The 72,089-nt window shown below is 35.2% G+C and overlaps 3 protein-coding genes across 15 annotated transcripts; 2 read left to right on the top strand and 1 right to left on the bottom strand.

Annotated features, from left to right (window-relative positions):
* The first annotated feature begins 903 nt into the window (after positions 1–903).
* On the top strand, positions 904–26,213 carry slc38a5a (solute carrier family 38 member 5a). Of its 13 annotated transcripts, XM_051116558.1 has the most exons (21): positions 7,002–7,176; positions 12,104–12,255; positions 13,691–13,818; positions 14,361–14,483; positions 15,239–15,319; positions 15,824–15,892; positions 16,670–16,750; positions 17,128–17,194; positions 17,445–17,560; positions 20,058–20,131; positions 20,247–20,339; positions 20,442–20,529; positions 20,640–20,722; positions 22,041–22,099; positions 22,214–22,348; positions 22,453–22,532; positions 22,637–22,737; positions 22,870–22,985; positions 23,941–24,085; positions 24,163–24,266; positions 24,347–26,213. In XM_051116558.1, the coding sequence occupies exons 4-21, from the start codon at positions 14,431–14,433 to the stop codon at positions 24,446–24,448; spliced, it is 1,647 nt and encodes a 548-aa protein (XP_050972515.1). In that variant the 5' UTR covers positions 7,002–7,176; positions 12,104–12,255; positions 13,691–13,818; positions 14,361–14,430; the 3' UTR covers positions 24,449–26,213. The 13 variants fall into 13 exon arrangements, with proteins under 13 accessions (XP_050972516.1, XP_050972518.1, XP_050972515.1 ...); XM_051116559.1 differs by lacking the exons at positions 7,002–7,176; positions 13,691–13,818 and adding an exon at positions 904–1,059; XM_051116556.1 differs by lacking the exon at positions 13,691–13,818.
* A 3,493-nt stretch (positions 26,214–29,706) lies between these two features.
* On the top strand, positions 29,707–41,095 carry wasa (WASP actin nucleation promoting factor a). The gene is given in 12 exon segments (XM_051117019.1): positions 29,707–30,088; positions 32,284–32,424; positions 32,626–32,673; positions 32,675–32,713; positions 33,977–34,073; positions 34,187–34,219; positions 34,359–34,394; positions 34,834–35,002; positions 35,096–35,271; positions 35,347–36,281; positions 38,897–39,005; positions 40,032–41,095. Coding segments are annotated over 12 exon segments (1,941 nt in total). The 5' UTR covers positions 29,707–29,983; the 3' UTR covers positions 40,085–41,095.
* Positions 41,096–41,471: 376 nt separating this feature from the next.
* Positions 41,472–71,241, bottom strand: sema3ga (sema domain, immunoglobulin domain (Ig), short basic domain, secreted, (semaphorin) 3Ga). Its single transcript, XM_051117018.1, has 19 exons — positions 71,137–71,241; positions 69,335–69,861; positions 64,582–64,710; positions 54,364–54,524; positions 54,164–54,226; positions 53,915–54,034; positions 53,733–53,826; positions 51,518–51,637; positions 51,236–51,381; positions 51,021–51,135; positions 50,833–50,902; positions 50,554–50,698; positions 50,128–50,350; positions 45,006–45,094; positions 44,604–44,645; positions 44,350–44,507; positions 44,115–44,182; positions 43,504–43,631; positions 41,472–43,321 (listed from the first exon to the last, which is right to left on the bottom strand). Exons 3-19 carry the CDS (start codon positions 64,697–64,699, stop codon positions 42,926–42,928), a joined length of 2,256 nt encoding a protein of 751 aa, XP_050972975.1. The 5' UTR covers positions 64,700–64,710; positions 69,335–69,861; positions 71,137–71,241; the 3' UTR covers positions 41,472–42,925.
* Positions 71,242–72,089: the final 848 nt, after the last annotated feature.

Below are 72,089 nucleotides of genomic sequence, written 5' to 3'. Positions count from 1 at the left end.
CGAACGAATCAGAAAATGATGCATTAAAAAAATGAAACGAGTTAAAACTTCCAGCATATAAAACCATCAAAAGGCATTTGAGATTTTACTTGGACAATGACAAAAAATAAGACTTGAGACTAGATTAAGCCTAAATATGAAAATATAACCAAGGACAATATTAATAATAACAAAAATCAGCAAGATGCCTTCCAGTATGGAGCAGGTGCATACTGCATACAGGTAACCTTAAAAAAGCCCTGATCTTAATCAAATGATCCCACAAAGACAATGATAGAAGTGATGACTGAAAAGATACAGAGACCCCTTTTTAACATTGTACTCTTGAGCAAGTCACTTCATGGGGACTGTTTCTTCTACAACCCTTTTGTTTGTCTGCTAAATGCTAAGTAAATGAGCTTCCTTTAAAGTCCATGCCAGAAGCATAACATCCCTGCCTTACAAAGCCAAAACACACTAAAATGCAAAAGAGGTGCATCCTAATTCACATACTTATGCACTATTAGAATGTTCACACATAAAATTAAGAAAAAAAAACCACTTTAAATTTCTGGATGATGCTCTTAATTAAACAGAGAACATGACATTAATGTTTTTTTTTTAACTGAATGTTATTATCATTTTTCATATTTGTTTTCTGTCTATAAAACTAACCCAAATTTTACTCCTTTTACCCCTTTTCATGATGAGGTTTTATCAGATTTAGCTCACTTCTTGGAACAATGCCATCCTCAAACTATAGCTATCGCAGGTATGTACACACAAAGGAAAAAACAGAGATGTGAGATGCAGAATATAGTTATCTGACTTGACAACAAGGCAGGACAACATCTTATTTATTTATTTTTTTTAGAGTTGGAGGTGTGGCTTAAAACTTTCCGTTATAAAATGCTACTACATTTCTGTCTTTCAAACTCTCTCTCTCCTTTCATTCCATCTGTCTGTGTTAGATAAAATACTGAAGAACCATGTAGGCTTATAAAACCATTTTCTCTTTCTGCATCTGTTGGAAGATCTATTTGTGCCTACACTGAAGATTTTTAATTCAAGTGTCAAAAGGTAAGAAAACTACATTACCTCTCAGATATTCTCTCAACAATATGTCAGTACAAACAACACAGTTGACAGTCTAATGGTTTCTTCATATAGAGTTACTAGTTAATAATTAATTTGTCTCTCGATAAACTGTTAGTGCCATTCATAAGAACTTCTCTGAGAAGGAAGTAGAAAGAACATGTGGCGCATGGTATACATATAGAGCAGCAATAATTAATGACAGCTCAGAGAACAATCACACAGTTGTCTGTAGGTTCACATGGATCTCAAATGGTTTCCTTATATAGAGTCACTAGTTAATAATTCATTTGTTTCTTTACACTGTTTCTGCATTTAATCAAAGTAGAATTATTTTATATTATGCATTTCTTATATAATTGCTGCTGTTGCATGTGTGTATCTAGATTCTTTCATGTGACTAAGCATAAACTTACATTTAAATATTCCTTGGTACAATGGCACTCATACAGTAGTTGATATGAATTATGAATTAGGATATTCATCACTGAGCATTTTGTCCATCTTATGCTTATATACTCACACAAACTAGAGGATTCATATGCAAAGTAGACAGGATGTGGGGTTATTATGGTTGAAGTGATGAAATAAGAATTTATCTGGTTCAAAATGCAACACACCTGTTTGATTTTAGATCCACTTTGTCAAGAAGGTGTTTAACATCAGCAATTCGTAATGGTACTTTGTGATCGGTTATACCATTTCAGTGAATGTTGACGGAGGCATTTCTTGAAGAGTCTGTTCTTGTGAGATATCATAGCATATGACACGGTTCATGATTTTCATCAGTCAGTCAAATATTTTGCCCAAGATTTTTATAGCAGAAAAAGATTAATAAAGATTTTTTAAGAACCTTTTTTAGCAAATGGTGCGGTGTTTATAGAAAAATTAAATCCATCCATCCATCCATCCAACCATACATACATAAACAGTTAGGGGCAAATATAGGAAAAGACAATGCTTGTGTGGATGTCTCTGACCTTAAGTAGGCATTTTGGATATTGCCATTTTTGTGGGGACATTTCCCTAACTATAATAATCAATGTGCGTAGAGAGGTTCGTTCTGTTTCAATATAGATAAAGTCTTGCATCAGACAGGAGTCACGTGACCAAGACTTGCCACAAGACTTCCCTTGGTTTACAGTTTCTGTATTCTGTTTAATTCACATCATGTTTTATTCAAGAGTAACTTTTGCATCAACCTCTTTTCCATAGACATATTTTTCATTATAACCAAACTGCAACAGTCGTTTGGTGATGGAACACTGTTTAAAAGTAGTTTAAAGTTAAGTTCATAGGTGATGACTTAAAGAAATGATGACTGAAAAGTTACCACTGTGCCGTTGAGCAAGTAGGGACTTTCTCTTGTTCTCATTTTCTTTTGTGGAACATTCAAAAGATATTTTTTAAAATGTCTCCTTTTTTCTTGTACAGTCAAAGTCAGTGGGGTCCACTGTTGTTCTGTACCCCTTTGACTTTCATTGGATGGGGAAAAACATTATTCAAAATACATTCTTTTAACCTTCACTGAACACAGAGAGACATGCTGGTTTGGAACAACATAAGGCGGATTAAATTATAAGATGAAATTTTTTGGGGCGATCTGTCTTCGCAGTCCACATGGCAAGTTTCTTTTGCTCTTGTTTTTTTTTTTTTTTTTTTTTGTAGTTTCTTTATGTGCACACTGTTTGCAGATTACTGTTGATATGCATCACTGTTCTCTCTCATCTCTATATTAGGGCTGCACAATTAATCAAATTTCTAATCGTGATTACAATTACAGATGCCACAATTATGTAATCATTGAGCGCAATTGCATCCACTTACAATCCACTTACAATATTATGCTTTCTTAAGATGTTTGGGTGGGTATGTGTATGTGTGTGTGTGAAGGAGAGAGTATTTTTCCTACAGGTTATCTTAAGGGTTTTTTTCTCATTGTTTTAATTTTTAAATTAGTACTTTCTTATATTTAAAGAATAAAGTATATTATTTAAGAAGTATAAAGCTATTCAAAACATCATTCAATGTAAATTGTAATAAATCGTAATTAATAATTACAGTTACAATTTAAAGGGAATAATCAACAATTATTCGACTTTTATATTAAAAATGCATCTTGATTTTTTTCCCCTTAATTTTCCATTATGGTTATTTGTGTGTGTTTAGGGATCCATGCATATATGAGCACTGAATACAGATGCACTACAACACTCAATGGCAACACTACAACAGAAAAGTCTAGTTACCTGTTCACTGTGAAGAAAGAGTTACAGGGTCTTTTGGAACTGCCAGATAACTTAACGTGAGTACCACAACATAGTACTGATGCTGATGTGCAGATTTGCACCAGATTATGTACTATTTCAAGATCACTAATCAAATAAGTAAATTTGTGGCACTGAGCATATGAAATCCTTTGTATCAAAGATCAATTCCATTGAATTCTTCCATCGAAGCACAGTGTGGATCCTTCTTGAACCTCACTGCATTTCATTTTCATTTGATTCAGCTCTCTTTGAATGTGGCTAAAACAAACTCTGAAGTGTCTTTTCATAATCATATCACTCCTTCTTGACATGATATGTTGTATGAAACATTAACATGTATACTCTTTTTCAGGTTCTGGCTTGTTGATGGGCGGAATCTCATAATTATTGTTCGTGTCATGGTCATTAATCTCTTGGCATTGATGAAACGACTTGGTAGGTTCCTGCCATCTTTCCTCTCATTCTTTCATTTTGTTTTCTCCCTCTGTCATTGCATGATATTTCAAAATAATAATAATCACAATCAAACATTGACACATCTGCACTAAAGATTTATGTTGAGCGTCTTAAACAAGGCTTTTAAATTAATTTACCATTTGCCGTTACATTTTGAGTGAGGCTCTGTGCTAAAATTCATTTTGTGATTTTGTTTTCTTTCTCGATTTGTTTGCAATAATCTGTAATTAATTGAAAAAAAAAGTACAGTTGTAAAAATGAACAGTTGTAGCCAGGTTTGGGATTCTGTGAAAAGTGTGTACATTGTACTCATGATATTTTGTACCCAAATAATATGTTTGGTTGCTAACAGATGAATGAAATCAGTTTGACAGTTCTCTATCCACTGGTCATATTTCATGCAGTGAAATGAGATTTTTTTGCTGTGAACAGATTGTCGGAGTGGGACAGCAGGGCCATGTCAAATGGTAGAATCTTCATCAGCATTACCAAAACTAACCAAGACCAGGAGAAGTAGTTTGGAAGTGCTTCCACCATGTCAGTAAATAAAAGATGAAGCAAAAAATAACAATGTGAAAAATTTAACATCATAAAATGACATCAAATTACAGTGTCATTCTAAATAATGTTCTAATAATAATGTTCTAAATAGCGCTTCGTTATCTTTCATTTCAGCTGTTTCATCTGGAGCTGTTTTGACGAGACAGTTAGATGCATGTTTGCCTTGCAGTATGCAGGACCACAAACATCACAGCAATATTTCCTGTAGAGGAGGAGGATTACGGAATTTCAAATTTGGAAGCACAAAATGTATTTGTAAGAGCATTTCCAAAGTCTTACGAGTTAAAGGTTCTTCATGGAACCATTTAGTCAGAAAAGGTTCTTCTGTGGCGTCGTGAAGCCCCTTTATTTTCAAGAGTGTACTTCAAACAGAAAATTATTATGGACACTTTAGTTACATTTTACAAAAAAATACCTCTGCCTTTTCTTCATGAAGAGAGGCCCTTGAATTGTTGAAAATCTTGTAAAAGTGCTTTGGCTTTAAACATGAATTACAAACAAATTAAACAGCAGAGCATTGTGAGGCTTCTGTTCATCAGCAGTCTGTTTAACTTCAAAATACATTTGCACATTAAGTTACATCACATTTCAATTTTAAACTTAAATCAAACAGACTTATTGAATAAAATTATGAAGTAGCGAACATTTGGTATAAAAATAATATTTATGCCACAGCATTTATAAGTTATGACCCTGGCATAAGGGTATGAGTACAGTGCTTGTGACACACAATGAATTAACATTAGCTAATCAACAATGAACAACTCCTGTATGCAGCATTAACTTTTGTTAATCTTAACCTGAAAATATGTTGTAATGGCTGAATTTTTTAACATTAGTTTGTGTGTGTTCTTGCTACATTGTGGGGACCAAATGTCCCCACAAGGATAATTAAAACCTGACATTTTTGACATTGTAGGGACTGACCTGTGGTCCCCGTGAGGAGGAAAAAAACGTATTAAAAATTCTAAATAATGTTTATCTTAAAGTGTAACAATGCAAACGTGTTTTCTATAAGGGGTAGTCCACAGAATTCACAGAAATAGTGTGTGTGTGAAAAAAGAGAGATGTGTGTTGTAAGTTTGTGGTGTGTTTATAACGTCGAGAAATGAAGGTAAACATAGCTTATCCTTACCTTTTTACTCTTCTGGCCACTTTTTTCAACTTGAGATGAGGTTGTTTGGAAACGGCGAATACAGTTTTAATTGACATAGCACTTGTGTGTACTTTATAAACATTACATAACAGTAATAAAGAACGATTATACCTTTTAGCCAACCTTGTTGTAAAGGGAGAACTAAAAACAACAACTGATGTGTTACCAGTTGTCTTTAATAAAGAATGTATTATGCACTTTTGTAAATCTATTGTGAAATGTAACCTTTTTCAACTGATGTAATATAAATGCCAAAATGTATGCAAGTGTGGCTTTATTGAGTTAATTTGTGTGTCTAACAGCTATTAGAATACAGAATTCACTAAAATCTTCTAGTTTAAAAGGCATTTATATTACGAACTAAATGTGTGAAACCCGTGCTGTGGTAAAAACTCTGCTGTTTTACCCAATACATTACCACTTGAGGGAGCTGTTGTACAAAGAAGTCTGTGCAGGACGCTGCTACAGATACAAACCAATACAAACATTCTAACTATATTCAAAGCTATATGTAAAAACAAAAAATGTATATATGCTATATGTTGAAAACAAAATTCAAGCTATATGTAACGTTGGGTGAACTCAGAGATGGATAATTCATTTGTAAATAAATAAATAAATAAAAATAATTAATCCTGATTGTCTTTTTTACCTTTTCCCTTTATTTATTAATTTCTATATTTATTTTTTACATTTATTTGTATTATTTTAAACATTTAGTTTTTTAACTTTCATTTATTTTTTAAATATTTAATATTTATTTATTCCCACATGTAGGCCAATTTTTTTTCTATATTTATTTAATCAACAAGCGAGGCTGCTAGGCAATGTAGTTGCCACGAGGGGGTGTTAATCTCAAAGTCTACTTAAAAAGTGTCTACTACGGTTTTGGATGATCTAGGGTGAGTTTAATTACATACGTTAGTAAAACTAAAATGAATCAATTGCGTTTGTACTGATCCAGGGGTCCGTTTTTCGTACGCGATTACTGAGTTATCTGAATTTTACTCTTGACGGTTTTACTGTTGTTAGGTTCGTTGAAGCTCATCTTGGAGTTTCTGTCACAGCAACATCAGCAAACTCAAACCTGCTTGTAAGCAGGCATATTTCACAGCATTCGATTGCATCTTTTTGTGAAATGATGTAAATATTTGGGAATCATGTAACAGTACATATTTTAGTGATCTATTATAACTTTTATGTCATTGTAGTCACACGGCTGTTTACTTAATAAGGTCTTTTTTTTCTCTCCAAATCAAGAATCAGATGTGTCTATTATGAGTTTCTGTCAGATTTAGCTCACTTCTTGGGACAATGCTGTCCTCAAACTATAGCCTCTGTAGGTGTGTACACACAAAGGGAAAGAAAAGAAAGTAAAATTCAGAACTGTAGTTATCTGATGTGAGAAAAAAGGCGGGACAACTGGAAGTCCCGCTTTTTTTTTTTTAGAGTTGAAGGAGTGGCTTAAAACTTCCCTTACCAAATGTTACCACGTTTCTGACTTTCAAGCTCTTTCTCTCCTTTCACTCCATCTGTCTGTATTAGATAACATACTCAAGAACCATCTAGGAGTATTAAACCATCATTTTTCTCTTTCTGCATCTGTTGGAAGATCTATTTGTTGCCTACATTGAAGATTTTTAATTCAAGTGTCAAAAGGTAAAAAAACTACATTATCTCTTAAATATTCTCTTTACAGTATTTCAGTACAAACAACACAGTTGACACAACTAACGGTTTCTTTATATAGAGTTACTAGTTAATAATTAACTTGTCTCTTGATAAACTGTTAACGCCATTCATAAGAACTTCTCTGAGAAGGAAGTAGAAAGAACATGTGGCGCATGGTATACATATAGAGCAGCAATAATTAATGACAGCTCAGAGAACAATCACACAGCTGTCTGTAGGTTCACATGGATCTTTACACTGTTTCCCCATGTAATCATAGAAGAATTATTGTATATTGCACATTTCTCATGTGATTGTAATGGCTATGTGTATATCTAGATTCTTTCATTTGACTAAGAACTTAAATTTGAATACTCTTGTTTACAATGGCACTCATGGTTGATACGGATAATGAATTGTGATATTCATCACTGAGGATTTTCTCACTCTTATACTCAAATATTCACAAACAAACTAGCGATTCAAGGATTCACATGTAGACAGGATGTGAGGTAAACTGCGGTTGAAGTGATGGAATAAGTATTAGACAATTCAGCAAGTTTCCACTATGCTGTGAATTTCTGTTTCATTTTTTACATACATTCAGAGCTTCAAAAGCCACTTTACTGATTTGAAATGTGCCATGCCTTAGTTCCACTTTGCCATAAAGGTGTGTAACATCACAAAGTACCATGACGTTTTGCTGACTGGTTTTACCGCTTCAGTAAATGTTGAGAGAGACATTTCTTGGAGAGTCTGTTCTTGTGAGGTATCGCAGAGTGTACCTTGGATTACTGATACTGTTCAACCAAATTTCTCACAGTTATGTTTCTCAAAACATGTATAAGTATAGATCATTAGACTCTATAACGTGTAGTGTTCTGACTCCTGTGTTAAGCTTTTTTTTCCCCACGTGGCAATATCTTGCGGTGAGAGAGGTCCACGTGTGTATGACTAATTATAGTAATTTAAACTGTCAAGACTCTAGTCTTTGTGTGAGAACGTCCTGTTTGATGACGATAATTACACAACATTTTTAATATCAATCTTTTATTATAGCTCAAAGTAAACACTTGTGACCAAATGGCCACGTCTGCAAACACTGGCGTAATCCTTTGAGTGTGTGTGTGTGTGTGTGTGTGAGAGAGAAATACTGTCTCTCATACTTAGACTTTGTTTTCTTTAATATTCCTTTAAAACATATACTTTTGTGGTCCTTAAATAGATTTATCAGGATTATGTTTTGTGCTATGTGGTGTATAGTCTCTTTGAATTCCTGCCGTTTATTCCAGTATCTATATTTGGTAGTTCTGCGTCATGCGTTTCTTTGAAACCACAATATATGTGACAACGTGACGTCGAGTGACGCATTACTGATCGCTAAATACATGTGCTGTTTTCATGATTGACATGACAATCACTGATTATAAATACTTTCACAAATACATTCTTTTGTGCAATTACATTTAAAATGAAAATTAAAACTAAATATTGTGCTTGCTTAGGAACAGTAAATAAAGAATAAAGTCAACAATACTTCGATAAGTCCTTTCAATTCCTGACAAACCTATGCTTACATTTGGCCAGTCAAATATTTATCATCTGACATGGTCCATGATTTTCTTTAGTCAAATATTTTGCTCATGATTTTATAGCAAATAGTCTATTATACAGTGCATCCGGAAGGTATTCACAGCACTTCACATTTTCCACATGTGGTAAGGTTACAGCCTTATACCAAAATGGAGTAAATTCATTATTTTCCTCAAAATTCTACAAACAATAACTCATAATGACAAATCACATGTACATAAGTATTCACAGCCTTTGCCATGACACTCAACACTGAGCTCAGGTGGACCCTGTTTCCACTAATCATCCGTAAGATGTTTTTACAACATGTTTTGAGTCCACTGGTGGTACATTCAGCTGATTGGACATGATTTGGAAAGGCACACACCTGTTTATATAAGGTCCCACAGTTAACAATGCATGTCAGAGCACAAACCAGGCCATGAAGTCCAAGGAACTGTCTGTAGACCTCTGAGACAGGATGGTATCAAGGCACAGATATGGGGGGGCAGGGGGTATGGAAAATTTTCTGCAGCATTGAAGGTCCCAATGAGCACAGTAGCCTCCATCATTTTGGAACCATCAGGACTCTTCCTGGAGCGGGCCGGCTGGCCAAACTGAGCGATCAGGGGAGAAGGGTTTTAGTCAGGGAGGTGACCGAGAACATGATGGTCACTTTAAAAGAGCTCCAACATTTCTCTGTGGAGAGAGGAGATCCTTCCAGAAGAACAGAACCAATCAGGCCTGTATAGTAGAGTGGCCTGGCTAGAGTTTGCCAAAAGGCACCTGAAGGACTCTCAGACCATGAGAAACAAAGTTTGAACTCTTTGGCCTGAATGCCAAGCGTCACGTCTGGAGGAAACCAGTCACCACTCATCACCTGGTCAATACCATCTCTACAGTGAAGCATGGTCGTGGCAGCATCATGCTGTGGGGATGTGTTTCAGTGGCAGGAACTGGGAGACTAGTCACGATTGAGGGAAAGATAAATGCATCAATGTACAGAGACATCCTTGATGAAAACCTTCTCCAGAGTGCTCTGGACCTCAAACTGGGACGATGGTTCATCTTTCAACAGGACAACGACCCTAAGCACAGACAAAATAACAAAGTAGTGGACACGGGACAACTCTGTGAATGTCCTTGAGTGGCCCAGCCAGAGCCCAGACTTGAACCCAATTGAACAGTTCGGAGAGATCTGAAAATGTCCTGCAAAGAAGAATGGGAGAAACTGTCCAAAAATAGGTGTGCCAAGCTTGTAGCATCATACTCAATAGTGATGGGTCGTTCTTGAACAATTCGTTCATTTTGAACGAATCTTTAATGTGAGTCGGGACGAACGAGTCGTCTCGGGGAGTGATTCGTTCGGTTGAGCATCCGCAATATTCTATTAGGTTCTGTACTGGAATTAGTTCACCTGTTTCGAGTCTTCAGGTTTTTGGGGTCATTTGTTCATCTTATGGGGCTGTCAGGTGATGAACGAACGACTCTAACCCAAAGTCTCGAGAGATGAACTAATCAATTCTCTTTCTGGCTTAGACTGCATAAGTTAAGCTTATTGGGCTGTCACATGATGAACGAACAACTCAAACCCGAAAACTTGTCAGATAAGAGGCGAGGTGAGCTAATCATAGACTAAAGATCCTGGTAAACAATGAATGAATCTTTTCTATTTCTTATAGCATTATGGTTTTGTCTTGTTTGTAGTGTGATCAACGTTTGTGTAAGCAGTAGATGTGTTATAGAGGTAACACGTAACATTTAAATTATATTTTGCTAAAATGAACGAAATGACTCGAAAAAAAGATTAGTTCAATTTGCTGAACGAGATTTAAAGGTCCGAGTTGGTAAAATGAACTGAACTTCACATCACTAATACTCAAAAAGACTTGAGGCTGTAATTGGTGCCAAAGGTGCTTCAACAAAGTATTGAGCTGTGAATACTCATGTACACTGTAAAAAACAATTTGTTGAGTCAACTTAAAATAACTTGTAACCTGGCTGCCTTAAAATTTTAAGTTCAGTCAACTCAAAAAAAGTTTATTCAACTTGAAATGTTAAATTATACTAAGTGACAACTTGGATATTTGAGTTGAATCAACTTAAAATTTTAAGGCAGCTGGGTTACTTAGCCATCTGTTAAGTTTAGCAAACACAAATATCCTTAGTACAACTTAACATTTCAAGTTGATTAAACTTATTTTGCTTGACTGAACTTAAAATTTTAAGGCAGCAGGGTAACAGGGTAATTATTTTAAGCTGACTCAACAAATTGTGTTTTTTATTTTTTACAGTGTACATGTTTTTTTTTCTTCTTTTTTTAAAAAATACATTTGCTAAGATTTCAAACAAACTTTCACGTTGTCATTATGGGTTACTGTTTGTAGAATTTTGGGGAAAATAATTTAATCTATTTTGGAATAAGGCTGTACATAACAAAAAAAAGTGAAGTGCTGTGAATACTTTCCGGATGCACTGTATAATAAATTAAACAAATAGTTAGGGGTTATCTAATATAGACCAAGACAATGTTTATGTAGATGTCCCTTTCCTATTGAATGGGCATTTACAGAAAGAAAAATTAGCTAAATATTTTTTGTTTTCATTTCAGATAAATTGTCTCTTGATAGCCAACATAGAAGATAACAAATAGCTTAAAAGTTCTGTTAAGGATTAAAATAATTTTTGACTCAAGAAAAAAAAATTATGCACACTTCCATTAGATTACCATGACTTAATGAATCAGGAAATTATATATTAATCATTAAATTAATTGTTTTGTAAACCTGCAGCAGCAAACCTATCAAATAGGATTTGAGATTTTACTTGGACTCATAAAAAAAGAATTAGACTAGATTGGGCCTTGAAAGACTTGAAGTTGTGACAAAATATTGCCTAATTATAATAATAAACCAGCAACTGTTTAATATAGTGTACAATCTCTAAGGTTGTTTTACCAGGTCTTGCATGCTTTAAAAAAGCCTTGATCTTCTAATCTCATTACTTACCTCAACACACACACACTTACCCACAATCCCCTGCCTTCTCCCACAGATTTTCTAAGCCCTTACCCAACTTTATACCACATCCGTATTAAACGGTCCTCCCAAATTATTAAACGTTTCCACTCAAGTCACTGTTCAGTGCTCTAATGCCTGAATGCCCTTTTCTACTATACAAGTCTATATTTGTGTATAAACATACATAAAAAACCCTGCAGATTCACTATTTTTAACATATATGAGAGAGTTAAAATGGTGGACTCGTGCCAGGGCGTACCTAAACATAGGCACATGTCCTCCACACAGGAGTTAATCTCCTCCCATCCCCCGTCTTACCACAGGTGAGCTGTGAATGTGTTCTCACACAAGCCGGGCAGCTTCACTAAGGCAACAACGAAACAAACGAATGAATGAAGACTGTCTGACCTTGGGATACTACCTAACTACATTTAGAGACTTTTGACTTTTGCTGGTTTCTCTTTATCCCACAGTGGTGAGTACGTCCTCAACATTCACTTAAGGGTGTAGGTTCAGTCTGTTTCAATACTGATAAGTCTTGCATCAGACAGGAGTCATGTGGTCAAGACTTGCCTCAGCCTCAACTTCCCTTGTTGTACAGTTTCTGTAACGTGTTTTACTTACTTCATGCTTTATTTCACACCAATTGGTCATTTTGGTTGTGAGTTGATGGTTTGTCAAGAGTAACTTTAACATTAACATGTTTTCCATAGACATATTTTACATTATATCCAAACAGCTACAGATGAAATACACTTAACTTGAACTGTATTTCTCTCATCTTGCTTTTACTTTAAACAAGCACGTAATAAATTGTACGGAGTATGATGGTGGTCTTAGTGTTTTTAGTGAGCCATTAATTCATTTGTGGCTATAATGTTAAAAAAAGTTATGATATTTTATATTCACTGACTCTTTTTTCTAGCAGCTGGAGCACTAAACACTGACGCTCCGTGCTCGCCAAGCTCTTGGCAAGACTTAAAGTATTCAGGGAATTCTGCGTCAAACCCCAAATAAAGCGCTGAATGAATACAGACATTTTCCCTATAAGGCTACTGCCAGTATCCTGAATGACAGATTACGCCTTAAGTATTTCCTGACCTACGAGAACTGGCGCATTTTTCGCAATGTTTCCTTGTCATGCTGAGAGTGCAAGCTTAAGGAAAGTTGCATCAGCCAGTCCATTTGTACACATACACATACAGTTCTTGGTATTTATTTATAATCATAACACACAGCTCACTGCCCTCTCTATGGTGTGTCTATCATCACTAGTTTCACACTTGTGAACAAGAGTAAGCACTTGAATTGTATTCTGTCTGCACTTTAGATTAGGTTAAAAATTATATATAAAAAACTATACTTGCACTGTTTCCTATGTACACTTATGTATGTAAAAACATACTTAATATTGTTAATTTAAGTTAATATATTATAAAAGTACTACACTGAAACTTAAAATACTTTCCCTGTTAATATGAGAGACAATCATAATATGATAAGTTTAATATGCTTATATTGCTTTGAAAGCAATTCATACACTGTAACAAATAAAAAACACAATTTGTTGAGTCAGCTTAAAATAATTAGTTACCCTGCTGCCTTAAAATTTTAAGTTCACTCAACTAAAATAAGTTTAGTCAACTAGAAATGTTAAGTTGTACTAAGTAACAACTTAAATATTTGTGTAACAGATGGGTAAGTAACCCAGCTGCCTTAGTTGTCACTTAGTATAATTTAACATTTCAAGTTGAATAAACTTTTTTTGAGTTGACTGAACTTAATTTTAAGGCAGCCAGGTTACAAATTATTTTAAGTTGACTCAACAAATTGTTTTTTACAGTGTAGGTTGATTTTCATAGCTGTGTAACACTATGAAACCCTGTTCTATTTTTTTTCTATCTAAAAAGGCTTGTAATACTTGGAGAAAGTGGTTAGCATGGGTGGCTTAATGGCTTAAACCAAAGCAAGCCATTAACGAGTTTGGACGCGGAGTTATCCATTTACCTGACCAATGGCAATCAGGGGGAGTGTACAGGTTTGAAAACAGTCAGCTGCCATATTGTTATATTTGTACACATTTGACCTTTAATAAAACACTTTGGAAAGATCTGAATATATTTTTAGTTGTCAGGTTACTGCTCTGTTAACCTGCATGTAATTGCACCTCCTACATATTAAAATTATAGGGTATTTTTACAGTTAAATTTTAAAAAACAGAGCTGTAAAATGCTGCCCACTACTAACTTAACTGGATGATGAAGGGGGAAAATACGCACACATACACTCACAGCTGTTTTATATCAAGTTTGAATTTTCCATTAGGTGTGTTTTTTAGCATGCAGTAATGATCTGAGGAATGTTTCTACCATTGCTTTTCCCCTGTCTTCTCCCTTCGACTTTGATATTTACATGAAGGTTATGCTCCTGTTGCACATTATTAAGAGAACTGTCACTGATCTTATTGCTCAAGCACATCTGAGCATGTACAGTATTTGCTATTTATTGTTTTACAGTAATGTCAGTTGTCAGTGGAATGATCATTTATCCCGAAACCCTTTTTCTCTTTTTCTTTTTCAGATTGTGTTTACAGAGCTTGACCTTACAGACAGTGTTCTTTGGAGGATTGTTAAGTGTTCTATAATCTAAAATGGAGCTACAGAAAATGTCCGACGGCCAACATGACAAAATCGCAGAGAATGGGTATGTTACAATATCAACACAAGAGGAAATATCTCAGAAAAAAAGTTCATGCTTTAAAAATTCACAAATTTTTCATGGCATCATATCTTTTAGTTTGTAACATTTGCTACTTAAAGCAAAGCTTTGTTTGATAGTATGCAGCACTGAAGTGAAGGGATCTTAAACTCAAATGTTCATTAAATCATTTTCACATGGATGTTGGTTTGGCCAATAATGTCATCACATATTTTTGTTACATTTATAAATTATATATAATGTATTAAACCAAATCTGTGCTTTTTAGTATTATTTATGTAATATTATTATTTTTATTCATATTTTAAATTAGCTTTCATTTTTATATTTTTACTTATATATATATATATATATATTAGTTTTATATCAGTAATTTTAGTACTTAAACTTATTATGCTATATGTTTTCATCTAATATTTTATTTTATTTCAGATTTATTTCACAATTTTTTTAATGCCTTGGTAGAAAACCACACAGTGGCTGCTAGGTAATTTGAGTTTAAGACACTTTAAAAAAGCAATTAATGGAGCATTTACAAATCTGCAGCATTAATGCAGTTACACACTTTTTTAACAAATAAATATTGTCTTATGGGACCTCATCTGCTAAAATGTCATTTCTTGCATTTTCTCAAAACATTTCCTATACAAGACAGATGAAACAGAACTCAAAACAAAGCAATTTAAATGTATTATTGTTGCTCTATAACAAGCAATATTCCTTTTGCTTATATTACATAGATTTGATGCCCTTGAATTGGAACAACACAAAATGTCAAACGGTCACTATGATCTCAGCCTTGACAGAATCCCAGAGAATGGGTATGTTTCCATATAAACACATTCAAGAGTAAATATCTCAGAAAAAAATACTTTAAAATGCTTAAAAAAATTCACAAATCTGGTTGAAAAACACAGTGGCTGCTAGGTATTTTGAGTTTAAGACACTTGTTTAAAAGTACTTAAACTTATTATGCTATATGTTTTCATCTAATATTTTATTTTATTTCAGCTTTATTTCACAATTTTTTTAATGCCTTGGTAGAAAACCACACAGTGGCTGTTAGGTATTTTGAGTTTAAGACACTTGTTTAAAAGCCATTTTTTTAATGAAGCATTCATAAATCTGCAGCATTAATGCAATTACACACTTTTTTAACAAATAAATCTTGTCTTATGGGACCTCATCTGCTAAAATGTCATTTCTTGCATTTTCTCAAAACATTTCCTATACAAGACAGATGAAACAGAACTCAAAACAGAGCAATTCAAATGTATTATTGTTACTCTATAACAAACAATATTCCTTTTGCATATATTACACAGATTTGATGCCCTTGAAATGGAACAACAGAAAATGTTAAATGGTCACTATGATCTCAGCCTTGATAATGGGTACATTTCCACATCAACACATTTAAGAAGAAATATCTCAGAAAAAAAAAAAAAAAAAAAAAATCACAAATTTTACATCACATCTTTTAGTTGGAACATTTGCTGCTTAAAGCAAAGCTTTGTTTAAAAGTATGCAGCATTTAAGTAAAGGGATCTTAAATGCAAATGTTCATTAAATCAGACCTCAGATCATTTTAATTTGCCTGTTGGTTTGGCCTATAATGTTATCACATATTATTGTTACATATAAATTATATAATTATTTAAACTAGCTTTCACTTTTAGATTTTTACTTTAGAAACATAATTGAAAAAAAAAAGCAATTCAAATGTATTATTGTTACTCTGCATAAAAAAAAACAATATTCCTTTGCTTATATTACATAGATTTGATGCCCTTGAAATGGAACAACACAAAATATCAAACGGTCACTATGATCTGATTTGTTCATATTTTATTATTTTTAAATGCCTTTGTAGAAAAATTTGCCTTGGTTGAAAACCACACAGTGGCTGCTAGGTATTTTGAGTTTAAGACACTTGTTTAAAAGCCATTTATTAATGGAGCATTCATAAATCTGCAGCATTCATGCAATTGCACACTTTTTTAACAAATAAATCTTGTCTTATGGGACCTCATCTGCTAAAAGGTCATTTCTTGCATTTTCTCAAAACATTTCCTATACAAGACAGATGAAACAGAACTCAAAACAGAGCAATTCAAATGTATTATTGTTACTCTATAACAAACAATATTCCTTTTGCTTATTTTACATAGATTTGATGCCGTTGAATTGGAACAACACAAAATGTCAAATGGTCACTATGATTTGAACACTGACAGAATCCCAGAGAATGGGTATGTTTACATCAACACATTCAAGAGTAAATACAATATATAACAAACAATTATATTACACAGATTTGATGGCCTTGAAATGGAAGTACAGAAAATGTTAAATGGTCACCATAACCTCAGCATTGATATTGGGTACATTTCCACATCAACACATTTAAGAGGAAATATCTCAGAAAAACAAAAAACAAGCTTTAAAAACAAAAGAAATGCTTTCAAAAAAATCTAAAATTTTACATCACATCTTTTAGTTTGTAACATTTGCTGCTTAAAGCAAAGCTTTGTTTGAAAGTATGCACCACCGAAGTGAGGGGGTCTTAAACTCATTGTATCATTGTTTCTCTATAACAAACAATATTCCTTTTGTTTTTATTATACAGATTTGATCACCTTGAAAAAATAACAGAGGGTGATACCTTCCTCTCCAGTAAGACTCAGTTTACAGATGTGAGTATCCAGATTTCAGAACTGACTTCACAGAAACTTACTGTATAAGGCTGGATGAAACTGATTAGAACGATGTCACAAAATAGACGCTTCATACTACATTTAAGTAATATGTAGTAGGAATAACTTCTAAGTATCTGTCCTAATAATTGTTTGTGGAATACACAGAAAAAGTGAAACTACCATTTAAGCTATTCAGATAAATAGATTTACAATTCATGACTAATATGCCATTCATCTTTTATTTCAGTCTGAGGGAAAGACTTCTTTCGGAATGTCTGTTTTCAACCTCAGTAACGCGATTATGGGCAGTGGGATTCTGGGACTGGCTTATGCCATGGCCAATACCGGAATCATCCTTTTTGTGTAAGTCAAACTTATGCATTCACATTTGGGTAAAAACAACAGCTACTGAAGGTGTGAGAGTAAAAATGAGTTCTAGTGTTTCTTTTATAGCATAAACAAAAAAAAGTTGTGTGTGTAAATACTGTTTGAGTTAAAGAGCCCTCCGGTCTTTCTGGTTTGTGTCTATAGTTACAAATGTAAACAGAACATTTAAGATCCAGAGAGGTGGAGTAATATCTCTCTTTGGTATTTGGCTGTGTTTTGTTCATTAACTTCAGCTAGTATGCATGGAATCCGTGTACTCCTTATGCGTGTCTGGTTTTGGCCCGACCGAGCATCAAAGCTTCTTTGTGTCCAACTATGTTTAACTGTAGACATATCCAGCCATACTCCAGTGTGCCTCAGTCACGTACATGTGCCAGTCACAACCAGCCTCACAAAAGTCAACACAAACTCAAATATTTGCATGTTTTTTCTTGGCTGAGGTATCATGTAACTTAAGAGGCCATTTTGAGGACGCATCAGGCAAACCCAGTGCTAAAAATTCATTCTTTCACTTTCACTGCCTCCATACCGCGTGCCACATTTCTTACTAATTAAGTGCTAGAATGAATTATCAAGTTCTTAAAGCAGACACATTATAAAACAACATAAACAACAACAAAACAGAATTATTCTAATTGATAGAATGCATGTGATTTCTAATCCTTGTGAATGATAGGGTTTATTTGTGTAGGGATCTTAAATGTATGTGTTTATGATGTGACGCGCACATGCACACCTCACAGATCAGACCTGAGAGGGTTATAAATAGCCTGCTGTAATCTGTAATCTATTCAAAGCCTGTCTGTCTGTCTGTATCTTTGTCTGTTTGCCCAACTCAGCCAGGCTTTTAAAGCAGCTGGCTGTACAGAGAGAGAGACAGAGAGAGAAGAAAAACGTTTGCCAGTATAGTTTCAATCTCAACAGCTAAAACAAAAACTTCCTGCCAATCCAAACATTTAGTAATATGCAAATAGATACTACACTGTAAAAAATAAAAAACAAATTGTTGAATCAGCTTAAAATAATTTGTTACCCTGCTGCCTTAAAATTTTAAGTTCAATCAACTAAAATAAGTTTAGTCAACTTGAAATGTTAAGTTGTACTAAGTAACCCAGCTGCCTTAAAATGTTAAGTTGATTCAACTCAAACATCCAAGTTGTTACTTAGTATAATTTAACAATTCAAGTTGAATCAACTTTTTTTGAGTTGACTGAACTTAAAATTTTAAGGCAGCCAGGTTACAAATTATTTTAAGTTTACTCAACAAATTGTTTTTTACAGTGTAGGGGGAGGTGCTAACTCATAGAACATGTTACTGACTGGTTATTTTGCATACCTTTACAGCATAGACATTTTTTCTGTGTGACGGTGTTGTTGTTAGCTGTACTAACACTCACTCACAGCTTGTCTAATGCGTCATTAATGAGATTTGTGTCTCCTCTGTCATCACCTTGTTGACTGGTGACAATATCCCTGATTAAACCGCATTTTGTGCCGCCGAATTGTTTAAATTAGCACCTCTGAAAGTCAAATAACCAGCTGATGAGTAAAAAAAAAAAAAAAGAGCAAGATTAAAACAATATTTTGGAGATACAATTTCACTGAATAACTATCTATGCAGGTTATTAAATGAAATGTTGTGCAAAATTAAAATTCGATCATGTTGTTTCAAACCTGACTTTCTTCTGTGGAACCGAATATATTTTTAAAATGTCTCAATGAAAATCAGTGGGATCTAATGTTGTTTTGTAGCAAGGTTATTATAGTTCTGGATTTTTAAATTCGTTTAATATCGTTTTCAAATTTGCAATAAAATTTAGTTTTGTTTTTATTAGTTTCATTAATAATTTTGTTGGTTTCGTTTTTATTTTGTGAACACATTTCTATTTAGTTTTTATATAGTTTAGTTTCAGTTTTAGTAATCACTTCTAGCACAGGCCAAAGAAAGAGTCTTGCTCGCTTTCTGTAACCTAGGTATATATTTTATAAGTTTCGTTTTTGATGCTTCTATAAAGGACCAACGGCCATGTATACGCTGTTCAAGAAGAGACAATGGCATTTAACAGTAAATGGCATGTTTTAATATGTTCTTTTCGTTTATGAAGAATTATAAGCATGTATTTTATGCATTTGTTCAGCCGTGGAGAACTGTGCTTTCCGTCTCTTTGTCAGATAACCTCACGTGCACGATGCGCCATTTACAGGTATTTCCCTAAACCGGCCATTTAGTTTTAGTTTTCGCTTACAAAAATAACCTTGTTTTGTACCTCTTTGACTTTCATTGGATGGGTAAAGACATTCAAAACATATTCTTTTCTCCACCAATGAAGACATACAGGTTTGGAACAACATTATGCTGATTAAATTAAGATTAAAGCATTCTTGGGTGAAGTGTTCTTGCAGTCCACGTGGCAAGTTTCATTTTCGCTGTTGTTGTTCATCTAGTTTCTTTATTTGTCGTACCTGTTTGCAGATTCCTATTGATATTCATCGCTATTCTCTCCGCCTACTCCATACATCTGCTTCTGAAAAGTGCAGGAGTGGTTGGTGAGAAACATTTTTTCTTTTATCTCCGAAGACAATCCTGATAACATCACACTCTATGTTAAAATGCATCTTGACTCTTTTCTGAACTTTCCATTATGTTTGTTTGTGCGTTTAGGCATCCGTGCATATGAGCAGCTCGGGTACCGTGCATTTGGTCGACCTGGGAAAATCTTAGCAGCATGCATTATAACACTGCACAACGTTGGAGGTAAAATTAAATGTATTACTGTTTACATTTCAGAAGTCAAAAAGACATCACAGCTGATATCAAGGATTACAACACTCAGTGTTTCTTCCTTTGATCCAACAGCAATGTCCAGTTACCTGTTTATTGTGAAGATAGAGTTACCTCACATTATTCAGGGACTTGTGGAACTGCCAGATAAATTAGATAACATGTAAGTACCACTGTATTGTCAAAATTGTTTTAAGATTGAGAACTATTTTACACTATAGATTATGTACATTTATTGCATAAATATGCATTTCCATTTATTCTATTTGTCAGGCCCTGGTATGTTGATGGGAGGTATCTCATCGTTATCGTTAGTGTCTTGGTCATTTTTCCCCTGGCAATGATGAAACGACTTGGTAGGTTCCTGCCTCCTTTCCTCTCATTCTTTCATTTTGTTTTCTCCCTCTGTCATTTCATTATATTTCTTAAAGAAGAAGTCCACTTCCAAAACAAAGATTCACATATAATGTACTCACCCACTTGTCTTCCAAGATGTTCATGTCTTCATGTATGTTCTTTGAGGAAAACATTTCTGCATGAAATGGTGCCCCGATTTTGAACTTCAAAAAGTTTAAATGCGGCTTCAAACTACCCAAATACAGTTGTAAATGATCCTAGCTAAGGAACAAGGGTCTTATCTAGCGAAACGGTCTATTATTTTCATTAAAATAATACAATTTAAATACTTTTTAATCTCAAATGCACGTCTTGCCTTTCCCTGAACTCTGTGTATTCTGGCTCAAGACAGTTAGGGTATGTCAAAAAACTCCAATCGTATTTTCTCCCTCAACTTCAAAAATCATTTCAAAATCATCCTACATCGCTGCAGAAGTACCGACCCAGTCTTTGCAAAGTGAACATGCAAAGAAGATCAAACACCCTTAACAAAAAAGGTAAAACAGTGATATAGGACGATTTCGAAGTTGAGGGAGAACATGAGATGGGAGTTTTTCAACATACCCTAACTGTCATGAACCGGAACAAAAACAGTCCAGGCAGAGTAAGACAAGACGAGCGTTTGACATTAAAAAGTATATAAAATGTATTATTTTTATTAAAAGCCGCATTTAAACTGCATTTTAGAAGTTCAAAATCAGGGCACCATATCAGTCCATTATATGGAGAAAAATGCTGAAATGTTTTCCTCAAAAAACATAATTTCTTTACGACTGAAGAAAGAAAGACATGAACATCGTGGATGACAAGGGGGTGAGTACATTATTTGTAAATTGTTGTTCTGGAAGTGGACTTCTCCTTTTAGCCGTTTAGCCAACCACAAACGCCCTTTGTTGCTCAGACAGTTTTTTGCACTCTTCTCCTTGATTTGTTATAACTTTTGTCAGTCTGTAGTTCTCCAAACGTTTTTCCCGGTCCAAATGATTAATAAAGCCCAAAACATGACAAAACTGACCATTTTCAGCAGCAATAATCAGCAAAATATGCGAGTTTCATTCAGCTCAGTGGTATTGTTTACATTCAGTGCCACCAATATGGCCAATTGATGATGCGTCGTAAAAAATACTCTATAGCGACTAATGAACTGTAAGTCTCATCTATAGGCTTACGTCTGTGTTGAAGAATAAGGTGGTTTGCTAATATGACCACACCAGTATTGAAATCAGTATGGCATGAATATGTACATGCATTTATCCTGTATTTATGCATTTATTTTAGGCTATCTTGGCTACACCAGTGGTTTCTCTCTCAGCTGCATGGTCTTCTTCCTCATATCTGTAAGTCCACTCTCAATCCAACTACATACAGTATAAGAACACCAGTCTACAGTACATTAATAATGACAGTTATGTAGTTGTGACAAAGCATCTTGCTTCATTGTTTCTTAATAGGTCATCTACAAGAAGTTTTCCACACCTTGTCCTTTAGAAGAAAAACACAGCTTTAACGAAACAGTACACAATCAAAGCATACACAACTCTACCGATGACATGTGTGAAGCCAAACTTCTAACCATCAACCCAGCGGTTAGATATATTAATTGCAAACCAGACAATTATTATCATGTGTCCCTTTTGTTTCACTTTAAATGCAGTGAATTAATCAGTCATGTTTTTTTTATTCAACACAGACTGCTTTTACCATTCCCATTATGGCATTTGCTTTTGTGTGTCACCCTGAAGTGTTGCCAATTTACACAGAACTCAAAAAGTAAGACTGGGATTGTACTTTTGCTTATTCACATTTGCTTTAAAAATAGTTTTTTATTTATTTATTAATAAATGTTTGCATTTTTTATTTCATTGTTATTTCAGTCCAAGCAAGAAACGCATGCAAAACGTTGCTAATATCTCAATTATGGCCATGTTTGTCATGTACCTGCTGACTGCCATCTTTGGCTACCTCACCTTCTATGGTAAGAGGAACTTCACAAACAAGCCAACAAACCAAAAAGAACACTAACCAAATACCATGGTGAATAAGGATTCAAGGTTTGTCTAATTTTTTAAAAAATGTTTTAACAATTGCTCTGTCTACGTATGTGTAGGAAATGTGCAGTCAGAGCTTCTGAAGATGTACAGTAAAAAAGACACCTTGATGCTGTGCGTTCGTCTGGCTGTGCTGATAGCAGTGACGCTGACCGTTCCCGTGGTCCTCTTCCCGGTACTTTAATTTTCTCCTGGCTTATTAGTCATTGCTTAAATATACAGTTGAGGTCAAAAGTTTACATACACCTTGCAGAATCTCCAAAATGTTAATTATTTTACCAAAAGAGGAGGAATCATACAAAATGCATATTGTTTATTTAGTACTGACCTGAATAAGATATTTCACATAAAAGATGTTTAAATATGTATTCACACTGAGGACAACTGAGGGACTCGTATGCAGCTATTACAGAAGGTTCAAATGCTCATTGATGCTTCAGAAGGAAAATCATTATGAGCCAGGGGGTGAAAACTTTTTAAATTTGAAGATCAGGGTAAATTTAACTTATTTTGCCTTCTGGGAAACATGTGAAAAAAAGAAAAAAAAAGATATTCAGGCTTTTCTTCATTCTGTTCAAAAGTTTTCACCCCCAGTTCTTAATGCATTGTTTTTTCCTTTTGGAGCATCAGTGGATGTTTGAACCTTCTTTAATAGTTGCATATGAGTCCCTCAGTTGTCCTCAGTGTGAAAAGAGGGATCTCAAGATCATACAGTCATTGTTGGAAAGGGTTCAAATATACAAAAACACTGAAAAACCAAAGAATTTGTGGGACCTGAAGGACTTTTCTGAAGAACAATGGGCAGTTTAACTGGTCAAGACAAACAAGGGACCCATGAACAACTATCACTAAACAAATAAACACAGCTGTAGATCATTCAGGTTACAACACAGTATTAAGTTAAACTATTATTTTATCTTGTGGACTATATATAAATGTCTTTTATGTGAAATGCCTTATTCAGGTCAGTACTAAATAAAAACATGCGTTTTGTATGATCACCTCTTATTTTGGTAAAATAATTAACATTTTGCAGATTCTGCAAGGTGAATGTAAACTTTTGACTTCGACTATAATTCCTCATAATCGTTCTGGTTGAGTGTTGACAGTGCTTCATTGTTTTTCTCTAGATTCGTCGTGCCATCTTGCAGCTTTTTTTCTCTGATAAGCCTTTCAGTTGGGTGCTTCACATCTTCATCGCTGTGTCCCTACTCATCTTTGTCAACCTGCTCGTCATCTTGGTGCCCAGCATTCGTGACATCTTCGGCTTCATCGGTAAGTCAGATCAGGATTTTAATGGTCACATTAATATCAGTCAAATGCAGAATTCAGCTGAATAATTTTTGTTTTAGGTGCCACATCTGCTCCCAGCCTCATTTTCATTCTGCCAGGAATATTCTACATTCGCATTGTTCCTGAAGAAGAGGTGCCGTTGAAATCTCGGCCAAAGATCCAGGTGAGAATCGGACAGAATGTAAGTTCACTCTCACAGATCTATGGCTTCTTTTTTTTCTCACTTTCTGTTATTTTTTCCAGGCATTTGCATTTGTGGTACTGGGTTTCATCTTCATGATTATGAGCATAACGTTCATCACAGTTGAGTGGATGACCAGAGGGACGGCATCGGGTGGCCACTGAAAGAGCACAACTGGATTCCAACACTTAAAGACCAAATCTAATACAGATCACAAACTCCTAAACCTGCAACCTCTGAACCAGGTTTAATATCATTCAAATAAGAAAACTCACTCATTTCAGTATGTCCAAAATGAAAAAGGGCTCGTTACCTAAATTCAAGAAGAATGCAAAGAAGAGCGGTAAGGTTAGAGCTATGATGCTCTACTGACAGTTTGAAAATATTTTATAAATGCATTTTTAATGAAAGACAATTTTATATGCAAAGGTATTGCTGTTATAACTGGCAGATGGATCTTCCTAACTACACAAAACTGGTGCAAAAACTGTGAAACTGAGATGAGAATTTACTCATCTGTATTGCCAAAGTTGTCAACATGCAGTTTGAAATCTACCTCCTACTACAGAGAGAAATTTTACAGTGACAGAGTTCTGTTTTTATAGCTCACAGTGCATATTTTGGGGTGTTTCATAAGTAAAAAAAACATTAGAAAAAGTGAAACGTTAGAATCTGATGATCCTTAACAAATTCATTTTATCATTATTATATTTTTTATCCTTAAGCTAATTCTTACACATTCTATTTCCAGAGTTAAATTAGTTTTTGAATCCCAGCAATTCAATTTGTTCTCAAACCTTTTGACCCCACTGTATGTGAATTTGAGTTAATGTCATTTTTGATGAATGATAAGCGGTCCTATCATTCAGCAGTTCTGCAAATAGTTTCTAACATTGTTTAAATAGGACCAATGTACAGTTTCGTGATGAATTTTAGCATTATGTTTAAGCACAATGCTTCAATGTCAGAGGAAGAAACTGAAGTAAATGTATTGGTACTTTTTTGTCTTGTTACATCATCGAAGAGATGAAATCTGCATTACGAGTTGTCTTACAACACACCAATAGTGTTTAGTAAAGTTCTCAGCACCGTTATACAACAACATTTCTTTACTCCGTTTTAGAGAGGACAAGGAATATAGATGTCTGAATACTAATTATCTAGTAGTATTCAAGTAACACACAACACCGTTGGTCATTTTTCATGTTGTATGTCATTTTTGTTTGTTGGAAATACTTCTTGAACATCTGCGCATACTTGTAACAAACTTGAAAAATGTTGTTGGAATAATTTATTTCTGGTTTACATGGTGACCTGTTGTCTTTCAGTAACAAAAAAATCCACTCCAGAAATGGGTCGGACAATGAATGATGTTGATCATTTCATGCGAAATGTCACTACAGCATAACACAGCTTTGATGGGAAAGCAGAATTCATCAACAATACACGCGTTGAGATGTTTCTGTGGTCATACTATGCATACTAATATCAGTATCTATGAGTTTATTTGGATCAGGACTAAAATTGTTTCTTGCTGGACTTTACAATTACTTTATCAATAATGTCAACATGTATGTTTGTTTTGTATAGTCTTTTAAGTACATTTTGTGTGTGTGTGAAATGGAAGAAACGTTCCATTAATTGTACATCTGTGTACATATTCTGTACATATTATGCAGACTTTTTATGTTCACATTGGACCCGAATGGTGAGCGAAAAATGAAACATGTAATGCTTAACAGATCAATTACTGGGAAGTTTTTTTAATAGAATTACATTTAAATTAATTCCTATTTCCCCATGATTGTTTTTATAAAGTGCCTGACATAAAATCAGTGAAAACAACTGTAGCACTCCACAGTGGTTACTGTTCAGAAATACTTGTATTTATTGTTGAACAAATTGGTCCTGAATAAAAAGTTTATGAAAGATTGTTTAAAGACGACTTTTTTTATTTGTTTGATTTTATTTGTTGTTTATTGTTTTTATTTTATAAAACTATTTACACTATAAACACATACCAACAAAAAAAAAGAAAAAAAGAAAAGAAATCCAACCTGCATGTGTTTTGTATTTGCAAAAACACTAATGCTATTTTATTCCCGAAACAGTATGAATCTTTTGACTGAATGATTCTGATTCATTAAATGATTCACTGACTCACTCAGAGACCAGTGGGTCATTCTTCAACTGGGGTGGCAAATGAGCGGCAGATTTTATTTTATTTTTCATTTTTATTCATGTATCGCTGTGCATTTAAAATTAGTTTAATACTCTATATTGATTAAATAGAAGCTTAATTTTGATTTTTAAATAATTTTAATCAAACACTGGTGACACAACCACTTATGTCTACGGTGTTTTACCAGAAAAGACAGACAAATTAGCCCAAATCCAGACGTGTCTAAAATGGAGGTTGCCATCATGACGATTTTAAGATCAGGGAACATTTTGAAAATGTTAATTAGTATGTATTTATCAAAATTTTGATTAAAATATGTCAGATCTGCAAGTTATCTACATAACACCACATACACTAATAAAATGCGACACATGAAATTGTTAATAATTTAGCTAACTTCAAGAAAATCAATAAGAAAGAATGCACTCACCATGCACCCCTCAGATCAACCAGCACCTGCAATCACCTTTACACACAGCAAACAGACGTCCCCATTTTCGACGATAAATCGTTTGACTGAACGATTCTAATTCATTAAAAGAGTCATTGACTCTCTCATAGACGGTTACTTGTCGCCACCTATTGGCGTATCGATATAAATATTTACTGAAAACTCATCACCACTCATTCACAGCGACAGTCTGTCTAGTTCCCACAAATACGGATTATTAGGGGTCTATCAAAGACACGTGGAAGTTGTAGTTATCACTGAATTGTCTAGGGGTGGATTAGTGAAATGTGGGACAGTGACTGTGCGTTTTTCTCCCTGATTAAAAAAATAGCTTAAACCAGCCTAGCTGGAAGTAGCTGGTTTTATCTGGTCTTCCAGCCTGGCCAGCCAAGTAAGTGGCCAAAACCCCTCAAAAACCTAGGACCAGCCAATCAGCTTAGGCTGGTTTTAGCTGTTTTTTTCAGCATGGTGGTGAATTCATACAGGGGTGTCAAGTTATTGAAATCAAATGTCATTTCACAGGAAGTACCTCTTGTGAAGTTCACTCAAAGGTCAGTGACATAGGATTTACACTGTTGGGTTATTAAAATGTTATTAATAAAACAATGTTCCAGATCGTTATCAAATTATATATCTGATGTATTGCATGTTGGAATATTGTTAAAATAATTTAGATTTGAAGCAATCGTTTTCATACCACTTTAGATCAAGTAGGACAGTATGTTTTGAACAATGTGGGAGAGTCAAATATACCATGTTATTTAACTGATAAAATGTGCATTAAGAAAGGTAAATGGCATAGATATGAAGAGTTCAGATGCAAAACCAGGTAAAAGCCATCTCGGTCAAAAATGAGATACTGATACTGAGTGAATGCTCTCGACACATATTATACGTCCATCAAATACTTCTACTTCAAACTCGCTAAATTCCAGCCTCAGCCCAATCAGAAGTACCAGTACTTACATAGAAACCTATACAAAGTAGCCAGAAAGAAATGCTCATTTTAAAGAAATACGTCAGATGGATTTAGCTGGTTTTGCATCTGAACTCTTCATATATTTTAGTTACATTTTTAGTTTACATTTTAACGTTAGAGACCCCGACCTCTTGAAGCTGGAAGAAGAGCGCCGCCTGCAAGGTAGCTAAGTAGACAGAAGGGGGCGCCTTAGATCCTCCACTCCCTACAAACCCAGCAATTGGGTTGTTTTGACTCTGCGGTTGTTTTAAATGGTTACCCAACCTTCTGGGTAGCTTTATTTAACTCGACTATTGCTTAGTTACTATATTTGTTGCTTAAAATATGTTGGAGATTAACATTTATTAATATGTTCAGTAAATTTCCATTTATTACTAAGTTACATACATAATAACTAATTAAATAGCTTATTAATAAATATTCACCTTTTGTCTGATTTGTAATTTGCAACCTATTTTGGGTTCATTACAAGCCAGTCATATAGTAGTTTTTAAACAATACACTTTACATTTTAATCTATATGTCGCAAACAACAAAGTACCAAAAAGCAGCCTGTCACCATGATGTTTTGGCTATAAAATATCAAGGTACATGAATTCCTGCATCAGCTGCCATAGATGATTTTAAAGCTGTATTTTTTTAGTAGATTTTTTTTTTAGGTTTCTTTGATAAATAGGAAGTTCAGTAGAACAGTATTTATCTGAAATAGAAATCTTTTGTGACATTATAAATGTCTTTATCATCCCTTTTAATCAATTTAAAGCGTCCTTGCTAAATAAAAGTATTCATTTCTATAATTTCTTTCTAAAAAAAAAAAAAATTACACTGACTTCAAGCTTTTGAATAGTATGGCATATAATGTTACAAAGAGTTTTTATTTTAGATAAATGCTGATCTTTGGATCTTTTTATATTCATCAAAGAATACTGAAAAAATGTACTTAATATTTTAAATACTGATAATAATAATAATAATCGTAATAATAATAATAAAATGTTTCTTGAACAGCAAATCAGCATATTAGAATGATTTCTGAAGAATCATGTGACACTGCAGACTGAAGTAATGATTCTGAAAAAAAAAGTAGCTTTGATCACAGGAATAAATTACATTTTAAAATATATTCAAATAGAAAGCAGTTATTTTAAATTTCTCAAAATTTGACTGTTTTTGCTGTACTTTGGATCCAATAAATTCAGGCTTGGTGAGCAGAAGAGATTTTTTAAAAGAACAGAAATCTTACTGTTCAAAAACTTTTGACTGGTAGTGTATATTTTTACGTATATTAGCAGTAGTAGAAGTATTTTGTGCTTATTAAAGGGTTTCTATTTGAAAAAAAAATCTTCACAAGAGATGTTAAATGTCCTGTGACAAGATTTAGAATGACATTTAGCAGAACCAAAAAATATTTAGCTTTACAGAACCAAAAAAATCTCTGTGCATTGTGTGGCCTTGATTTTTTTCCCTCAACTTTCTATTTGTTTTAACAGTGAAAAACTAAAAGCTAAACAGTTTGGTTGTGTGAAGCACATTTTGGAGAAAAGTTGCGAAAAACCAAAACTCACATTGCCATGATACGTTTCGTTTTCCTTTCACCAACACCACTTTTTTTTTTTTAACACTTTTAGTCCTCAGTCACATTTGTTTTGCTTGTTTTCTGCCCTTCATCATATGTGACATACAGACAGATACTAAAGTCACCAGACAGGAACCCACCAACAGAAGGTTATCTTGGCATAGTTGCACATTGCAGGCAGTAATAGCTGTTCTGATGATCCAACTGCAGCGACAGGGGCGGCTCTAAGGGGACTTCCGCTCTGAAAGCAACATGAACATACAGCAGTGTGTCACACTGACAACAAGGCGAGAGAATGAAAATAGAAAAGAGAAAAAAAGTGTGGTTGTCCATTTCCTGTGAAAACCTTTTGTCTGCTGATGCTGAGAGTAAGAACTAGGAAGAGAAACTCAATGCTCGCTGTTCAGTCTAGTCACCGGTAGTACAGAGGAGATCTTTTGCTCTCTTCCAGGGTCTCTTTCTTCTCTCGAGTTTCATTTTTTAACGGTTTGTTCCATGAGCATATGAGGCCATGAAGCGAGCATCGAAGGCGAAAGGTCAGGAGAGTGTGGGGAGCTCTCTGCTCTCTCCACAGGAGAATGAGAGGCTGGAGGATCTGCTGGGCAGGAGGTGTGTGGTAAGTAAGTCCAGGGGCCTTCAGTGCAGGCCTGAGGGAAATTTACACTCCAGACGGAAGATGGGGAAAAGTACAAGTGTTATTTTGTGCAAACCGTGGGACAATTTTGACGGCGTGATTTAAAAGCATTTGAAAACATAGACTGCTTATTTGTCATTATCACTGTTGTAGTTTTGTATGACTTGTTAGAAGGAATTAAAAGTTTCACGAAAGAAAATCATACAATTTAAATTGCCATTCAAAGATATCAAAATGTTATGTGTCAACATACGAGGACAAGAACTATTGACCATGATGTTTTACTTCTCTTTTTAAGAAGCTGTCGTTTATTGAACTCATTTTGTTAAATAAACGACAGTGTTTCCCCCCTCATATATTTGTGACACAGGACTACAAAACCAGTCATAAGGTCAATTTTTTAAATAGAGATTTATACCTCTGAAAGCTGAATAAAAAACCTTTCCACTGATGGTATATATGTTAGGATATACAATACAATATTTGAGAATGTCAGAGATACAACTATTTGAAAATCTGGAATCGGATGGTGCAAAAAAATCAAAATATTGAGAAAATCATCTTTAAATTTGTCCAAATGAAGTTCTTAACAATGCATATTACTAATCAAAAATTAAGTTTTGATATATTTACGGTAGGAAATTTACAAAATATCTACATGGAATATGATATTTACTTACCCTAATGAATTTTGGCGTAGAAGAACAGAAAAAAATCAATAATTTTGACCCATACAATGTATATTAGTTTTATAATGGCTATTCCGACAAATATACCCGTGCTACTTAAGACTGGTATTGTGGTCCAGGGTCACGTTTAATGTAAGAAGTGAAACTTTTTCACTTTTACCATATTTTGGAAACAAAATACCAAATTTTGTAACTTAAACGTGTTGTAACTTAATAGTGTGACTTTTAAATTGTAAAAATATTCACAATTTTAATTGGAAAATGAATGCATAAATGCTACACAAAACTGACCTATACCGTGAACATTTTTTGATTTAACAGCAGTAATATATTCATATTAAACAGCATATTAAATGTAAACCAATGTAACATTAAAATCTGCATTATTTAGTAAATAATTAGCATAATGTTAAAGTTGTGTTTTTGAAAGTGTGAAATATCAGTACAGTGCTATTTTTAGAAGTCATCTGCGTGACGCAATACAAATTAAATTTTCTTCATTTCAAATACAAATGGTATTTGTTTTTAAATATTCTGTACTTATAAAATTTAAATATTTCTGTATTTCTGTATTTATTCATTTATTTACAGGTGTTTTACCTATATTTTGAATTTTGCAATTCATTGCATTGTGTTTTAGGGTTAACGGAAATGCCTGTAAAATTAATAGACAATGCCCTGGTACAAATGTGTTTATTTATTTATTATTATCTATCTATCCATCTATCTATCTATTGCATCTATTACATATTCTGTCTATTACATATCTCATATTGCACATCAAAGAAAGCCTCTGGTAAGCCAGTAATCCAAAATGTTTCTCACTTCTGTACTGTGCGTTGTTTATTTCTGCTTCCTCCGATCATTCCACTATGACACATTCAGGACCAGATCCTTTATATCAACATTCGCATTTATTCAGCAGAAGCGTTTAACTAAAGTGACCATTGAGATTGTACACCACATACATATAAATATACACTGATTATGAAATAGCACTGCTTAATTTGCATACACCACCAAAAAAAGAAGTTGTACATATTCATTAAAAATCATTTTTACCAAAATAACACTGATTTGTTTTTGGGTAGCCTTCCTCTAACAGATCAAGACCCCCGTTGTAGACCTGACAGTGTAGTAACTGCCATTTTGTGGGTATTTTTTGGTGCTGCTTGAATGCACAGTGAAAGCTTTTGTGATTAAAGGAAGAGAAGGTGTGAAATTAGCCCTCACTGCAGCTTGAACTGTGATCACTGAGGGGGGGTTTAACAGGGGAAGTTGCTTAAAGACATTTCCTGCCACAGAATAAGAGGCTTGTAAACAGCTACTGTATAATCTGTCACCCTAGGTTTGTGTTTTGGACACTGCGTGTGATTTCCACGCTGTGTTCATTAATGAGCATAATTTGCATGCAATAATGCATGTGAGAAAACAGACCTTTGTGAAAGTATGACACTAATGATGGCTGTTTTTCTGCTTTGTGTACAGTCTCTGTCCTCAGCGGTTGTGCAATTGCTTATGGCTTTACCGAGCGAGTCGAACCGCTGGACACCACAGCAGTCCGGAGTAGTTTGTTTCGTCAAAGACAGTCCTCAGCGCTCCTTTTTCATTCGTCTCTATGACATCAAGGTTCTTAACACTATTTCTCTCATTGCAAAACATGGTGAAAACAACAGGCCCTGAATACAATATTACAGTCACATTTTTTCATGTGCATGAATTAACATATCGCCAAAGTATCTAAACTACCCATGGGTACTTCTGCAAAATTTTTGACATGTTTGATTAGGAGAAATCTGAGATAATCTCAAACCTGTTTCTTCCCTTCAGGCAGGGAAGCTGGTGTGGGAACAGGAAATCTACAACCAACTGATGTACAAAAGGACCAGGCCTTTTTTTTCACACTTTCCCTGGAGATGTACGTATTTATTGATAGTATTTACAGAGGTTTATAGCAACCTTGTGAGTCATATGATCACTGTCTTTCTTACAATTCATTTGAACATTTTTATACAGTATGACATGGCAATAATACGTTTTTTTTGTGTTGGGGAAGTTTTATTTCTCCTTCCTGTAAGGTTAATTTAGCGCATCACTAGTACTTCCTCATATTACTGTCTGCAACAATACTGTCTGGTGTTGCACTGAAGCAGGCAAAAGAAGCTAAAGTTACCCGCTGTATTTGCATGCATGATGAACACGTCCAGTTGTTGTTGATGAAAACTATAACTGGCCATGTAACTACTGTATGACACTCAACGTATTGTCATCCCACTGTCAGATATACTGTAAAATAGTTCCACTTTGTCAGACAAACTCTATGTTATTGAACTATCTAATGTAGAAAACAAAAAATACAATCACATTTTAGGTCAATTCGTATGAGCAACATAAAGTTTAAATAGTAAGAACTTACTGTTGTTTGTTGGTGAAAGTAGAACTGATCCACTGTTGAACATGCTCAGTTTGATCTCTGATGTCCTCCTGTTGAAGATGTTTGGATAGGATCAGTTTTTTATCTTCATACATAGCGTGGCTAGTGAAAAAGCTGGGAGGAATATCCATAATTCACTTGAACACTTGGTCAAAGCATGAAATGGTCAAACTAACAATGAAATGAATTGTTATACCTATTGGATTTTTTTAGTGTTTTTTTAACGTCGACACCTACCAACCCTAAACTTAGCCCTTACTGTAATTCAAAAACAGTTTACTGTTGTACAGTGTGACAAAATAAATGTTAGATTGATGTGCACATGCCCAGTAGCAAGAGCTGTATTCCATCTAGCCTTAACCGCATGGTGGCTACGATTTTTTTCGTATTAATATATTTTTAAACTGTTTTTGATTATGTTTTATTTGACCGGTGAATGGATTCTAACTTAAACGCTTCTGATTGGCTGTTGAGTTCAAGAAATCAACAGATATGTCTGTGATTGGCTACAACGCTCAACGCTGCAAAAACACGTTAAAATAGAAACCAATCTCCAAAGGGCAAATCATAATGCTTTGCATAGATTGCCAGGGTGCTGTTGATTTCGATTAATTTCATAGCACCCCCGTAGGTTAAAGTTTTAATTTAACCCAATATTATGTAGTTGATTATGCTTTCTTAAGTTAGCTTAATTTAATCAGGTGTCTTTATAATAAAAAAATTAATAAATTTTGCATCTTTCCTCAGGACTGTCAAGTGGGGTTGAACTTTGCAGATGTAGCAGAGGCTGAAAGTTTCTTTGCTGTAGTGGAGGAGAAAATCAGCCAGAGAAATAATCGTTTTGGTATTTAATAATTGCGTATTATTTTGTTTTAACCATTTCTGTCAATTCAATAAATCTGACTCTCACTTAATCTCACTTAAAATGTTTTTATGTTTTCCTGTAATAATATAAAGAGAAACAGCAGAAAAAAGGACAAGAAGTTAGAGGTAACAATGTTTTTTCTTAAAATCACTTTATATATATATATATATATATATATATATATATGTGTGTGTATAAACAAGTGTAGGTTGTCTGAATATTTGAAGGTGCAATTCAAATATATTTTACTTTTTTTATTCTTAGATCTTGGAGCTTTACCACCACTTCCTCGACCAAATGGTAAGTTAATTTCTTACACTAATAATGTGCTTGTCTAGTGGAAAACTAAAAGTACTTTGCTGTATTTTAAATGTTATATTTTTAATAGACATTTCAAAAAGTTTTTTTTTTTTACTAACATTTACTTTGTATTAGAAAACAAGGCAGTCCAATATATTTCTGCTGCTTCTGCTGTTGGTTTCATTTCTTTTTTTTTTAATTGTCTTATTGTTTTTATGGTTATTGTAATAAAGTAAAAAAGAAAAAAGAAAGGGTATTTAACTCGGATCATGTGGCCCAATATTAAAACTAATATTCCATCAAATATGCCTATACTTTCTCTGCCTCTCATGTAAATTACAAGCATTGAAGTTTTTAAAGCTATACAAATTTAACTTTACATGTTTAGTAATGTAAAACTGCATGAAAAATAAATATTATTGTTGATCTTCAATCACAGGCTCTGGTACTCTTATGTCTTCACCCATGCCTCCACTGGTACCAAGTAATAGCATGACCCAAATAACCACTTCCAAATCAAAAAAAGACAAGAAGGAAAAAGATAAGAAAAATAAGAAAAAAGGCTCTAAACTGTTGAAGGGGGATATTGGAGCGCCCAGTGGATTCACGTAAGTGAATAAGCTAACTCACTTCAACCAAGATAAATGAGGTCTGCTGTAGAGGTTTTAGTTAGATTTTGTTTCTTTGTGTCATGACTTTAGGCATGTCAGTCACCTTGGCATGGGTTCCAACAATGTGGACCCAGAGCTGATGAAAATTCTGTCCTGCGCTGGGATCAGTGAAGCAGATATGAATGATTCGGAAACCTCTCAGCTCATCTACGATGTGATTGAGCGTTCAGGTGGAATCGAGGCTGTTAAAAAGGCTGTGAACCAAGGTAAGCCATGGTGATATGAAAAGTTAAAATGTTAGATTTGTGTCATGTTAAGTGTATTGTTTATTTTTCGTTTAGAGTCTGCTCACCCTCCTGTTCCCAGTGGACATCGGGGTTCTCTTCCCCAAGTGCCATCTGGGTTCTCCTCAGCACCGCCGCCACTACCTCAAGGTCGAATGGGGCCTCTACCGCCAGTCCCCGGTCAATCCTCTGGTCCACTTTCTCATCGAGGTTCCCTTCCACCTACACCTCCTAGAGGAGCATTTCCATCACCACAAACAACAGAGGGCCGCGGTGGTCTGCCAGCCCGATCTACATCATTAGGACCCCTGCCACCAGTTCCTGCCGGAGGGCGTACTGGGCCCTTGCCTCAACCTCCAGGACCCCGCAGCGGATCCTTACCACCCCCACCTGGAGGTCGAAGTGGAGGTTTGCCTCCACCTCCACTTCCAGGAGAACGCAGGGAGTCTTTAACCCCCGTTCCAGGAAAGAGACCTGGACCACAAGTGAATGAAAGACGAGGTAGCTTTCTGCCGCCCCAACCTGCTGAGGCAGCTCCACCACCACTACCACCGGGTGCGAGGAGTGCACCCTTACCCCCACCTCAGAGAAACAATAGTGAATATCTGCCACCTCCACCAGAATCTGATATGCCATTACCTCCTCCCCCATCTGATTTCTTTCCTCCTCCACCTTGTGAATCATTTCCCCTTCCTCCACCTGATGACTTTGATTCTCTGCCTCCACCTCATCACTTTCAATCCAATGTTCCTCCCCGAAGCAGTTCCTCAGGCTTTGCCCCTCCAACCCCTCCAGTCTCAGCCAAACCCAGTGCAGGCGCTCCGCCTCCGCCACCTCCTCCTCCACCTCCCGCTGCTCCTGCTCCTCCTCCAGTAAACTTTGGAAGCAACCCCTCACCTCCAAGTGGTCCATCACCTGCAGCATCCAGTGGTGGAGAAGGGGGAAGAGGAGCATTACTTGCCCAGATACAAACAGGGATGAAACTCAAAAAGGTGAGTATCTACTCTACCATTTCATAGATGATAAGTAATAGGGATGTGCCCGAATCTGAAAGGAAACCCTAAAGCGAATAAAAATAAGATGAGAGGAAAAAATATTTCAATGCTTTCTGACAATTCTATCATTGGGTAATTATACTGTATATAAACTTTGAATGTGCGCTCGCTTTTTACTTTCACTTTCGAGATTTGCGATCACACATACTCTGTGTATACTACAAAGCAGCATTTTGACGGACAGAGTTGTAAAAATTCCGTCATAATCTATTATTACCTATCATTTTAATGTTCATATCATCAGGTGTAATCTGTCAAAGTGATGGACTGCCTTCAGATTTTTTCCTCACTGATAAAAAATTCTGTCAGTGACGGACAATTTTCGGTTAACGCGACCTCTTGTGTACAGTAATGAGTACGTAAATCCGATTGGCTGGGAACATTGAAGTGAATGAACCACTTGACCCTTCGTAAACAGGTTTATGCAACAGACGATTTGACCAATCATAATGCCAGATCTGCCACTTTGTCTGACAAACAAATCAGCCAGGAGAGTAGATTAACTTCGGTGGACTTAACTTGAAAAACTGTGTGTATTGACATCTGTCTGCAGTTTAAATAAAATGTGTTCTGATGTTCATTTATTTTTTTTTTTTTTTTGCTTTAAGTAAATAAGAAAAGACGATCGGTTCAATTGTCGATTCATCTAATAAGACAATACAGTGATCTGTCAGAACACATTAAAGAGCTACAAAATGGTATTTAAGTTGGTTTGAGAAATTAGCAATTGTTAACAACTTGCTAATAATTTGCTAATCATGCTAGCAGAATCATGTTAGAAACAGACTAACAACATGCTAGTAACATGCTAATCATGTTAACAACATGCTAGTAGCTTGCTAATCATGCTAGCAGCATGCTAACATCGTTAGAAACATGCTAGCAACATGCTAGTAACATGCTAATCATGTTAGCAACATGCTAGTAAACTGCTTATCATGTTAGCAACATGCTAGTAACATACTAATCACGCTACCAACTTGCCCATCATGTTAACAACATGCTAGTAATATGATAATCATGCTAGAAACATGTTAGCAACAAGCTAGTAACATGTTAGTCATGTTAGAAACATGTTAGTAGCATGCGAATCATGCGAGAAACATGCTATTAACATGCTAATCAGGCTAGAAACATGCTAGTAACTTGCTAATCATGCTAACAACATTCTAGTAACTTGGAAATTATGCTAACAACATGCTAGTAACATGCTAACAACATGCTAATCATGCTAACAACATTGTAATCAGCCTAAAAAAATACAAACAACAAGCTAATCATGTTAAAACATGTTAACAACATGTTAAATCATGTAAACAATGTGTTAAAGGAGAAATCTACTTCCAGAACAACAATTTACAAATAATGTACTCACCCCCTTGTCATCCAGGATGTTCATGTCTTTCTTGCTTCAGTCGTAAAGAAATTATGTTTTTTTGAGGAAAACATTTCAGGATTTTTCTCCATATAATGGACTGATATGGTGCCCCGAGTTTGAACTTCCAAAATGCAGTTTAAATGCAGCTTCAAACGATCGTAAAACATTGTAAATGATCCTGGCCGAGGAAGAAGGGTCTTATCTAGCGAAACAATCAGTTGTTTTTATTTAAAAAAGTACAATTTATATACTTTTTAATGTCAAACGCTCATCTTGTCTTACTCTGCCTGGACTGTTTTTGTTCCTGTTCATGACAGTTAGGGTATGTCAAAAACTCCCATCTCATGTTCTCCCTCAACTTCGAAACAGTCCTATATCGCTGTTTTACTTTTTTTGTTAAGGGTGTTTGATCTTCTTTGCATGTTCACTTTGCAAAGACTGGGTCGGTACTTCTGCAGTGATGTAGGATGATTTTGAAATGATTTTTGAATATGAGGGAGAAAATACGGTATGAGTTTTTCGACATACACTAACTGTCTTGAGTCAGAATACACAGAGTTCAGGGAGAGCAAAACAAGACGAGTGTTTGAGATTAAGAAGTATTCAAATTGTATTTTCTTAATGAAAATGGCCGATCGTTTCTGTAAATTGTTGTTCTGGAAGTGGACCTCTCCTTTAATCATGCTAGCTGCTTTCATACTTTTACAACTGCTTCAAACTTTCAGGCTAGACTTTCTCAAGCCAACCTAAAGTTTGTTCTTTCCTCATCTAACTTAGTTATTGTTTGAATTTCTTACAAAAACAATTTAAAGCTGAGACCTTGTTTCATACCAGAAGTAACCTGCTCTGTCTCTCTGTCAGCGTGTTGTTAGCTTCCTGTTTGCTCCGCGATGTATTTTTCACTGTGTGAGAATATGATGTGTAGTGTGAGAACGGCATTGTTTATCGGACATAGCAACAGTAGCTAAGGAGAGCAGGTTTTCGTGTCAATTACAACGCGAGTAGAGTTTCATGGCTGAACTATTAATTAACTATTAAAAGGTCTTTTAAGTGTTCAAAGCAGGTCACCCCCTTACAAGACCCAAGTACGAATGTTCCCATAATGTTAGTTTCTCATTATTGATAAAAGCATAACACTCTATACAAGCTATACAAAGTAATGTCTCTTGCCCAGGTGGCCGCCAACCCAGATCCACCTTCGCCGGCCCTGGATACAGGAGAGGGAATAGTTGGAGCTCTCATGATGGTGATGCAGAAGAGGAGTAAAGTCATCCATTCATCCGGTAACCACTCAATCACTCAAATCATTTGTCATTTAATATAGTAATTAAGAAAAGATATTAGTACCTTTATATTAATATTTACACAAAATATATTACTAATTAAAGGAGAAGTCCACTTCCAAAACAAAGATTCACATATAATGTACTCACCCCCTTGTCATCCAAGATGTTCATGTCTTTCTTTCTTCAGTTGTAAAGAAATTATGTTTTTTGAGGAAAACATTTCTGCATTTTTCTCCATGTAATGGACTGATATGGTGCCTTGATTTTGAACTTCCAGAATGCAGTTTAAATGCGGCTTCAAACGATCCCAAATGCGGTTGTAAATCGATCCCAGCCGAGAAAGAAGGATCTTATCTAGTGTAACGATTGGTTATTTTCATAAAAATTATACAATTTATATACTTTTTAATGTCAAACGCTCGTCTTGTCTTACTCTGGACTGTTTTTTTCTGGTTCATGACAGTTAGGGTATGTCGAAAAACTCCCATCTCATGTTCTCCCTCAACTTCAAAATCATCCTATATAGGATGATTTTGAAATGATTTTTGAAGTTGAGGGAGAAAATATGAGTTTTTCGACATACCCTAACTGTCTTGAGGCAGAATACACAGAGTTCAGGGAGTGCAAGACAGGACGAGCGTTTGAGATTAAAAAGTATTTAAATTGTATTTTTGTAATGAAAATAACTGATCTTTCGCTAGATAAGACCCTTCTTTCTCTGGGATCGTTTACAACCGCATTTGGGATCGTTTGAAGCCGCATTTAAACTGCATTTTGGAAGTTCAAAATCGGGGCACCATATCAGACTATTACATGGAGAAAAATGCTGAAATGTTTTCCTCAAAAAACATAATTTCTTTACGACTGAAGAAAGAAAGACATAAACATCTTGGATGACAAGGGGGTGAGTACATTATATGTGAATCTTTGTTTTGGAAGTAGACTTCACCTTTAACGCTCAGGCAGTAAATTGATTTGCTGGACTGTACCTATTAACCTTTTACCTTACACCATATCTTGTAGAAGATGACGATGAATTTGATGATGACGAGGACGACGATGAAGAGTGGGATTAATCCTGGTGTAATTGAAAACTTTCGATACATGTACCTGGGCATGTTTTGGAAGTTAACAACACTGATCCAATGTGTTTTCTCTAGGGATGCACTGATAGTCTGGCCATTTGAGGAAATGATGAATGCTGATGAATGGCTGATATTAAAATTTCATGCTATTATTCCCAGACAAAATACATCAACAACACTGAAATCATTTGTTTGAAATGCTTCAGGTGATTTTAGGTGCCACAACATTTTATTATACAGTATGAAAAATAGATATTCAAATGATAGTATTTTACATTTACCATAAGGGAGCACTGGATGACGGCAAAGGTAAATTAAAAAAAAAAAGTGATATTTAACCAATATATGTGACCCTGGACCACAAAACCAGTCACAAGGGTCATATGAACATGAACATCTGAAAGCTGAATAAATAAGCTCTCCGTCCAAATGAAGTTGTTAGCAATGCACATTACTAATCAAAAATTAAGTTTTGATATATTTATGGTAGGAAATTTACCAAATATCTTCATGGAAGATGATCTTTACATAATATCCTAATGATTTTTGTCATAAAAGAAAAATCTGTAATTTTGCTACAAATATACCCGTGCTACTTAAGACTGGTTTTGTGGTCCAGGGTCACATATACTGTGCATGTGTTCTCTTTCTAATCTCAAGGGTTCTCAGTCTCTGAGTGTTTATTAGTTGATGCAGATTTTTATAACAGCATATAATGTGAATCAGCACTGAATATGTAAATATACTCAAATGTGAATTGAAAAGTGACTCCATGGCTCACAAATTATTGCTCGTTTATTTTTTTCATACAAGACAACATCTAAGAGCAAGACAGAACTTTGTAAATTACAACCAGACTATTCTACCATTCTACAAAAAAGGACACAAACATTGTGAAATATTTCCAGTGTTAGATATTATCTGAGTGAACTCTCTATGACGTTTGCGTTTGCTTGAACGGTGATTGCTCAACCAGACACAAAGCATGAAACGAAATGCACAGCGTAAAAGTGCTATTTCCTAACAGTGTCAGTCATTTTGAATGCATTTCAATAAATATTACAACATATCCAATTTCTCAATCATGCAAAAATGCCCTCCACCCTTATTCAGTATCCCTCTAACAACAAAGATCATCCCATAAAAAAATATACAACTTCAAATAAATATATATTACAAATGGTGAGAAACAGCCACAGTCGCAGACATATAGGCAAGTGAGTTCTTGCAAAAGTTTGGTGCCATTATTAACCCAATTATGAGAATCCATACATATATTACTATTAAACACACATACATAAATTACTTTTACAATTTCATAATCCAGGTGGAACGTCAGAAATTGCACTGGCCCAATGACTGGTGATTTAACAAAGGGTTTTTCTGACGACAGGATAGTGGAACGTTTTCAAAGCTTGTGAGGTAATATCCTCTTTAAAGGTGCTTCATGGTTCATTGGTTGATGTATTTAAGTATAATTAATGCCAGTATGTAATAACTGAATCCTGACGGTCATTTACAGCTTCATTTGTGAGGTTCGTAAAAGTTTACACCGGTTTATAATACTGAAATGCAGGAAAATTACTGTGGCGAGTGGAAACGGTAAGTCCTAAATCAACACCGACTACAATCCCAGTACAGCAGACGAATGGTCACGTACATAAATTTTGGATCAGTGAACAAATGAACAATGAATGTATGATTACATACAATAACCCCAAAAAGGACTTGGACATTTTATTTTTGGTGTGAATGTTCTTGAATTTAATAATGGAATGGAATTTAATGGAAGCCCGTTTCTGCCACTGAATAAAGAATAAAAAAGGTAATTGCCACTTTTTATCTCACAATTCTGACTTTTTTCTCTCAGAATTGAGCAGTTGCAATTTATGAAGTCAGAATTGCAAGACAAAAACTTGCATGTTTTTCAATGACTTTTTCTTAGAATTGCATGATATCAACTCATAAATGTGATAAAATTGCAATTTTTTTCAGAACTGCGAGTTTGTATATTACAATGCTGACTTTTTTCAATGAATTCTGACTTTTTTAAAAAAAATATAAAATCACAATTGTGAGTTACAAAGTCCAATTCTGAAGGTAAAAACGATTCTGATCAGTAAAAACTAATATGTTCTCAGAATTGCAAGTTTATATTTCACAGTTCTGACTTAATAATTTGCAATTGTGTGTTATAAAGTCAGAATTGTGAGTTTATATCACAAAGTCACAACTGTGAGATATAAACTTGCATTTCTGAGAAAAAAAAGTCACAATTGTGAATTGTGAGTTTGTATCAGGCAATTGTAAGAAAAAAATTAAGAATTGTGAGATAAAAAGTCGCAGTTACCTTCTTTTTATTTTTTATTCAGTGGTAGAAATGCGCTTCCATACAAAACATATTTTGGGGACAATGTTTAAGAAACGTTTTTAAAAATTATTTTGAATGAAAATGTATTCATAAATAATTCATAAGTAATTTCTCTAAAAACTATTTGGAGCCACTGTTCATAAATATATTAATTTAATTAATTAGGTTCATTTTGAAAACTGTAATGTATTTTTAAGCATCCAAAATACTATTGGTTTGGAATAGTGTCTAAATACTTTTTGGGGCCACTGTTTAATAATTATCCTATGCAGGTACAGTTAAATGAATACATTTTCATTTTGGCTGTCATTTTGAACACTGTCCAAAAATGGTCCAAAATTGTCCAAATGGTCCAAAATTGTCCAAATACTTTTTGGTGTCACTTCGCATGAACTAACCTATGCAAGTCCACGAACCGCTCGGAACAAGATGACAGACAGGTAACTCTTTTCCTGTCCTCCTCACTCCCCACTAGCCTTCAGTGCTTCTGTGTGTCTACGATATGCACGTTTGGGGAGGTCAGCCTGTGAGTTTCCCCCGGCCGTCAGCTGCTCCCAGTAGGACTGGCAGTACTGCTGAATCAGACGCATTTCAGGCTCCAGCAGGAGTGCTGGGGTAGGAGGTACAGGGTGCTGTTGATGGTTTTTGTGATGCCTCCTCGATGCCTCTTCCTCCTCATCAGGGGTGGTGAGGGCTACGGCGATGTCCCGGTCCAAGATACGCAAGGAAACACGAGCCAGCGTGTGCTTGAAGTTATTTTCTGTGGCCAGGCAATGGTAGAGGCCTGCATCTGCTTTGGTGAGCGTTTTCAGAAGGACCCCCTGAGGAGTCTTAAGAACCTCCCCCTCTCGATTCAGCTGTCAACAAAGAGATTTGTTAATGTTTTTGAAAAAGCACTCATGCTATGTTGCATAATCGTACTCACTCCAAAATATCTGAACAGTAGTGTGCATTAACCAACAAAATAAAATCTTATGTAATAAATAATTGGTTGATTGGTCAGTTGGTTGTTGGGTTTAGTTAAAGAATGCAATCATACCACTTTTCGTCTTCCCTCCTTCTGGTAGAGCCATTTGATAGTGGCCTGAGGAGAGCGTGGCACACACTCCAGAAATGTGCTGCTACCCTCCACGCCGAACTGAACTTTCTCCTGCAGTCTCCTCTCCACTAGTAAACACAGAAAGATATTACAGTCATAAGCTGTGTCCTATTATACAAACACATCAAACTGACCTCGTTACAGACCTGCAGAATATTTGTGACCCTGGACCACAAAACCAGTCTTAAGTAGCACGGGTATTTTTGTAGCATTAGCCAAAAATTCACTGTATGGATCAAAATGATCAATTTATCTTTTATGCCAAAAAATCATTGGGATATTAAGTAAAGATCATGTTCCATGAAGATATTTTCATATAAATATGGTTAGAAATAGGCATTGAACTTCATTTGGACAACTTTAAAGGCGATTTTCTCAATATTTCGATTTTTTTTGCACCCTCAGATTCCAGATTTTTCAAATATTGACCTACTAATCACCCTTATTCAGCTTTCAGATGATGTATAAACCTCAGTTTCAAAAAAACTGACCTTTATGACTGGTTTTGTGGTCCAGGGTGACATTTGTTGATGACTGTTTGTTTTTATTACCTTTGGCATTGTAGCCCCGGCACTGACGCAAAGGGTCACCATGTTTAACATCCTGCCTTCTGCTCCTCCTAAAAGATATACAAGATACAATCAAACTTCACGTAATTGTACTGTCCTATGAATTGGGACTCACATAAGCCCCGTTTTAAAACAGTTTTAGCACCTTCTCATCTTGATTTAGCTGTGAAGAGACAAGGTAAGTAAGTGTAATTTTAAAGATTCCAAGTTCTTTGACCTTTTGGTGGCTTGTGTAAACGCAGAGCAGTTTTCTCCATCCCAGGCGCAGTAGGGGTCTCTGGCCAGACAGCAGTCTGAACAGGCCTTTCCATACACTCCACAACGGTGCAAGGACATCTGGGTAAGACCTGCCTCTGAAGATGCGTACAGTTGTTGCTGCAAAAAAAGAAATAAGATTGTAATGTCATATTGCTGGATGCAATCATAGTTCTATGATTTTTGTAATACATTTCTAAAAGATATGATTCTTACCCTTTTGGCTGATATGTACATTGTTTTGACAGGAGCAGGTGTCTATAAATAAGAAAAGCATATTATATTTTCATATCTTATCACACACATAAACACACACTGGTATTCCTATCATTATAGGGACATTCTATAGACATAATGGTTTTTATACTGTACAAACTGTATTTTCTATCTCATTACACTAACCCTACACATAAATCTATCTTTCACAGGAAATGTTCTGCATTTTCAGATGTTCAATTCTATATGAATTATAAGCTTGTTGGACCTTAAAATGTCCCCACAAGGTCAAAATTTACTGGTATTACTATACTACAATATTACTTACACGCACACACACATATTTATTAAACATATATTAAAAATGCTGAAGTCTGAAAAATGTTTTAAAAATGTATTTACCCTGAAAACTTCCACTTCCTCTAAAGTGAGCTCTTCCATTGTGGTGGGATCTTTGGGCAGGACTATAACTTTTTGGACCGTACCACGATCTGTGGGGTGACAAAAATGTGATACACTGTCAACACACACACAAAAAAAATCTGTGACCAACATTACAGACTATCAATTTTTGTTCCGGATTTTTGATAAAATCTGAGCTTTCTTTTTTTTTTTAACTTTATTTATTAGATTTTTTCCTTATATTCAAACCTTACAACACATACACAAACACATATTCACTCACATACCATTGTCCAACATACAATGACATCACTGTTAACAATAACATACACACAAAAAACTAAAAAAAAAAACATTTTACCTTCAATTAGTTTCACTGTCTTTCCTCAAAAACTTGCAACTGGTTGAAAACCTAAATGTTTATTTGTTTTAAGGGATCAATTTAACTATTTCCAGTAGCATTTATATCATTAAAATAATCTATAAACGGTTGCCAAATTTTATAGAATTTTTCTTCTTTCTTTTTTAGGGTCGATCTGATTTTCTCGAGCTCCAAATGTTTCATTACATCGCTCATTAGATTTATATATGAAGGGGCAGCTTTTTGTTTCTAGTTTAATAGCACTAACCTTTGTGCTAGTAGGCATACAGTATAAATGAAACCATGTTTTGTTTTTAGCTATCTCAGATTCGGCAATACCTAGAACCGCCATCAGTGGATCTAGTTCAGTAGGTCTTTGAAATATTCTCGAAAATGTCAGAAAAATACATTTCCAGTAGGTTGATAATTTTGGTCAGCTCCAAAACATATGAGTCAATGATGCTGGTACAAGCCCACAACGATCACATGAAGGATCTATCTCCAGAAATATCTTATTGAGTTTTTGCTCAGACCAGTGTAAACGATGTATTACTTTAAATTGTATGAGGCCATGCCTTGCACATACCGATGACCTGTGAATCTGTTTGAGGGCTGTTTCCCATTGCTCCTCTGTAATTTCCACACCCAAATCTTCCTCCCAGGAAGACTTTAAGTGTTCTAGAGTTGATGTGCTTGTCAACTGAAAGAGTGTTTCATATGTGACCCTGGACCACAAAACCAGCCATAAGTGTCAATTTTTTACAAGAAACTATACAGAAACTATCACAGGAACAGACTTAGATGGGTTGGATATATAATAATAAATCATCCGCATATAATGATACTTTATGTTCCCCTCCGCCTCGAACAACCCCACTATAGCCAGTCAAGTTTCGCAGAGAGATTGCCAAAGGTTCAATTGCTAATGCAAAAAGCATGGCGAGATAACAGGCAACCTTGTCTAGTAGAACGAGTCAACCTAAAGTAATCAGACCTGAGTTTATTGGTCTGTACTGATGACATTGTGGATGCATAAAGGAGCCTAATCCATGAAATAAATATAGTACCGAAACCAAACCTCGACAGGGCCGAGAAGAGATAATCCCACTCGACCCTGTCGAAGGCCTTCTCAGCATCTAATATTTTAGAAATAACTATTTCAGAATGAAATCTTACTTGAGAGGAATATATTATATCTAATAATCTTCGGATGTTGTGAGCCATTTGTCTGTTTTTAAAGAAACCCGTCTGGATCCCCATTAATTATTGCTGGAAGCACTTTTTCTATCCTAATGGCCATAATTTTAGCTAATATTTTGCTGTCTACGTTTACTAGACTCACTGGCCTATATGGTGCTGGATCAAGTGGGTCTTTTCCTTTCTTATGTATTAAAGAAATTGATGCCCGGTAGAATGTGGCTGGAAGAAGACCCCTCTCTAACGATTCATTAAAAACCTCTAGAAGAAGACGGGCAACATCTGTGAGGAAAGTCTTGTAAAACTTTGTAGACTACGTATTGCAAAATTAACCTCTTCTAGAGTAATAGATTCTTCTAATAGCGTTTTATCACTTTCATTAATGGAAGGGATATCAAATTACCAAAAAAGTTGTTGAAGAGTCTGGTTTCATTTGTTGATTCAGTTGAATATAGTTTCATATAAAATTGCTCAAATTCTTTATTAATTTCTAATTGATCTGTTGTTATACAACCAGAGCTAGTGCGAATTTCCGATATTAATTTAGATATCTCTGATACTCTGATGTGCCAGATATTTTCATATTTTATCCCCATACTCATAGTATTTATATCTAGAGAAATGTATTAATTTAACAGTCTTAGCTAATGATAAAAGATTAAATTCCATTTGCAATGTTATCCTTTTCGTTAGAAGTTCATTTGTAGGAGATACTGCGTATTGGTGATCTATTCCTGAAATTTGTTCTGTTAATTTTTGTCTTTCCTCTTTCTGAGTCTTAGCCTGATGTGCATGAAGAGAGATAATTTGGCCACGTAAAAAAAAGGCTTTCACAGCTTCCCATAATATGCCTTTAGAGACTTCTGGAGTTTTGTTAATTTGCATATAAAAATCTATTTGGGATTTTATACTTTTAACATGTGTTTCATTAGTTAGTAAACTAGGTTCTGGAAGCATATCTATTAGGGAAGATCAGTTGTAATTTTAATGGGGCATGATCCGATAAAACAATGGCTTCATAATCAATGTGTTTTATTGCTGAAAATAGTCCAAGAAAAAATAATCAATCCTAGAATAAGAATTATGTGGTTGCAAAAAGAAAGAACATTTTATTCTGAGGTGGGTTTAAATATCTCCAAATATCTATTATATTTTCTGATTTTAAAAAATTCTGGATCAGTTTGGCAGACTTTGATACAGGCTGCTGTTTGCATGATGATCTGGGTCCATCACCAAATTAAAATCCCCTGCTAAAATTAGGTTGTGGCTGTGTAGGTTTGGTAAGATTGCTAATACTGAATATACAAATTTCTCATCGTCATAGTTGGGAGCACAGATGTTTGCCAATGTTACAGCGGTATTGCAAAGTTTCCCTGTTGCAATAATATATCTACCATTTGGGTCAGAAATTATATCAGATGTAGTAAAAGGAATACCTTTTTTTATTTTGATAGCCGTTCCACGTGGTTTGCAATTAAATTTTGAATGAAACACATGGCCAACCCAATTTTTTATATAGTTGTTTGTGTGCTTGATTCTTAAGATGTGTCTCTTGTAGAAAGGCCACATCTGCACCCAACTTCCTAAGATGAGCCAGTATATTACCTCTTTTCCCAGCCCCGTTCAGACCTTTACAATTCCAGGTGACAAACTGCACATTAACCTCCTCAAGAGTCTTAAAAGACCTTGTCATACTTCTGATAATAGTCTATTTTGATAGAGGACAGAGTAAATGAGTGGGCATCTCCGCTTCCACATGACAGAGGAAGAGAAAAACAGAAAGGAAAAGTAAAAGAAAAAGAAAAAAAAACCCATATACATATACCAACACTCAACTCTATAGGAACTCCAAACTCTTCAACATTGACATTTACCCATCCCACCCCCTGCCACTTCCCAAACAAGCAGTAGGGGAATAACACATTTACTAAAAAAACCACTGCTGTTTTCTACAGCTTGAGGAGAGAAAGCAGAACCAAAGCTAAACAAAATTCTCTCTGCTCCTCCTTTGACACTTATCAATTTAAGACATCTGACCCTCAGTGAATTGAGTATTAACCTAAACCTACAGCAAGTAACTACAAAATAAATATAATAACAAAAAATATATACATATATATGTATGTATATGTTACTATTGATTTAACATAAATCCAAGACTCCTGCTTTATGAAAGTGTGCACTTAAGACCGTTCATTTAAAAATCTGAGCGCTTTCTGACCCTGCATAGACAGCAATCCTTCCACATTCAAGGTCCAGAAATGTTGTAAGGACATTGTTAAAATAGTCCATGTGACATCAGTTGTTCAACCATCATTTTATGAAGCTACGAGAATACTTTTTGTGTGCAAAGAAAACAAAAATAACAACTTTATTCAATAATTTCACATGCGTCGTGCCATTTTTATGAGCAGAACAAAGCACGTGCATGCGTTGAGGTACTCCCCATAATGGCGGAGGACTGTCCCGGGAGAAAAGAAATCGTATAAACTTTATTCAACAATTTCTTCTCTTCCGTGTCAGTCTCCTCCACGCGTTTACGAGAGCATCACGATGCATGGTTTTATCAACGTCCTTACTACATTTCTTGACCTTGAACGTGTCAGTTGTGTTGCTGTCTATGCAAGTTCAGAAAGCTCTTAGATTTCATCAAAAATACCTTAATTTGTGTTCTGAAGATGAACGAAGGACTGACAGGTTTGGAACGACATGATGGTATTTTTGGGTGAACTATCTCTTTAAAGGGATCATCGGATGCCCATTTTCCACAAGTTGATATGATTCTTTAGGGTCTTAATGAAAAGTCTCTAATATACTTTGGTTAAAAATTCTCAATGTTAGTGTAGTGTGGAGTGACGAGCCTGTTTACTTTAGCCACGTTTAGCCGCTAAACTTCCTAACTAGCATGTTATTAGGAAAGGGCGATCGCTAAGATTCGTAAAAAAAACCCTTATACTCACTTCTGCTGTAAGTGAACCTGGACCATGAATGATTTGTGTGAACATAGACGGATATATGTAGATTGAGAGGCGCATTCCCTTCACAAACAAACGTAATCTACTGCAACTTTAACGGCTCAGATGTCGAGAGTAAATGACGACCACTATGTTCATTATTACATCCAGCAACACAACACCTCAGGTGCTCAATCGGAGATATTCTTGTCTAACTTACATCCCTGCTCTGGCATCAAAAAAATGGAGGTCAGACTGTTACAGCTGATTTGAGGTAAGACGCTCATGTCAATCAACTATCGTGGGAGCGGCCTCTGTTGGTGTGACGCCACAACGACAGGCATCTGAGAATGGCTCGATTTGAAAAAGGGGATTTTATTTTTACAGATTAATAAAAAACCACTGCATGGATTTTTATCATGATAGTGTAGATTTGTACATACACTGCCAACACACATTAATGTTCAAACAACGTGTAAAAGTGAACTTTGCATCCAATGACCCCTTTAATTCACATGTTGACTTTTTCAGTTAGGCTACACCACCCCAAGTTTAACAGATTCACTAAGAAATTTAACTAATGCCAACATTCAAAACATGCCAGTCTCACCTGTTCCCAAGAAGAGAACCTCATATCGGCCATCCACAGCATCCACCTGATCCACTGAGATAGTAGTAAAGCGATAGTCTACACCTGAGCGCACCACCAGGGGGCGCTTGTGAATGGGATACACGGGGTGGTACATGAGAGGATGGGCACGAATGAAGTTAACCGCTTCGTCTGAGAACTCTTTTGTGGACTTAAGCCCAGGTGTGAATGTGCCTCCTGGACACTGATGTGGGAAACACAAGGAAAGTCAGTGAGAAAAATGTGGGTGTGCTTGTCTTTTAAAGAAAACACCCTTTATAGCAATAAAATATATCATAGAGACTGAAAGATCATAAGAAACACACAAGCTTATGCAATAACAAATACTGTGGGTGAAATTTCAAAAATGTCATAAAGCTTATAAGAGAGAAATTGACTGAAACTCACTGTTCCCGGACGAGGATAGGGAATCTTCCCTGTGTACGTAGTCCATTGGTAGTTGTGTCCGTGTTTATGGGCGAAAGGGCCGTTAAAGACATTTCGGATGTCAGCCATTGAGTAGACACACACGGCTGAGCCTTTAAACACAGAGCTAAGAGACAAAAAATAAGACAGATGAGTATCCAGAAACAATCAATCATTTTTAAAGTGAAATTAAAAGAAGAAAAGAAGAAACTGAAAATATTAGAGTTTGATTTTATGTGTAGATCTGAAGAAAATACGTACCCAGAGGTTGAAAAGACGCCATACACCACAGGGTTTTTTTCATCCTGGGTGGGTTGGATAAACACGTCTCCTGGAGCGGACGAGAAAAGAATTTTAAAATATGTCAATAGTGAGATACTAAGTATGCATCACTGCAAACACAGCAGTATTTGCTATATCTGAAATACTATGAAATTAACAACACTCACTCAGTTCATCAAAGAAGGTTTCCACCCCATCATCTCCCATCACAGAGCACACCAGCCTGGCCTTCAGAAAAGTCGTCCATTTGTTCACAAGTGACTTCTGTCCGCCCTCATCATTCTGTGATCCAACAAAAACAACTGTTTATTGCCTGACTGAACTGTGAACTGCTTCCTGTGCACCTGCAGTTTCTGGTTACCAGACGCAGGATATTGCTCACCAGGCACACGCGGCCCACTCTGGCCAGCACACTTGGACTCGCTCCTGCCCCGGAGTCCAGACTCTTTTCACGGAAGAAGAAATAGAGTTTGTCGTCATTCTTCTCTGCGCTGTCAGGAATCTGTTTCATGTGAACAAATACAGGTTCTAGGAAATAAACAGAGTGAGCATGTAACGTCCATCCAAATGTTTAACGGAAACTAAAACAACTGAGCAAATATTTATTGTCAAACTAATTCAAATTACATCTTCCAATCCAAATATGAACAGCCAGGCTATTTACCATTCAGCCACCTAGAGTCATACTGCTCCGATCTCACAGCTGGGCGGCTCCCCATGGTCCTGAAGATGCCTGGATCGGTGCTCATGAAGTCCACCGGCACTCCAGCATACAGGTTTCCATCTAGATGGAGGAGAGGTGAGGAAAAGGTAAATTAATTTACAAGTACAAGTGAAAGTTACATATTTCAGATGATTTGTGAAACAGGTGAGGAAGACGCAGAGAACGAGTGATCTCATATGTAAGGTGCATAAAAATAACGCGATCACCTAGAATAAACATCATAAAAATTAAAACTGCCTAATGTTACTGTGTGAAATGTTAAACCAGGAAGTGGTAAAGGACTGTGAGGCTTTGGGAGCACTGATGGAATCAATCTAATACATCTTTGCTTTGATCATCGTACTGTGGTATTTGATAAAAACATGACTGTCTATGAAACGTACCTACACTACCAGTCAAAAGTTTTTGAACAGTAAGATTTTTTATGTTTTTATTTTATCTTCTCTTCTGCTCACCAAGCCTGCATTTATTTGATCCAAAATACAGTAAAAGCAGTAATATTGTGAAATATTTTTACTATTCCAAAGAACTGCTTTCTATTTGAATACATGTTCAAATATAATTTACTCCTTTGATCAAAGCTAAATTTTCAGCATAATTACTCCAGTCTTCAGTGTCACATGATCATTCAGAAATCATTCTAATATGCTAATTTGCTGTTTAAGAAACATTTATTATTATTATTATTAGTAGTAGTAGTAGTATCAATATTTAAAACAGTTAGTACATTTTTTTAGCAATTATCTGAAATAAAAGCTTTTGTAACAATATACACTATACCATTCAAAAGCTTGGAGTCAGGTTTTTTTTTTTTTTTGAGAAAGAAATTATATAAATTAAAACATTTATGTAGCAAGGATGTTTTAAATTGATAAAAAGCAATGATAAAGACATTTATAATGCTACAAAAGATTACTATTTCAGATAAATGCTGTTCTTCTGGACTTTCTATTCATCAAAGAACCTTGAAAAAAATTCTACTCAGCTGTTTTCAGCATAATAATAACAATAATAATAATAATAATAATACATGTTTTTAGAGCAGCAAATCAGAATATTAGAATGATTTCTGAAGTATCGTGACTGGAGTAATGACGCTAAAAATGCAGTTTTTAAATCACAGGAATAAATTACATTTTAAAATATATTCAAATAGAAACAAGCTATTTTAAATAGTAAAAATATTTCATTACTGTTTGGTTCAAATAAATGCAGGCTTTGTGAGCAGAAGAGACTTCTTAAAAATACTGAACGTTTTACTGTTCAAAACTGTAGTGTATTGTAGTGGTAGTGTATGTTTGATGCCAGAATACTTTTTTTTTGAGTAGAGGCTCTGTTCTTTATTTAAATATTAAATATTCTGGAGGCCATGAAATTTTAGTGAAAATGATAAAAAAAACGCTGGCGGGAAAAAAGTTAATTATTCTGCATATTATGTATTTTTATATGGGCTAGAATTAATTGATGTTGCAAAGCACGTTACTGTTTTGGGTTATCGCTAAATTATATTATATACCATTAGAAACTGCAACTTAAAACCTTATCACAGTCAACTATATACCTAAATGAATATGTAAACAAATTTCCACTAAGTTATTAGCAATAATTACCAATATAATTGAACATATGTTATGTTCTGTTATGATTCTGTTATGTAAGATGCTATAAATCTGTTATAAATCAGTTAAGTAATGAAATGTTATAAATCTTGTAAGTAATAAAATGTTATGGTTATGGTAAGATGTTTGGTTATATGCTATTATTCTGATATGTAATATGTTATTATTTTATTTTATTACATATGATTCTATGTGATGTTATGATTCTGTTATCTTATTGTGTCATTTTTCTGTTATCCTATATGTTTCAGTTAACGTCTCTGTTGAGAAAAAAAACTACAGAAACCATCATAGAAATTACAAACATCACAAACCATCAAATATTAACCATTAAAACCATTAAAAGTGGTTTCCTGTACTGTGTTTTGGGACATATTCTGTTAGGATTTAGTTGTTTAAAGAAGCCAGTTACCAAACAGGGACCATTACAGTTTCCGTTAAAACCAATGCAATTCCTATTATAACAAGTACTACTATTACAAACTCTAATGTGTTTTGCAATGACAATGACAGAATCTTTATTAATTGTTTCTTACTAATTAGGGCTGCAACATTTTCCTGGTTTGGATCATAAGAGCATTTTCCCTTTCCAGAGTCCACATATCCAGGAACCAGTCTGAAGAGATAATCCTATGGACAACAGAGCAGGGAAAGCATTGGGTTATTTCTGTGTCTACATATGAGTATAAACAGTATGTTTCTGTGTTTTTGTGTGTACCTCAGCCCTCCAGCCTCTGTTGATAAAGGTGCAGATGGGTTTATAAGCTCCTGTGCCACAGGTGTACAGGTGAGTCCTGTTCCACGGCTCAATTAGACGCACAAAGTTGGCACACTCTCCCTGAGAACACACACACACACACACACACAAACACTTAACCCTGATATGGGTCGTACCAAGAGTCTTACATCCTACTTAGTGAGTCATTTAGTACTAATTAGAGTGGTTAGATCAAAAGAACTGACTCACATGCCTGCCTTTCCCAGTCATCTGACACTCTCCCTTTCTTTGAGCTGGAGCCGGCCAGTGGATCTACAGACATAAAACACCCACAGCAGTATGAGAAGAATTCACTGACACTTTAATTCTTCTGGGGTCAGCGTTTGGGTGCTAATTTCTTCATGTCATTTCACTGTGAATGGAATTGATTCATTTGAATCATCACTTACAATAAGAGGCTCTTTGTTGATGTTTTGCATGTCCAGAGAGACCAGATATTCACGGCTGCCCAGGTACAACCGCCCCTGGTCTGGGTCAACATGCAAGATCCGGTAGTCACTGGTGTTGAAGGAGAAACTAAATGGCCTTGCTGTTCGAGTGTCCATTAGTTCTGATGAATGACAAAAGATTCAACATTCAGGAACAGGAAGTTCAAAAGAACAACATCTATTTGAAACAGAATGGAGATTAATTTACTGTCACATTTGATCAATTCAATGTCCTTGCTGACTAAAAGTATTTAATTAAACTACATAAAAAGGCAAACAAGACAGAAAGGGTGGAAAACGCTGATCGATCTACTAGTAATACAGTGTTTTATCTATAGGGGGCGCTGTTAACTCTCTCCTCACGCATCTGCTTTCTGACTGAACCAACGTGCTCTCAGTGTTACGGGGTAAACGTAGTTCTGTGGGCATTTCCTTTTCCAGATGAAATCATTAAAATAAAAATCTTGTAGTAGCAGTGTTCTGGGCCGCCCTTTCTCAGCAAGCTCTTCTTCAAGGTGGAAGGAAGAGCCGAGAAGCGTAAGTTAGTGGCTCTTGGGAGCAAACTGCACTTACCACAGTTCCAGAAACATTTCCTGAGTGCCGGCAAATAGAAAAACACTTCCACATGTGGGCCAAGTATTCAGTCTCGAAGGCAAAGATTAAACTGAAGAAATTCGGTGGAGTTAAAACGAACCGTTTATTCAGACATTCTTGCAGACTGTCACAGGACTTCAAAAGAACACCAGGCCCTGATGCAAGAATTGCAGTTAATGTTGTGTGAATGTTTAACAGCGTAGACTTGTGTCGGTTATGAATTATGATCAGATGATTTCAGGCCTGAGAGAAAGACGTAAGCATCTAATAATAGATAGGAAAGATTTTAAAGGAATAGTTCAGCCAAAATTCTGGCATTAACTCACTTAGAAAGTTTTGTAATGTGTCTTTACTGTTATTTTTGTTTTGATGAATGTAATGCATTCTTTCTTTTTAGGAAAGAGTGATAGTTGACACATCTACATGAGAACTTTTTAAAGGAAATCCTGTGCCTCAATGTATTTAGTCCTGTTGGAGAGCATTCTTTTCTCTTTCTAAACTCTACTACTTTTGATCTTATTCAAACTCTAACACTTTTTAAAATTTGTAAAAAGCTGTTCTTTTATATTTCTTCCCTTGTTCTGGATAAGTCTTACACACACAATGTAATGCTCTCCTTTGAGGATGAAGTCCTGAAACTCTTTCATAAGCTACATTCATAGTTGACTAATTATACACTAATCTTTCCTTCCGCATCTAATCCTCTTGACTAGATTCATCCATGTCATATGCTGTAACATCCTGAATTTCTTGTTATACTGAACTGTTACACAATACACTTCAAAAGTTAGTGTATATTAGTAAGTCATTTTTTAAAGAAATTTAAATTGAAAAAAGTGATAACTTTAAGATGCTGTTTTGAGGATTTTTGTTTTGATGTTCATCAAAGAATCCTCCAAAAAAAAAAAAAAAAAAAAAAAAAATATATATATATATATATATATATTTTTTTTTTTTTTGTAATTGCTTTAAAAAAATTCAGCTTTGCCATCACAGAAATAAATAATTGTTTACAATATATTAAAATAGAAAGCAGTTGTTTTAAATTTAAATAACATTTAACAATATTACTATATTTGATCAAATAAATGAAGACTTGGTGAACATAAGAGACTTCTTTCAAAAACATTAAAACATATTACTGATCCCATACTTTTGGTAGTATATACTGTCATAGTAATTATATTAACTTTTAAAATTTCTATTAATATTTACTCAACCTGGACCATATAAGTCCATATTAGTACTTTAAAGGTACATATTAGTACCTAATGTGTACATATTAGTACCTAAATGGTACAAAAGTGTACCTTTTGAAAAGGTTCCGCCCTAGTGACAGCTTTTGTTACTTTATTTCTGAGAGTTTTCCATGAAAAAAAGTCATATATCAATAGAAAAATAAATGGTCCGGGAACTGTCACTTTAAGAATGATTGTATAGACAAACGTCTATATACGTCAGAACGCCGGGTCCTCTTGTGTATGTGCAACAAAGGCTGACAGAAGATTCTAAATTGTTGAATAAAGTCGCTATATATGTTTTCTTTGCACACAAAAAGTATTCACGTAACTTTATAACCATTGTCACATGGTCTATTGTAACAATGTCGTTACTACCTTTCTGGGCCTTGAACGTGTCAATTGCGTTTCTGTCTATGCAAGGTCAGAAAGCTCTCGGTTTTAATCAAAAATATCTTCATTTGTGTTCTGAAGATGAACGAAGGTCTTACGGGTTTGGAACGACATGAGGGTGAGTATTTAATGACAGAATTTTCATTTTTGGGTGAACTATCCCTTTAAGAGATTTGTTTTCACACTTATAAATTCAGCTTTTTCTTAGGCTTGCATCTTATAGGTCATGCTGAAATAAATGTAAGAGTGGGTTAAAGAGCGTGAGTCATTTTCAGTGTGTCTGATGAGCTTTTAAGAGCTGAATATTTCAAGTGCTGCCCTACTGGGCGACAGGGCGAGCATTCGAATGTAGCTTAATTCAAGCTCACTGTAGCCTTTTACATTGCAAAGTACACACCAAAACCTGAAACTACAAGCGGAAGACCGATTTGTCAATGAGCTTTGTCATCTTTCCTTAGACGATCATCCGTATGGATGTTTACACACCCATGGAAATGTTTAGCCACAGGAAACGTGGGCATTTTAGTGACGTTGTTAATGTGCTAAAAGTATCTAATATGTTTAAATGTGTGTTTACAGGATGTTCTAGTGTGGGTGCTAAAATAACCGCTAATGATCGGATATCTGTTGGACACGGAACTGGGTGGGCAAAAGGGAAGGAGTTTGTGTACAATCCTGTTCCCTCTCTTTCCTTTACCGTCAGGAAAGAACACCGGACACAGCACCTCTGCCAAACCTGCAGTGGACCAAAGTGGATGCAGCACAGGCTTCGTTACAATCACGGGTGAAAGACGCTGGTACAAAGGTGAGGCAAGTCATACAACATCCTGCAGGAAGTCTTTGTTGTGAGAAGAATTCAACAGGGACTTAACAATACCACAGACTTGTGCACTTTCAAACAGATATCAATCTCCAATATAACAAAACATAACATAAAAAAAATCTAAATAAAAGCTAAAAATGTTTTAACTAAGCTGAAATATAAATTCTAAATCTTTTATTTGCTAAAGTAAATAAATCATTAATATTTCTACTAATTTTATTTAAAAAATAAATAATTATATATATATATATATATATATTTAAAAAGTTGCTAATTTGCCACAATATCTTTGAATTATAATAATAAATAAAAAGGTAATTTTCAATAACTTAATTATTTAATCAGCATATCATAGTCTGAATAAATTATTAAATTGATCAACAGCCTGAGTAAATTGCTTAATCATAATAGGGCAAGGTTACAAACTAGGGCCATTGTAGAATATCACGTTCCTCTTTCACTCTTTCTTCCAGTTTCTCGCAGTGTTCTCATAGTCTCCAGTTGGGTACACTTTCTAGAGTTGCACAAAGACCTTCCCTCATCTGCAGGCGCCTCCGAAACAAAGACCATCCCGGTGGCAAACAATGAACAATCCATCTCAGATAACAGCAGAAAATAGAGAGGCCAATGAGACAAGTGGATTTTTCCACCCAGCTATTCTTGATGTGAAAAAGAGGGTGGTGGCGAGGTTGAGAGGGGGCTTAATAGTGGAAGAGGGTAAAATACATTGCAATTGAGGAAAATGGGAGAGCAGAAACGGACTGGATCGGAGCCAAAGAGTTTCAGTGGAATTACAGGGACGGGTGATGAAAGACAAGACGAAGCTAACAATAACTAGTTAGATCCAAATTACTGAGGGCATATAATTCAACCCAGTCATCTCTTCAATTAGGTTTTATCAGGGCACAAGCAGGAGGAATATGAGCCTGGGGCAATGGGAAATATGAAACATGAGGTGATTGATATTGGAAACAGGTTTTGTTTCTCATGAGTCCTGCTAACGTCATTATGAATTTCCTTCAAGGCACCTTTAACCCATCTTGATTGAATAGTTTGTGAAAAACAGAGGGGTCAATTGAATTCTCTAAATCTCAGGCATCACTGAGATTGAGACATCAAACACTGTTTACTGGAAAATAGAAGCATGCCTACTTATTGGTCATGAAGTAATGAATGTTTTCTTATTGTCAGTCGTCCATAAACATCATCAGACCATTTCATGTCCCACCTCAAAAAATGAGCGATGCATCAATATTAACAATTTGGCTGATAACTAAAATATAACAAACATAACATTTTTGCCTAAATTAAAAATTAAAATAATAAAAACAATTGTTTTACAAGTGCAAATGCAAGTGATTTTAGACAATATTATACAATATGAAAGTACAGTGTTAGGGCTGGGAGATATGGGCAAATTTTTTTTTTTTTCATATCAGTCGATATCGATAATTATCACGATAAATGTCAAATATTTCTTTCTTTCAAGTTTAAAGTCAAATTTTTGCTTCAAAGTGAAAGTTGTAGAAAAACAGACCATTACTTTTCCTTAACAAAATAAATATCTAAACAGAAAAATTAATTTCTGCGTGTTCTAATGAGTTATATTGTTTCAAATCAAGAAACAGGTTTGGGTTGTCTGATAATGATGATGATAATAATAATAATAATAATATAACTTTTTGTCTCTTAGAAATGCACATTTGATAGTAGCTTGAGGATGCAGAGGTCAATTTTTGTTCATTATCAATCAGTAACATCTGTAAAAATTGTAGCAACCTCAGTTTTATATTGTTAAATTTATTCTAACACAGTTTTTTTTTTTATTAAACATTGGTCTCCCATAGTAGCAAGCATACATTTTAAATCATGATAAACACAGTTAAAACCACACATAATGGTACCTCAATACCATGGTAAAAATATAACTACATGGTTTTATAGGTAGCCTATTTGTATGAAAAAGGTAGTCTAAAAACATTCAGTATAAATGCTATAGCTTAAGCACAAATACATACATACTATAATTATATACCATTACTCCTGCAATAAAATTAATGTGAATATCCCACATTGCTGCCACAAAACCATGGTGCAGTGAGTGTTACAGTAAATCCATGGTAAATGATGGCGATGTGTAGATAAAAAAGCCTTCTGACTGTCTTGTTGCGCCCAGCCCTATACAGTATGAAAATGGATTTTGAGATTTACTTCATTGTTAAATTATTAAATTATTTTTTTAAGGATGAACTTTGAGTGTTAGATAACAGAAAATGTAATCAAAATATAAAAATATGTGAAATAATCATGCAATATTAACTGTTGTTGATAAATTGGTAACAAATATGTGATTTGATTTAAACAATTTGTCTACATAATATTCACATATGCAGTTCATAGGGGACATATTGTATTACTGTTATAGCATGAAATACTATTTAAACCTATAACATCTTACATATTTACACATTTACCTATTTTATCTCACAATTTTGACTTTTTTCTTTAAATGCAAGTTTATAGCTCGTAGTTTGGACTTTATAACTCAATTTAACTAAAAAATAGCAAGTTTATCAACTCTGAGGAAAAACAAAATAGATGTGTGGGATATAAACTCATGATTCTGAGCCGAGGGGAAAAGAGAAAATGACGAGTTGATTTTTTAATCAGAATTGAGATATAATCTCGGAATTGCGAGAATGAAGTCAGAATTGTGAATTATAAACTGAAATTTATTCTTTTATTCCATGGCTTCCATAGACTCGACTTGAAAACTGTCATTTTCTGTCACCAGATAATCTTCCCTCACAAAAAAAAGTCATCACTATTTCCAAACACCGAATTGGTCTATAACTAATATGGTTGGAGATTAACAAGGGCTTGTGGGAAAAATGGCATAAAAATTAACTAAAATGTCCCATAAATTCAAAACAAAGGACAAAAAATGCCTCTGCATAATTAAACAATGTATTACAGCTGCTGCGATTAAAATGTAATGTGAAAATGAATGAAAAGTGTCAACTCACAGAATTACATTTAGATTTGCTCACACTGCATCAGATTGCTTTTACATGCCGTTTTGTGCAGTGTTCAGCCTTATAACCAATCTGTTGAACTTAGGAATGCATTGGCCAATCAGAGGCACTGAAAACACTGGAGCTGTTGATGAATGCGCACACTCGCAAGTTCCCTCATCATAAACAAGACAGATACGATATAAATAAAAGACTGATTTCATAGCTTCACTGATTATAACGGGAGTTTTTGCATAACTTGTGGTAGATTTGGCTAACGTCATGGACTGACATGTTTGTCTGTGAAGCCAGAATGTGACGTGCCCAAAATGTAACAAAAATGTTTTATATTGTTTTCTGTATCGATATAAATAATCATTATGACAAAATAAAGAATTTGACAATAATGATTTTTGTCATAATATTGCAGCTGTATTAAAATAAAGAATATTTTAAGAAAGACCAACAAACATAGCTTTGAGTGTTAACTCAAGTCCAGCCAAGGTTTTATGTAGGTCATAGTTATTGCTCCATAGCAAAGAATGAGGCCCTGCAGAAATAGCAAACTAAAATAGAGTGACTTAGGGAAAATGCGGCTTTTTGGAAAAAGTTGTTTATAGTCCGGTGGGTAAAACACAAACAAATCTAAAATTGTGCTTATATTCTGGTGGGTTGCTGAGTTTCGATGTTCGCTGTTTTTAATCCCACAGTACTTTCCGAACAATAATGCACGTGAGTTTCAATCCCACATATGTGTGAGATGGACCGCTTTATAATCTTAGGAGTAATTATCTCTCCACCTTCAACACATTCAGATGAAACATTACATGACAGGATTCCTCTTAAGTGATTCACACTTTTAATTCTTGTTTACATCAGGTATGTGTTAAGCAGCCCATATTTCAACCTGTGTCAAAAGCGTAATTAGAGGGCCTGTTTAACGTGTGGATACCTGTGTACGTATTAGTTGCGCTAATGTGTGTATGAAGTGACTGCATGCATGCGTGTGTTTCTCAAGATCGAGGGTGACAGCTTGACAGCTGACAATGACTATAATTGTTCGAAATGGCTTTGATTTAGATCTCATAGATGCTTTCAAGATGTACAATTATGAGAGGAGGATGCTGGGAAAAAAATCTGTGGGAATATCCCTAAACTTTTCCATAACAAACGTTTTGTGTCAGATTCCCTTTAAAGAGAAAGATACTAAAAACCAACAGAAATACATCAGAATAGCAAACAAGGAAAACCTCACATAAGGAGTTACAGCACTGGTTCTTGAGACAACTACACCTTCCACCTTATATAAGAGTAACATTTTTACTATAAAATTAATCAGGTATATCCTCAGGCATTAACTCAATAGTTTAAATCTGGTTAAAGTTAAAGGGATAGTTTACCCAACAATGAACATTCTGTCATTAATTACTCGCTTTCATGTCGTTCCAAGCCTGTAAGACCTTCGTTGATCTTCAGAACACAAATTAAGATATTTTTGATGAAATCCGAGAGCTTTCTGAACCTACATAGACAGCAATCTATTTACCACGTTCAAGGCTCAGAAAGGTAGTAAGCACATTGTTAAAATAAATAATATGAGACATCTGAATGAAGAATCAAAAAAGTCGTTATTTTTGTTTTCTTTGCACACAAAAAGTATTCTTGTAGCTTCATAAAATTAAGGTTGAACCACTGATGTCACATGGACTATTTTAACAATGTCCTTACTACCTTTCTGGCCCTTGAATGTGGTGGTTGCATTGCTGTCTATGCACGGTCAGAAAGCTTTCGGATTTCAGCAAAAATATCTTAATTTGTGTTCCAAAGATGGATGAAGATCTTACAGGTTTGGAACAACATGAGGGTGAGTAATTAATGACTGAATTATCATTTTTGGGTGCTTTAGACCTTTAAATATAAATGAAATGTAAATGTCTGTTAAAGTGTGCTGAGGTAAAGAAAGTAAAAATATATGATTGTCAATAAATGTACTTTTAAAGTCATTTATAAGGTGTTCTACTTTCATGAATAGTGTGATTTTTTACAAAAAATGCCTAAAAATGACTAATGCATTTAATAAATTAATGTGAAATGCAAAATATGGTTATTTTGCCATCAGCTGTTGACCCTGTTAGATTTTCTGTCTGATTATGGTTAAAAAAACTGAACTAAAAATCAGTTTGAAGCCATCCTGTAGTCTCTAATCTAATCTCAAATGACAAATGCTGTTCGAAAAAAAACCCCAACATATGCTATTTAAGTATGTTTTGAAGCATGACAACTGGTTTGAGCTGGTTTAGTCTGGTCCTTAGTTGGTCATGAGCTGGTTATAAGCTGGTTATGAACTGGCTCTTAGCAGGAGATACTTAGGACCAGCATAGGACCAGCACATGACCAAGTTAACCCAGCTCATAACCAGCTTATAACCGGCTCAGAACCATCTTAAACCAGCTAAGGACTAGGGATGGGGTGATAAATCGTTGCAACGCAAACCAAGAAATGATTTAGCATCGATTCGAGATTTTCCGAACACATCGCGATTCTTTCTCAAATCAATTCTGAGCTTAGTTTTGAACAGCAGATGGCACTGCTTGCTTCAGAAACAGCGTTGCTCTGCTTGTTTCCAAATCCTTACACACACTTGAACCTAAAATAATCATTTATACAATTTGAAGGTTGAAGCGAATTACAAGGGTGTTCACAGTGGCCTGTGTTTACAATAATCTTGCTTCATAAAAGCATTCTGAGTCAAGGTGAAATTACATGAGTCAACCGAACACACAAGTTCTCTTCAGCACTCTTCTTCGTGAATATTTGAGTGTGCGGATAAAAACTACATTAGAACTGTTAAACCATCTGCTGTTAAAATCTAAGCTCCGAATTGATCCCAAAGAAAATAGTGATGCTTTCAGAAAATCTCAGAATCAATCCACGAAACGATGTATTGTCCCACCCCTACTATGGACCAACTAAGGACCAGCTTAAACCAGCTGCCATGCTTCAAAGCATACCTAACCAGCATATGCTGTTTTTTTCAACAAGGCAGTGATAGCAAAGCAAGCATGCCATATGAAAATGTAAGAATCAGAAGGCTGCACTAGAACAGAGGACCTCCAAATATGTTGAACAGATTAATCTACAATGCTCTTTGGTACTTACTTACTTTTTTTTTTTATTCTATTACTCAAGAATCAAATGTGGTGCACAAAACCGAAGAAACTTTCAATTTGATGGGAATTCACAAAGCCCCAGTGACACCACATTACATTATCTCATCTTAAAATCCAGGAAATGAGAAATATTACTAAGCGATTCTGAACAATAAACAATATACAGGATTCAGAGGTTCTCTGGAATATGCTCCACTGAGGACACCCACCCAGATCCAGTACGTTCTCCACCTTAACCTTGCTGACAACATCCACCATTTGTTTTCAGCCAAGAACTACTTGGCACTGCATAGGAAACTAGGCAAACACGTTTATGTGTGTGTATGTGTGTGTGTGTGTGTGTACATAATTAGCTATAAAATTGCTCCCCACAAGCTAAATCTGACACAACCTTCCTGCAGGCAAATACATTCTTAACTAGAAAAATGATTCATACATAAAATATTGTTCTGAAAATACAAAAGCTGCATTTCAATTTGCATACTTATGCACTATTATGTGGTATAAATAATGTGAGGAGTATGTTCACACTAAAAACCCAGACAAGATGTGGATGATGCACATATATAACCAAGAAACTGAAGAGAGTAATGTTGAATATGTATTGCACTAAACGGTCGAAGCTTTAATTACATAGCGAAGGGCAAACTAACCAAATTAGCCATATAAATGTCATACACTAGACAGTATATAGTGTATACCAAGTCATTTTGGACACAACTCAAATGTTGTTTTTTTTCAAGAGGAAGGGTGTGGTTTATGGTTGGTCTATAACATTCTGCATATAACTAGCTTTATACAACAACAATAGAAGTCTGGAACAGCCTCATTTAGACTAAGCGTGTACATGTGTGGACGTACGACAATGTGGGCGTATGCAAAAGAGAAAGAAAGAAGCTGAGTGTTTGAGTATGCATAGACAGGTAATGAATAATGTTTGCGCTCACCTTTAAAAGCCAGGTGTACTCTGGGAGCGGAGCGATGTGTGCAGGCCACTTGAAACACAAACAAAGCCCACAGCAACAGTAGGAGTCTCGTTTCCATTAGTCTCATAGTTAGACCCATTCGCAGGCAACCTATACAAACCCACACAAAAGAAAGAAAATAAAACAAGTTGGACATAGAGGCTATATTTATCACTGATTTCGACAAAGGAAGAGCCTGAAATGACAAAGGAAGAACAGACGAAGGACGAGGAGAGGAAAAAATAGCTTGGAAATAAATGGGAGATGAAGAGGAGGAAGAGAGATGGAGACAGTTGGATTTAGACAGACGACAGAAGGAACAGAAAGCAAACATTACTACTGTACTGTACTACTCTGTAGTATATTTAGCCTTGAAATGTAACAGCCAGACAAATCCCAGCCTGTCACACCTTCCTCTGTTGAACTCCATGCAAAGACAGAGGTTTCAGGCCTGCATTAGAGGGTCAGCATTTATGCATCATGGTGTCAGTTTTATTTTAGGAAAAACAGGTGCCGTTAATCATCTTCATCCACCCGGTGCAACTGCACAGACTTATTAGAGAGTTAGCAGATTATGATAGTGTAAGAACTGTGGTTTGTGACCAGAGTACAAGGGAACGAAAGGCAAAAGTGGCGTAATAATCACAGGTAAAAGATTAAAGAAAACCACAGGTAAAAGATTAAAGAGTGTTCATGATAAGAACTGGAAGAACTTTTTTTTTAAGAAAGTTAATATAAAATATTAAATCTAAATAATATTATATTAAATATTTTTTAAAAAAGGTAAAAAGAAAAAAACTGTATAATTGAGCTATATATATATATAATATATATATATATATATATATATATATATATATATAAATATATATTTTACTAAATATACAAAAAAAATTATAATGATTTTTTTACATTTTTTAAATTTTAAATGATTTTTTTTTTAAAATTATGATATTAGAACAGTTGTTTCAACCTGACATTTCTGACATCATGCTCTCAATAAAACATCAAAAAGAGCTGTAATTAATTGGTAAGTTCTTAATATTTAATGAACTGGGTCAGATTCTGTCAAATCAACCAAATTTCAGAAACTTTCACGACTCAAATTTTTGATTTTGCTAATATTTCCTCTGAAGAAAGATTAACATGTATACTAATGAAAGGCAAAATATTAAATGTAATGGATAAATATTTACTGAGTAATCTACTATTTTTTAGAGGGGTCAAAATGGCCATTTTCACCTGAGATTCAGAGTCAAGTTACGGTGGTTAAAAATGACTTCAGAAAGATGGCAGCATCATAATGTTATTTTTACACAGAGATTGGTAGTTCTATTAGTAAAATCTGTACTTTAGCGATCTTTGTTACATTATGTGCCAATGATGACCATTCAAAAATTGGGAAACAGCACTTTTTTACGTTTTTACTCCAAAGTTTGCATGCCTGTAATTCAAGAATTATTTAAGATACCTTAATATTCTTTTAGATATTGGGTCTCAACAAACTTTCCTTTTGGCATCTTAATTTTTAAAGCACTACATGGTTCGTTTTCAGAGATATTGAAATTTCAATACGGCTCCAGGGGTAAATCGTTAAATTGTACACAATTTCAGTGGTCAAAAATCCAATGTGGGTCAATCAAAAATATGATGCTTCTTTTCTATTAAAGAGGAATGTCTAAAGAAGAAATTATGTTGAAACTAGAAATGTATCTTGTTTTATTCTGTCAAACCAACTGCATTAAACATACCTGTCTGAGTGCCATAAATATTCTTTTTCCAAAGTTTGCATGCCTATAATTCAAGAAGTATTAAAGATATCGCCATATGATTTTAGATTCTAGTTCTTAATAAACTTTTCTTTTGGAATCCTCCGCATCGTTCAGTCCCAGAGATATGGGGATCTAAATCACGCTCTATTTTCAGATTGTTGAATATTACCCATTTTCGGTGCTTCACAACCAAAGGTTGGTCACTTTACATACAGCTGATACTGATTGTATTTAAAGAGAAAGGTCTGAAGAATAAGCAATGCTGAAACTAGAAATGCATGTTGTTTCTTGGACCTCTGGTTGAGTTGACACAGAATAACCCAATTGCATATTTAATGTACTTCAGAATAAATGAATAGACCTCCCACAAAACTGACTCAAAAATGACTGCTTGTGATTTAGAGCTTTTGGAACCATGTGCCTGGGAAAAGCTGGAGGTGGCAAATCACTCCAAGCTGCTGCAAAGCCCTGTCACGCTGCTCATTGTTATAACTTGGAAGATCTCGCTGGAGTCCAGGGCTGCGACTGCTGCCTCTTTTAGATCAGTTTCCATCAGGTACTGATCCTGGGCTCCGCTTTATGACATCATCAGCTGGCTGATGATGTATGTGAGTGATGTCAGCACAGCAGGCACTCGCATACTTGGGATTTATATGTCCATGCATTCTACTCATTGGAGGTGTATGATTAAATCAGCTTAAATCCCATGCCAACTTAGACATTTTTTATTAGCACTTATAAGTACTGCACCTGTGTGTATGCCACAGCTTTGCTCTCGGCTGTTTGTGTGTTTTGCTTTAAGGCAAGAGTTTTGACACTAGGCAACCCGCTTAATCCTTTTCCACAAACTCACGCGCGCACACAAACACAAACACCGGTCCAGGCTCTGCCAGCTGTCACAGGTTCAAATTCACATTCAAAGTGCATCTAGGGGCTTGTCCAGGAATGTACTACATGTCCAAACTGCAAGATGACACAGAGTGAGAGAGAACTGCAGATTGCATAGAAAAGTTGGTAAATGAGAGCGGAGAGTGAAAAAAAGGCACTGGAGATAGTCATCTCTCTGTATGTTCATGTAGATGTGTATCATGGCTATGTAGACATCAGATTGGGATCATAGCTGCTGTGCTAGTGTTAGACAAGAGTGAAGAATTATTGGTCTGAATGCTGCAAATGCACATTTGTGATCTTAGGTGCTCTTGTGAAAGACTACGGAAACCAACAAATTATTGATATCATCTTTTCCAGCTCAAAGCGTCCTCACTTTTGAACCTGATTTCAAAAATCCTCTGATGTTTTACTGTGTTTCACTGGCTCTTTATGAAACTCACACTCTGTGCAAGATCAGATCTGTCTTATGTCTCCTCTCCTTCACACATTCAACAGCATCAGACACTCAGGTGTTCTTACATGTTGGTTCTGGCACTGGTTTGAGGGGAAAGAGTAGGAAGCACACACACACACACAGCACTGCTATACATCGAACCTAACAGGACAGACAGACAGACAGACAGATTAGATAGATAGATAGATAGATACAGTATATGCACATCCATATCACTCAAGTAAACTGTTAAGTGACATATTTGCTGTTTTAAATCTTGAGTGGAACTTCACAGGTGTAAACTGTTATACTTTCTTGTTAGCATGCATTATGTATCAGTCGTCCTCTGCCGGAATGGCCAGCATATGAATTATGGATGTTCAAGCGCAATCTATGACGTCCATTAAATCCAACTCCAACGTGTCTGTTTTTTCCCCTTTTTTGTGACTGACAAAATGTTAGGCTGCTGTATCTCTCTTTTTTAAAGTCCAAATATCATGTGATGAATACAAAAAGGATATAAAACAATCAAATATTTATAGACCACATACTAATTGTAGGGTGATGTTAGAGTGCCTAGTACTTGATAATTTTGAACAGATTTGATAGGTCTGAGTTTGCTAAAGTGGGCAGGATTTTGCACATTTTGCCTCTTATGTTAACTGTAACTTTTTAGTTATAAGCTTTATATATTTATACTAAACAATTAAAATGAAGATATAATGAACTGTAAACTGATAATCTCTATAAAAAATGAATCTGCAATCATTATTATTTTATGCAAAACTTTATGAACCGACATTCAAATGATTTTGGCCCCTTTCTTTAAAACTATTCGTATAATACTGAAGGAATCAAGTTCAAGCTTGGATGTCACATTGTATGAAAGCAGTAGCCATCTATAAAAAATATACCTACATAAACAACCACCACACAAACTCATGCCAGTTAACAGTTTAGAATACAATTTCTCATAAAATTACAAATGTTAAAAGAAATTGCAGCTGCTCTAACAAATGCCCTGAAGTATACTATTCAAGCACCCATACACACATTCAAAGATAAAAGAAACCTGACCGAACACACAAAGAACCATCTGGAAAATGTGCATACAGACTATATTTTATTGCTGCTTTAGATTCACCCTAAATTCACTCTGGATTAACCCTAGTCAATGTATCCAGCTCCTCAAATAGTGCATAAACCATTACTAAATCAGCTCATAGCCATAGTAAACACAATTATCAGACTGTATTTTCCCATTTCTCTATGTAGTTTCTCTATAACATTAAGTAAAATTAATTTTAGTAGTACTGTAGAATTTTATTTCTGGTACAGACATATTATGTTAAATACAAAAAGGTACAAAAAATCAATTATTTATATAACACACACAAATTGTAGGGTGATGTCGTATGTGGGGTGATGTTGGAGTGTCTGTATCTGTAGAATTACTGTTAAATATAAACAGTTGCTTTGATTCGCACAATTTTTCAGCTACAAAAAACTAAATCCTCTAAATTTCTTATCCTGCCCAGTGAATTCCCTATCATCTCCCTGAGGATAAAAAGCTCTCTTGAGACTTTAGGAAGTTTATTACTGTTTTACCTCGAAACTGAGAGAAGTGCTGTATATTCACCTGATTCGCTGGTCTTGTGGCTCCTTCAGTCTGCTGCTCCGTGTATTTGATGTCTTGAGGCGCAGGTGAGATTTTATCGTTACATTCCTTACCGTCTCTGTGAGCACAGCTCGTGCCTTATTGAAATTATGAAATCCGTCCAAAAGATTCTCATAAAAACATAACAGCCTTTATAGCTCCAGCCTTTTGAAATCCCACTTTTGGGGCGTGTCAGTCAGTCCAAAAAATCGGCGATAAAAGTTGCAGTTTGTGCACGGAATTCCCGAGGATACTTCTAAGCTCTTATCTAGACAGCTGAGGAGATAAAGGCAACAAAAGTCAAGATGTGTTTTGCAGGTTTCGTGACAATATCTCCAACGTTTGCCACTTTGAATACAAAACAGAAGATGTGTTGGTCTTCTTGTCACGTAAGCTCCACGCTGCACGTCTCCGTGTGTTGAAAGTCTGCGCGGTGGCAGGTGTTTTGGTTTATTCCGCCGGTGAAGTTTTACGGTCCAGCCCCCTCAGCTCTGCTCACAGCGAACCGCCTTTAACCGTGAAGAGGTCAGGAAAATGCAGATGTACAACACATAATGCCACATTAAATGCTGTTTACATTCTAGCAAATATTTCTCGTGGTAGGTTTGTTGTCACATGTGTTGTGACAATGGAATCTGCCATTAAAAGCCTTTTATACGACTTTTTTAAGCAGTAAAACAATAATGAAACAACTATTCATAAAACAGTAAAACATGTAAAAGGCAACATACGATAATTATATTATGAACTGTATGATAATTATATTATTATGTAATTATAAATGAGAACACATATAGTTTTATTAAGATAGAAGGCATATATATGTATTAGATTGAGACTGAAAATGATTCAAATCTCAATATAATTTAGATTTTTTAGGGTTTTTTGGTTGACAAATCAGTTGCAAGTTTGAGCAAATCTGCTGAATTATAGCAATAGAGCTCCCATTTATTTGTTTAAAAAAATCAAAGAAAAAAAATAATACTATGACATAATGCAATTTAAAATAGTGGTTTTCTTTTTTAATATACTTTAAAATATAATTTATTATAGTGATGCAAAGCTGAATTTTCAGCATCATTACTCCAGTCTTTAGTGTCACATGATCCTTCAGAAATTATTCTAATATGCTGATTTATTATCAATGTTGGGAACAGCTGTGCTGCTTAATATTTTTTTGGAAACTGTTACACTTTTTTCAGGATTCTTTTATTAATAAAAAGTTAAAAAGAACAGCATTTATTCAAAATAGAGATCGTTTCTAACAATGTAAGTCAATTTAACATCTTTGCTAAATAAAAGTATTAACTTCTTTTAAATACTTCTTTGTTTTTTTACTGACCCCAAACTTTGAACAGTATATTGTTAGAGTTCTTTGTAACATTTTATTAATCAGAATCCAGAAAAAAGTATCACAGGTTCCAATATATATATTAAGCAGCACAACTGTTTCCAACATTGATAATAAATCAGCATATTAGAATGATTTCTGAAGGATCATTTGACACTAAAGACTGGAGTAATGATGCTGAAAATTCAACCCTTTGTCACAGAAATAAATTATATTTCAAAGTATATTAAAATAGAAAACCACTATTTTAAATTGCAATAATGTTTTACAATATTACAGGTTTTTTTTGTATTTATAATCAAATAAATGCAGCCTTGATGAGCAGAAGGACTTCTTTTAAAAGCATAAAAAATCTTACTGATCCCACGTTTTTTAAATGGCAGTGTATATAAAAGTTCTTTTAAATCTATATAGAATTAGTCTTAACTTATACCTTCTTAAATCTTGTCTGCATGAAATCTATGTGGTCTATCCTGTCCATCTGTCGCACATCACTGCAGCAAACAGAGTGACAGACAGTTGTCAAGCCGTTGTATTGAGAGACCCACTGCTGTGCATCTGTGGCGGATCCGTTTGTCCCGCCAGAAAATGTCTTGAAATTCTCAAAGTTCTTTTGCGTTCGGCTATGCGACTCAAGACAACGGTGACGAAACACAACAGAGGAGGTGGGATGGGTGAAAGGACGCTCTCTCGCACAAAAAAAACGTTCGACTCGGTATTTTGGACACAAAAGGCCCTTGGTGTGTGTTCTTTCTAGGGCCTCCGACACTCTGGCACGCATTAGGATGCCGGTGCATAGACTAAATGTACAAATGTTGTATATTGCCTTTATATACAATTCAAGAGTCAGTGGAAGGGTGTGTAAAAAGTTTTACCATTTCCTTTCAAGCTGATTAAAAAGACGCTCTGCTTTTCATGACATCACACAATGTGCCCTTTTCTTATATTGCTGCGGATGTGGAGGTGGTTTCTTGTCTTTCTCTCTCTTTGTGGGAGGCATCCTTTATTCTCCTCTGAGAGGAAGTGACTCAAGTCAGCTTTAAGTTCAGGTTTCCGTGTGATTTTCACCCTCAATGCACTAAGCCCCACCAGCTCCACTATCTTCCATTCAACCTCACATTCTCCCACGTCAGAGACACTTTACACAGTCCGTAGTTTTACGACCACATCTACGCAAAACGGTGAATCAACCAAGAAGCTTAACTGCCTAATATATGAGGTTATATATTTTAAACAGTGCAGTAAAACCTCAGCTTGGTGAGAAAACACCACACTGGTGAAAACATGATGTGGCATGTAACAGAAAAAGAACAAATAGGTCATGTTTTGAGTTGTACGCACCCTGTTTTAAGTGAAAACACTTTCTTATATTCGAATTCACATGTG

Source organism: Labeo rohita, chromosome 8 (assembly GCF_022985175.1).
Source record: "Labeo rohita strain BAU-BD-2019 chromosome 8, IGBB_LRoh.1.0, whole genome shotgun sequence".
Lineage (NCBI taxonomy): Eukaryota > Metazoa > Chordata > Actinopteri > Cypriniformes > Cyprinidae > Labeo > Labeo rohita.
The sequence above is the reverse complement of the archived record's forward strand: the minus strand, read 5'-3'. Positions and strand labels throughout refer to the sequence as shown.

What these genes read in the sequence shown, in the direction of transcription:
- sema3ga (XM_051117018.1), bottom strand. Translation starts at nt 64,699, where the DNA reads ATGGGTCTAACTATGAGACTAATGGAAACGAGACTCCTACTGTTGCTG. An exon ending in CCTATCCTCGTCCGGGAACA is followed by an intron (nt 50,351 to 50,553) that starts GTGAGTTTCAGT and finishes TTCCCACATCAG; the next exon opens with TGTCCAGGAGGCACATTCAC. An exon ending in TGTACATATCAGCCAAAAGG is followed by an intron (nt 44,508 to 44,603) that starts GTAAGAATCATA and finishes CTTTTTTTGCAG; the next exon opens with CAACAACTGTACGCATCTTC.
- slc38a5a (XM_051116561.1), top strand. Translation starts at nt 14,431, where the DNA reads ATGGAGCTACAGAAAATGTCCGACGGCCAACATGACAAAATCGCAGAG. An exon ending in GTAAGACTCAGTTTACAGAT is followed by an intron (nt 17,195 to 17,444) that starts GTGAGTATCCAG and finishes CTTTTATTTCAG; the next exon opens with TCTGAGGGAAAGACTTCTTT. An exon ending in ATTTACACAGAACTCAAAAA is followed by an intron (nt 22,533 to 22,636) that starts GTAAGACTGGGA and finishes TTGTTATTTCAG; the next exon opens with TCCAAGCAAGAAACGCATGC.